Consider the following 72,089-nt stretch of genomic DNA (forward strand, 5'->3'; position numbering starts at 1 on the left):
AAACAAGAGTGATTGCGGATTTGATATATTTTCTTTCACTCATTTTCCTGCTGCTTGTCCAGGCTTTGACTCTCTCTCTCTCTCTAAAAATACCTCAAAACAAAAGCAATTAAGAAGTGTCATTTTCTACTTCCCGAACTCAACTGAGCAGCTCCAGTAATTAGAGGCAGAGGGACACTTTGGGTGGGGTTAGATACTAGTTTACTTTTGGAAAACCTTTGGAATGTGGAGATCTGAGTGACAAGAAGAAAGCTAGGGTTTACGGTTTAGTTTAGCTTTGGGTGCTTTTGAATGTTTAAAAGAAGCAAGATCTGAGTTCCGTGAGGCTGTCTGAGTGAAGGGTTGTTAACTGTTTTTTTGGATGTTGATTTTAACTTAGGTTGAGAAGCGTCTGGTGGAGAAAGGGGGTGGGGGTGGGTAAGTTCTCTTTTTCCTTTGTAGCTATGGCTGTTTTAGGACTCCCGAGTATACTTCAGTAACAAGGGTTGTTTTTGTTTTCGGTGTCAACCACTCTTTTTCTCTTCGGTATTATTTGAGAAAGAAGAAGCCCCTTTTTCTTTTCCTGTTTTGAGATTTGAAGAATGAGACTTTCTTCATCTGGGTTTAGTCACCAAACCGAGGAAGGTAACTGTTTTTATCTCCTTTTTTTTGAAGTATTTTCCTTGAAGTATAAAGTTGCACACTTGCACCAGGTTATAAATTTTCGAAATTACGTAGTGGTGAAAGCTTTTTGTATAGGGGAGAAGAAATGTTTGAATTCTGAACTGTGGCATGCATGTGCGGGTCCTCTGGTGTCTCTGCCGCCTGTTGGAAGCCGTGTTGTATATTTTCCCCAAGGTCATAGTGAACAGGTGACCACACCTTTCTCGTTTCTCATGCTTTCTATTAGCACAATAAAATTGCTAGATTAACACAAGTTTTGAGGACAATGTGGAATTTTAAGCTATGATAGAACTTCCTTTAAGCTGACATTTCAGATTTGCTGAGTTTCTTCATTGTAGTCTAGTTGTTAATGCATGAATTGGTGAGTGAACAGCTGAAGCTCCTAACTGATAAGAGCGTTCTATGAGGAACTGTATACTTCATTTCTATAATTTCATTGTGCTGATGGCGTTTATGGTTCCCTCTGCAGGTTGCTGCTTCAACCAACAAGGAAGTAGATGCTCATATACCAAACTATCCGAACTTACCCCCACAACTTATCTGTCAGCTTCACGATTTGACCATGCATGTAAGTTAAATAACTGCCCAGACTACTCTCTGTTTATGGAAATTTTTAGTTGGTTGCTTATCAATGTGTTTGTTCAAGTACAGGCTGATGTTGAAACAGATGAAGTTTATGCTCAAATGACGTTGCAGCCTCTGAGTTCGGTATGAGAACTTGACCTTGTTTGGAGATTTATGCTTGCTGGTCTCTTCATTTTTTTCTTCTTGACTTGAAAGCTTTGTTGTAGCAAGAGCAAAAGAATGTGTACCTACTGCCTGGAGAACTGGGTACACCCAGCAAACAGGCAACCAATTATTTTTGTAAAACACTGACGGCAAGTGACACAAGTACTCATGGCGGGTTTTCTGTTCCTCGTCGGGCTGCTGAAAAAGTCTTTCCGCCCCTGGTATGTGTTCTCAGGTTTACAAGCAATTCAGTTCAATGGAATCTGGTTTTAATTGAATTAGTTTGACTCATTATCTTTCTCTCTTTAAATATTATTGTACCTTCAGGTTTACACCCTGCAACCTCCTGCTCAAGAACTAATTGCCCGGGATCTTCATGAAAATGAGTGGAAATTTAGGCATGTATTTCGCGGTGAGTGATTAAAACAACTTTTTTCAATACCATGTTACAATATCTCTAAGGGAAGCTTCAGATTATCGTGATTTTGTTTTATTTGTCATCAGACTTCAATTAATGTCGTATTTTGCTTAATAGTTCATATACTTTTTGAATAAGATGCTGATTTCATTTCGAAGGTGCTATAGCATTTCTTTAGTCTTTGGGTGTTTTATGTAGTTGTTTCTAAAAGTTACGAATATGGTCTTAGATATATCCTTTCTAAATTTTGCATCAGTTGTTGGTCTGATTATATTTTGACTTAGAGCCTTTGGTGCTGGGGTTTAGATAATTTTTTAAAGCCTAGCTAATATGTGAATCCTACGAAGAGAAGCTAGTTATTTATGATGGATAAGAAAAAAATTGAAATAGGAAATTTTAATAAGGTATTACAATTAATTCTTTTTGTTTGCTTCCTTTGTTGGATGTATTTGTTTTTTGTGAATTTCATTGCGTGGAATAACTATTTATTTTGCAGGTGTATGCTGTGTGTGAACAAATTGTGAAATAAAATGACCCTAGTGCTTTTTTTTATATATGCTTTAAATATAGTGGATGTGCAATTTAGAAAGGTCGGTCGTATTTAAGTTCTTCATGTTATGCTTTTGATGTGCTTAGGTCCTTTTCCACTTAGGAACTGCGAAGGAATTGTGAAGATTAATTAGCTGTAAGGCCTTTTGGTTATTAAACAATTAATGAAAGCTTAACTATTGGCTAATGAGGGTTAACTCATCTAGTAGTAATTCTATTAGAATGGCATTTGAAGACTTAATGGGGATATTTCCAATATGCATGTATTTGAGAAGAAGATCAAATGTTGTATGGAATGAAATTGGGGTGATTTTACTAGTATAAATTAATAGGTTCATGTCATAGGGTGATTGAAATCTTAGGACTTTTTAGAGAGAGACCTGAATCTTTGTAGGATTTTCATATTAGTTTTCTCAAGTTTTATTATTCTGTACAACCCCTTAAGTTAAGATCACTTCTTACAATAATCAAAGAAATATATCAAGCTACCTTAAGTCTCAAAAGAAAATTCTATTTTAAGAGTCCTATCTAACAATTTCCACTAAGCGCCCACAAAAGACGCGTTAATGATGTAATTGATCCCCTGCACTTCTGGAATAAAGTAATTATCATATGGAATTACACCCCTACTGTTTTGCCTGTTAATTAAGAATTAGCGATTTTTGCTAGTTCCTGTAGGAATATGTTTAGATTCAATGCTTGGAATGTAGCAGTTTCTGTAGGACACTGGGCACTGATTTGGCAAATTGTTTTTTTCCCGAGGGATATATATGTTTTGTTGTGTGATGAAAGGGTTTAGAATTTCAATGGGTGTAAAAAACCTCTTATCAATTCATGTATTCTATCATATGCAGGCCAGCCAAAAAGACATCTTCTTACGACTGGGTGGAGTGTTTTTGTTAGTGCTAAGAGGCTTGTTGCTGGTGACTCAGTCCTTTTTATATGGTAAATTTTGTTTTCTGTCATCCATATATAATTTATGATTACTTTGTTGGTAATCAAAGTACCTTTGCTCTGTGATTGGCTGGAGAAGTATCCTGCTAATAGTTGTAAAATCTGTGATGCGGTTTGAGACAATCTAGTAAAATCATCCTGCTTAGACAGTTTGGCAGCAACAATTTTTATGAACGGCATTTTTTTGGGTATATGAATATGTCTTCTACTGTAAAGTACTACATTCTATTTCTCATTTCTAAAGGGATGAATTTATTGTTATGCATCCTCGTGTGTAGTAGAGGTGGCAGTTGGGTGGATTCAATCACACTGGATTGAGAAAATTGGGGTCAATTTTTGGTTTAGGTTGCATTGAGTTCTGGTCATTTGGGTTTATAACCGCGGTCTTGGGAATACACATTGTTTAGTTTTGAAGTCAAACCAATTTAGTTTGCATCATTCAGGTGATTTCTCTTGGTCAAATCAGGTTGGGTTGAGCTTGGTTTAGGCTGGTTTTTGAGTTTTGCTGCTTTTTTCTCTTCTTGCTACTAATCGGCGAGCTTGCTAATCTATCATCTCTGTTTTTTTATTTTTACATGTTTGCTTCTATCAGGAATGAGAAGAATCAATTGTTACTGGGCATCCGCAGAGCAAATCGTCCTCAGACTGTTATGCCTTCTTCTATTTTGTCAAGTGATAGCATGCACATTGGTCTTCTTGCTGCAGTAGCTCATGCAGCTGCAACAAATAGCCGTTTCACTATCTTTTATAATCCCAGGTCAATTTCTTAATACTAATTGAAAAATATTGATTCTATTCCAACATGAGATGTTGCTCATTTACAGTGGCTTGATTACAGGGCTAGTCCTTCAGAGTTTGTCATTCCTCTTGCCAAGTATGTTAAAGCAGTCTATTACACCCGAGTTTCTGTAGGCATGCGGTTTAGAATGCTATTCGAGACAGAAGAGTCAAGTGTCCGCCGGTGAGTCTTCTCTAAATGTTTTCGTACTTTTGGGAATTGCTTAAATTTTATGGTGTTTCCTTGCGAAACTTTGATTTTTTTAAAGAAATTAAGTAAATACTTCTATTTTTATCAGTCAATTGACTGTAGTATTATAGGCAAATTAAGTAACCAGGTGTTAATTTGGGCGTTTTATCAGATATATGGGCACAATAACCGGCATTAGTGACTTAGATCCTGTTCGCTGGCCAAATTCGCATTGGCGCTCTGTTAAGGTTTGTTTGAAGTTTCTGTGTGCATGATTTTAGTTCCCAAATACCATATTCTCCCCTTGTTTTTCCCCTTAAATAGGCAACGTGTTCACTAGTATCTGACATGAAAGAGTCACTGTACATTCCAGGTTGGCTGGGATGAATCCACTGCAGGAGAGAAGCAGCCAAGAGTGTCCTTGTGGGAGATTGAACCATTAACAACCTTTCCCATGTATTCATCACCCTTCCCCCTGCGTCTGAAGCGACCATGGCCATCTGCCGTGCCCTCTTTCCATGGTATGCTGGAATCTTTGCCAAGTTTGCTTGGAGTTACACAACCTCTTCTTTACCTGAAAATATGAGTTTTCACTTTTTGTTCTGAATGAGTTTAGTTTGTTGCCAGCTTTCAAAGATGGTGATATGAGCATCAATTCCCAACTGATGTGGCTTCAAGGAGGGGTTGGGGATCAAGGACTTCAGTCTCTAAACTTCCAAGGTTTTGGAGTTTCACCCTGGATGCAGCCAAGGCTTGATACTTCTTCAATACCAGGTGTCCAACCCGATCTTTACCAAGCAATGGCTGCTGCTGCATTTCAGGAAATGAGGACCACTGATTCATCAAAAATAGGCTTTCAATCTCTCTTGCAATTCCAGCAACCACAGAGCACGTCCAATGGGTCGCCTGTTCTAATTCAGAGGCAGATGTTGCAGCAGTCACAAACACAAAATGCTTTTCGTCAGGGTTTTCAGGAGAATCAGACTGCTTCTCAGGTTCAGTTTCTGCAGCAGTTGCAGCGTTCTGATTCTTATAATGATCAGCGACAACAGCAACAACCACTGCAACATCAGCAGCAGCAACAATCTCCACAAACGCTTCAACCACCAGAGATGTCTGATCAACAGCAGATTTCTAATGCAATCCCTACTTTTCCTAAAGTATCAGCCAGCCAGGCCCAGTCCTTATATCTGCCAGCTGTTGCTTCACAATGCCAGCAGCAGACACTTTCAGATCATCTTGGGAACTCTCTAGCCACATCTAATGTTTCATCAATGCAAAGTATCTTAGGTTCATTATCCCATGCTGGAGCTTCCCATTTACTCGACATGAATGGATCAAACCCAATTATCTCTTCTTCTGCTTTGTTGTCCAAGCCAACAGCTATTGAACCACAGGTTTCGTCTGAACCTGCTAACTATGTACTGCCCCAGGTTGAACAGCTAGGAGCTGCACAGTCGAATATACTTTCTAACTTATTACCTCCATTTCCTGGAAGAGATTATTCTGCTTACCACGGCTCAGCTGATCCACAAAACAATTTTTTGTTTGGGGTTAGCATTGATTCCTCATCTCTTATGCTACAGAATGGGATGACAAACCTGAAAAATATTGGAAATGAAAATGATTCATTGTCTTTGCCATTTGCTGCTTCCAATTTCACAAGTGCTTCTGGGACAGATTTTCCTCTTAATTCAGACATGACTACCTCAAGTTGTGTTGATGAATCAGGTTACTTGCAGTCTTCTGAATATGTGGACCAAGTAAACCCCCCAACTGGAACCTTTGTTAAGGTGATAGGACTTCTCTTAATCTTTGCAAATGTCTGATTATTTTTAGATGGTGAAATATGCGAGTTATCTGGTTGTGAAGAATAAATCAATTTGAGCCTCATATTAGACTAGGCAAAGCATGTCGTGCAGACTTGTGGATCACTTTCAATAGATCTCTGATTTGTCAACTGTAGTTTTTTATTCAGTAAGGCAAGCTCTTTGGATTCTGTTGCTCATGAAACTACTGTTCTTTTGTTATTTTGGCTGAAAAGTCCACTGTTTTTTTTTTTGTCTCTGAAACATGTAATTAATGGAGTGTTGTGTATTGATGATATTGTATTGGGGATTTTCTATTTAATTCAAAAGCTAATTACAGGATAATGTCTAGTTTCTCGAATGGCTTGTGATTCTCACTGTTTTTTTTAATCTTTTTTCTTGTTGATAGGTTCACAAGTCGGGGTCCTTTGGGCGCTCATTGGATATTTCCAAGTTCAGCAGCTATAATGAGCTGCGGTGTGAGCTCGCTCGAATGTTTGGTCTTGAAGGCCAACTAGAGGATCCTCAGAGATCAGGCTGGCAGCTTGTATTCGTTGACAGGGAGAATGATATTCTTCTCCTTGGCGATGATCCTTGGCAGTAAGTTCCAAACCACCCTTCATTTATTTTTGAATAATTTTCGGACAGTGACTGTTAAGATAGTGATGGAGAGCATTCTTTACTTCATAATTCTTGCACCAAATTTCACACAAGTAGGAGGGAGATATTTTTGTTCAAGGTTTTGTGAAGATCAGGGAATTTGTGAACTCTTGGTTTTGGTGGCTTATTTCCCTCGTTTAAATGCTGTGATAATCAGGGAATTTGTGAACAATGTGTGGTATATCAAGATACTATCTCCACGTGAAGTGCAACAAATGGGGAAAGAAGGCCTGAATCCTGCCCCCTCCGATCCAAGCCAAATGCTTAACCACCATCAATAGTCACAAACACTGCATCGACTACATGAGCGGACGGAAGTTATAGAAGTTTCTGGTTATGGAATTCCATCTATGGGACTATTCGGGGAGCTGAAAATGAATGTTGTACCTTTTTTTCCTATGTTAAAGCTTGTGCGCTGAAAATCTACTGTCAGTGTAAATTATAGTATGAGATCTCTGCAACTTAGCATTATTATACTAAAGAGCACAAGTTTTGTTAGGGATAATAATTGCAATATGTTATCAGCAATATTGTTGTCGTCCACGGTTTTTATGACATAATTATTTCATCTATGCGTGTGTTTCGAATGAGAATTGAGATTGTGGAGTGTGTTCTCATGACTTGTAGGTTCAAAGATTTAGAACTCGACCTTGAAAAAGAAGTCATTAGTGTGTTGGACAACCGCTGGTTGAATGTAATCTTGCCGAGGGGCCAAATATTCAAGTGTCTGACTGGCGATGCTTTGAATTCCGGTGATGAACGCGCATGTGGGTGCACAAGAGAGTAAAGATACTAAGGAGAACAAATTAGTGAAGGAGACCCACCCAGTTAATAAACACAATGATTCTTACACTGGTGGTGGTTCAAACAAACGAGGTTTACACTCAAAAACAGCATTCTAGCGGTTTGGTTTGCTTGATTGAGTTTCATTGTCTTGGAATTCAAATCGGAACAACTTCATAGGAGCAGTATTCCAATGGTTTCAGGATGAGGAGGAGGAGGAGGAGCGTGTTTGACGAATAGTTAAAACTACAACAAAAACAAGTATTTGCTAGTTTTAGCTTGAATGGTTTATAGGGTGGAGTAAATGGTATAAGTTGAAAGTCTCGTTCATTTAATGTACAAATTCTAAAAAAAGGTATAATTAGAGGAAGTTGGGTTACCAAATCTGTCAAATCCACATTACCATTCAAAAGCAAGCTGCTAATATTTGACTCTTAGGTTTTGTTCTTTTCAATAATTCTTTTTTAGGTCGCTCCTTTCCAATATCTATATGAAAAAGGTCTTCCAGAAATATTAATTATTTCAAACAGAAAATAAATATAAAAAATGTGAAAATATTTATAATTTAGAGGTCAAAAGTAACATCGTTGTTATTTATTATTATGTAGGTGGGACACATTTATATTTGCTCACAAATGATCCATATATTATCTGGTGCAAACTATAGTATGGACGTTGCCTAAATTTCTTTATTTTTATATTTTGAAAATAAATAGTTTTCCGTCTAATAATTTTTGTCTCATGTTGACTATAAATGTAGTTTTAGTATATATATTTGACCAAAAGAAATGATAAAATTATCCCTAAAGAGTGATTAATAGATTTGATAGATTTATTTTGATAGGACTAAAAGAGTGAGACATAAAGGGGGTAAGTGTTGTTTGTTTACTTCTTTAATCAAACATTTTGAATGAGATAATTTTAAAAACTAAAAGAAACACGTTTAGTGGGACGAAAGAGTAATTAGTGACGAATTCGTGTCGTACACCTGTTTTTGGTAGGTAAGTCTTCTAGTGGAGATCTTCTGTATATACAAAGACTCGAACTCGAGATTTATTTAAAAATATCAAACTGCTTACCATTTAAACTAACTTGTTGGTAAAAGGTAAATTAATTTTTAATCGTTATTACTGAGATATGCAATTTTTTTTTAAAAGAAATGTTTGACCTCAAATTAAAATTATACTGTTTTTATCAAGAAATACTGTCAAAGTCAAAATTTAATTGTTTCAATTAGGTGATACATAATATTTAGAGATCGGTTGGTTTTAAAAAATATTTTTTGTTTTTTTGTTTTTATTTTCAAAAAGTATTTTTTATTTTCAATTTTTTTTAAAAATTAAAAATATGTTTGATTAATATAAATGAAAATTTAAATTTAAAAATAAAAATAATAAAAATATATTTGATATCTAATTTTTTAAAATCGTTACGAACAAATGTTATTAAAGAATTAAATTTAGCCTCCTCGTGAGGTGGAGGAGATAATTTTGAGGTAGGTGCAGGGACAGAGCCATAATTAAATATTGGCAGGGGACGAAATATTAGACTAGTTAAGAAAAATATAAAGATTTATTAGGTATTTAAACTCGAAATTCAATATGAAACAACCGACCTTAGTGATTAAGGAATTGTTGTTATCCTTGAGGTCCTGAGTTCAAGCACGTATGTGGGGGTATGAGCGTTCATTGTCAAATAGTTGAAAGTCTTTGTACATATATTACATTGTATTCACCCTAAATTTAAAAAAGAATAATATTTAAACTTACAATGACTTAAATTGTAATTAGACCAAAAATTTGAGAACACATACTTATCATTCTTTAGTTCGACCCCTACTTGATTAAATATTTAATAAATTTTTATATTTTTTAAATTTAAATATTTATTTTGACATGAACCAAAATACTATTAAATCAAAATTATATCCAATATATGAATTTTAACAAGGGCCCAAAGGGAGCTCCGTCCTTGGGGAAGTGAATCTTGTAGCTTAGTCTTTTTGGTTCAGCATTATCGAAAAAATAATTAAATTTAGATATAATTATTAAAAAATTTATTACCATAATTATTTTAATTTATAATAAGAATATTATGTTAATGCATAATAGACATCAATTAAATTTTAAAAATATACAAAAAATATTATTGTAAGCAAGAGCCACAAAAGTGTTTTAAAATAAAAAATACATTAATTGTGTTTAATGCCCTCAAACTTTTGAGAAAAAATAATGTAGCCCTTAATTTTTTTTTTTTTGCATTCAATGTTACCAATAAATTGAGAAACAAATCTATCTAACTATTTAACCAACAAAGTCAAATCATCACGACGTTTACATGACAGATACAAAGATTACATGATAATCTACTACACTGATGTGACAATTTACAAAGATTATATAATAATCAACAATGTTAATGTTATTGTGGCAATACACGCAAGCCCGTTCCTGAGCATGGCCAAAATTGTAATTTTACTTATAATTAAAAAATGATAATTATTTATTTAGTTACAACTTATTATTTTAATTTTATTTTGGTCATTCAATTATTATTTTTTTAAATCATACTTAATCTTACATTTTGTTTCTTCTTTTATTATCTACCATTAAAAAATTAACGACGATATTGATGTGACATTTTTAAATTATTTTTTTTACTTTTCACTTAATTATTGTTTTATTATATTTTGACAAGATGAAAAGGTTAAAATTGAAAAAGTTAAAATCTAGCATATACCTTTTTAAAGGAGGATCATCTTGTTTTGTGTGAGTAATTTGGTGCTTAATAAAATTTCTTATTATTTTCTATTTAAAATTTAATGTGCTTATTAGATAATTTATTAAACATAATAAAAACTTAATTTAAAAGAAAATTTATTTAGTTTTTCTTGTTATTATGATTCAATATTTTTTGGTACCTGTTATTAGGGTTTAATTTCTATATTCGTCTTAGGCCACTAAAATATCAGAAGCGAGCATTGAGTACATGATTGATGAAGATGTGATAGATGAGTTTAACTACTTTTTTTTACTAAGATCGAGGGCCTAATTGATTTTTTTAGAAAATTAGAGGACTTATTTATTTTTTAAATTAAGTTAATATTTAAATATAAAGTATTAACAATTATTGAGATATTCAATACATTAAATATAAAAATACTGCAAAAGTTAAGTTATTAAAAAATTCTATTTAAGGACCATATTGATTGTAATAAAAAGTTCATGGATCACATTATTTTTTAAAAAGTTTGAGGGTTTTAGATACCATTAAATAAAAAACTACTGTTAGAAGGATTTGAACATGTATGAGTTAATTTAAAATTCAGATCTTGCTTGTTCCTATTTTCCAAATTTTCAGTACAATTTTAATGAAATACTGGAAATATATTTTTTTATGTTTCCCTACTTTTAATTATTTTTATTTTTCAGAAATTATTTTCTAATTTTACAACCAAACACGTGTTATTCAACGTTTTCTATATTCTAAAAAAATAAAATAAAATAATCTATATTTTATAGAAAAACGTACCCTTATTGTTGATATTTAAAAAAAAAATGAATCGAATATTGATGATCTGATAACTTATTGGGGGTAAATTAAATTAAGAAACATTAAAGTCGATCTGGCTCTGAAATAATTGTTTAATGCTTTTTTAATAGTATCTTTTGTCACTCAAGTTAGTGAGTTGAGTTGGAGATGACCATTGGTTTAGGAATATTAAAAATGTAGTAACAGTTTATTAGGTGCATGTGCTGTTGTGGAGCACCAAACTCGTAAGTGAAGATACTATTTTTTTTCTCCATTTTCTATTATTATTATTTATTATTATTATTATTATTTTATATATTATTATTATTATTATTTTATTTATTATTATTAAAATTATTATTATTACAAACAGGCCAAGTCCGGCCCAACCCAGACGAGCCCAGTTACAAGAGACCAAACCCAAATCCAGATGGCCCAACAGTAACCCTAAACCCATCTAGGGTTTGTATCATCACCAGCAGCCGCCTCCACCTCAACCGATCTAGATCCAACGGTCCAGAAGCTTCCAGAGGAAACCCTAGGGTATCACAACCCTAGGACCACGTCCCAGCCACCGCTGCTTTCAGAAGACCCCAGCTGTCGCCTCCAGATGTTTTCAGCCGCCCCACGTCAACGTTCCAGCTGCCGCCGCCCTCATAGAAGCCTCTAGAAGTGCCACTGAGTCATCCACGTTGCTACCCTATGGTGAGTCACCACCATAGTTCGGTGACTCACTGAGGGCCATTCCATTACTCGGTCCGATGAACGTCTCGACAAGGCTATAAAGCCTCGGTTCGCCTAAAAACAGAGGAAAAAAAAAAGAACAGAGAACAAAAAAAAGGGGAAAAAAACAGAAAGCAAACCACAAAACAAAAAGAGAAGAGCGAGAGAAACTTACCGGGGAAGACAACACCTCAATCGGAGTCACCACCGGCCTCCAAGCGTCACCAAAAACCTTCGAAAACCGAAGGTATTTTCCTTGATTTGCTCCGATCGGGAGCTATTTAAGAGAAAGGAACACCGGAACCGTCATTAGGACGGTCCGATCGTTTTGGTAAAAATAAAATTTTTCGGCCACCGGATGCGGTGGCCGGCGGTGGGGATTACGGCGGCAGACAGCTGCCGGCCGATGACCAGCTTCTCTCTGGTGAGGGAAGCTAGAGAGAAGCGAGAGAGAATTCTCTTCTCTCACTGTTAGAGAGAGAAGAGAAATAAGAGATATGGAAACGCTGGCCCTTCGGGCCAGCTGGAAGGGGAGTATATACCCCTTCCCAAACGATGTCGTTTTAGGAAGGGGTATATCCGTAATTTCACTTTTGGCTAAACCCTTTCCGCAGCCATCTTAGTTTTGTAACATTCCATTTTAGTCACTAAAATCAAATTCTAAATGTTTTAATTTGGTCTTCTAATTTTGTTTACTTTATAATTTAATCACTAATATGTTTATATAAATATTTTAGATAAAATACGGATTTAGTCCTTTAATTTTAATAATTAATATTTTAATCCCGAGTACTATTTGTAATTTATTTTAATCTGATATTCGAATTTAATATAATTTTATTTTAGTCACCAAATTAATAATGGATAAAATAACATGTTTAATCCCTGTAATTTTAAATAATTAATTACGAATTAGGTATTTAATTCTATTAAGTTATAATTTAGTCACTAATTTCAATTTTTATAAGTTTTATTTATTTTAAATATATAGTTTTAATTTTGTTCATTATATGTTAATTTTATATGTTTACTTTTAATTATTATTACTATTATTATTATTATTTAGCCATAAATATATATTATAATATTTATTTATTATTAAAATCTTATTTAATTACTTTTAACTTATTTTAATCTTGTTTTAATATTTATTTATTTTTCAATATTAAGAAAGGGCAGTCTTAAAACAACTGGATGTCCATTTTCTAAATTTTTAAATAAATAAATATCCTATTTTATAAATATATTAATTGTTTTAATTATTTATTTATTTTTTAATATCGAGGAAAAGAGCTGTCTTAAGGCACCTAGAAGTCATTTTCTAATATTTCTAAATAAATAAATATTTTATTTATAAATATATAAATTAATATATATTTTTCATAATTATAATTTTAAAAATAGTATTATAAATTAAATATATTTTGAATTTTTAATAATAAGAGACAATTTATAATTAAAAAATACCAATTTTGGGCGTTGTAGGGGTGCTAATCCTTCCCTAAACGTAACCGACCACGAATCCTTTTTTATTATTAAAAAAAACGAATTTTTGGTTATAAACGCAGATCAGTTCATCTTTTAACTGATGTTTTCTTAAAACTCTTTTAAAAGATAATTTTTAGGTATTCGACCTACCTAACCCAAAAGGTCGATGGCGACTCCCAAATTATTTTAAAAACCATTTATTAGATCACTTTTCCCGCCAAGTAAGTAAAAAATTCGTTCCCGGGCGAAAATCGGTTACGACAGCTTGGTGACTCCGTTGGGGACTGTCAAACTTTAAGATTAATTATAAATTGTCTCTATTAATTAGAAATTAAAAATTTATTTATTTAATTTTTAATTCTTTTCTTTCAATTTTTTATTACTTATGATTTTCATAATATTTTTTATATTTTATATTTTTACTTTATTTTCATATATTAAATTTTCATTTAATTATTTGTCAAAGGTTTGAATATTTCTCCTCACACACAACACTTGCATTGCATAACATAAGCTTTCTAATCAAGCTTGTCCCTTTTAAGTGGGAGTGAAAGCGACGTCTTCGTGAGAATTTATTCTCCGTGTCAAACCTAGCAAGTAACTTTCGGGGTTCATATGCTCTATGTCTTCGTGAGAATTTATTCTCCGTGTCAGGCATAGAGAAATGTGTCCTCTCGAATTGAACTCGGTCTGCTTAAGTCTGTAATGGACTAGGATTGAGGGTTGATAGCTCAAGGGTGCATCAACAAGGACAATTCGAATACCTTTACTCATAGAACTAAAAACCTGCATATAATAAACCCTAGAAATTCTCCTAATCTAAGACAATACTGAAATCATGGCCATAGGTGTACACAAAGGAGAAATAAGCTCTAGCTTTTAATTTATTTAATTTATTATTTTCCACTCTGAATAAATGCATGTGAACTAGAAATCATGCAGTTAGGTTAATTTTTCCAAACAAAGCATGGAACTAGAAAGCATGAGGATAAGATTTATACCTTGATAGATAGACTTTTCTTTCCATTAATTGGTACTAACCAATTTCTTTTTTTTCACTTCTCATTTTTTTCATACATATTGTTTGCTCTAAACTTGTTTATATTGATTTCTTTTGTTTACATTACATGATCATGGCATAACCAAAAGGTGTTTATTGGAAAGACTGTTCATCATATTGGAAAGAAATCGTAAATGGACAAAAAGTTTTATGATCGAACAAAATATGTCACAATCATGGAATGGCATCCTGAGGGAACTCCAAAGATAGAGGAAAGCTATGCACCCAAAGATCGTATGCCCATTGAAGAGAAAAATGAGATACGAGAAATAAGAGAGCAGATGTCCAAGATGATGGATAGAATATCTGTTTTGGCCAAAAGAGAAGAGATTCCTGCATAGAAAGAGAGAGAGCTCAATGAACTTAACCCTGCAATGTCAGATACGCAAGGGACTTCGGATCTTAACCAACTTGAGAAATTACAGACAGTCATCATTCGTATTCATAAATCGTCTGGAGATACCAAAGAAATGGTGACCACTGTAAAAGCTCCCAGAGATAAGAAGAAATCATGTAATCAGAAATCATCGAAGTTTGGTCCGCTCCATATGTCTAAAACTCAGGTTCAATCCAAGACAAAAGGTGGTTCTCATCTTGATACTATCCCCATACCATATAAAGAGTTGTATGAAAAGTTACTTGAAGCACGACAAGTAGCTCCATATTACATAAAACCATTCCAACCTCCGTATCCAAATTGGTATGACATTAACGTTCATTGTGAATATCATGCCGGAGATCAAGGACATAACATCGAGAATTGTCTTACCTTCAAACGTCGAGTCCAAAGACTTTTGGATCAGGGAGCCTTACAGTTTATGATAAATGATCAACCTAGTTTGGTAACTGAAGATCTTGCCAGATCAACACCAAATGTATTCAAAGGTAATAGCATCAGTAGGGACGTCCAGAAGGAAGAAGATTTGCTGAGATTCGAAGCCCAAATATGTCATTTGAATAAATTGAGCACCAAAATGGAAAGCATACAGGAAGATTTCCAGAAGGTCAGTCAAGCCTTTCAAAATGCTGGTATAGGGAACACCCCAGAAGAGTGGATAACATGGGTCACCAAACTGAAGAAGAACTGTAACATACATGAAGGACGAGCCAAGAAGTTTTATCATAATTCACAAGTTGCAGAAGAAAGATGCAATATGTCTGTTAGTGAATTAAAAAGATGTCAAGTCAAAAATCAAAGGTTAAATAGTGCTATGACCAACATGGAAGCATCATATCAGATTCATCAGCTTGAGATCGATACTGAATTAAAAGCCACTATGGCCAAGAACAAAACATTGAAGAAATGTGTAGATGATTATGGAGATCTTGTACGAGAACTTTTTGAACATAAAGATTCTCTCACAAGAAAAAATGAACAATATTGTTTACAACTTCGAGAGTTAATGCAAAAGATGAAGGAAAAAGACAATATCATGAAGGAAGCCGTTGCTCAAGCAAACAATGTGGCTCATAAGCTGGTGGACTTAGCTGGCTTCACGAGAGAATTAAAGCAGATGGATAACTCCACACCTGAGTATGATTGGAAGTTAGTTTGGCTTTTAAGGGAAATAGAGAAGTTAGGAGTGAAAGTTATCCCCTACATGTAAAAGTTTTGTTTGATGTACCGAAGCTTTTGTGTTCAATGAAATCTGTTCTAAGATGATCACTCTTGAGTAACACCTTTTCATACATACATTTGCATTTTGCATCCTTGCATTTTTCATTTTGCATTTATACTTTTATGTTTCCTTTTGTATTGTACAATTTACATTTTTATTGTTACATTCACATATTTATATTTGCATTTACATTTACATTTAGCATTTTTTTTTCATTTTTACGTTTATATTTATATTTTCATTTTTGCATTTGTATATTTGCATAATTACATTTTATTTCAAACTATTCTACATGTATTTCATCATGACAACGTGGAATAATTCGTGGAGAATTCCATGACAGAATCAAAGTGGAGTTAACTTGGTCTTCCTAAAGAAGGATAATAGCCATGAATGAGATTTTAGCAAGGGTTGGTAGAATTGAGAAATTGCAAGAGCAATTTATCGAGACACAACAAAAGATGACTGATCAAGTGAAAAAATTCCAGAATGATTCAAAGGAACAACTGACCAAATTGATGGACCTGATGAATATTGTAATCCATGGAGAGAAACCCTTAGAGGATCCTGTTGTGAAAGATTTGAATGGGATTATGAATAATGTAGCTAATACAATGGAAACAAATGACCAAGACTTTGTCGAGGAATGTGGAAATTCGATAAATCTCCAAAAATTGGGTATGACCCCAGATAAGGTGAAAAAGATCAAGTTGAAGAGAAGCATGAAAGAAATTTCAGTACCATTGAAGAAAGCTAAACAAATCAAACAGTCACAAGGTCTTCAAGAAAGCAGAGTAAACAATTGTAATTTGACAGTGATGTCAGGGGAAATTCTACCCAAGTTTCCTTTAGTTTCATGCAACAAGTTATATCTTGAGTTACTCAAAGCCCATATTATTACTCCATGTCGAGCTAAGCCTTTGTTGCTTCCATACCCGAGTTGGTATAATGAGAAACTCTCTTGTGATTATCACGCTGGAGCCTAAGGACACTCCATTGAAAAGTGTGGTCGCTTCACACAACGAGTTCAAGACCTCTTGGTTCAGGGAATCATAGAATTGGATGACCAGTCTGTTTTGGTCAAACAATAGAGAATTAAACATCAAAATGGAGTTTGTAGTATCAAAACAAGTAAAGTACATGCCGCAGAAAATGAAGAAAACAAAGTACTTGAGCCAAAGATAAAACGTTCAATTCTCAATACTTCTCTGATTTTAAATGATAAAAAAGTAAAAGGAGAGGTAATTCGAGACTGGCCCACAGGTTTAAGAATGAATGGGAAAGATAAAACTCTGAAGAAACCTCAAACGCATGTATCAAATTTTCTGAAGACCAGTGAAAAGAGTTTGGATACAAAGAGTCTGGTGAATATTACTCCAATTACAGCCACAATATGTGTTCAGAATCAGGACAAGGCTGTCATCCTTAGTAAACGTTGTTCTGAATCCAAAAATGAGCTCAATTAACAGCCAGAGAAGAAAAAGATGATAATGAAGACTGCTCAGAATAAAGTAAAGAGTTATGTATCTGAAGGCTTACCCAAAGAAGTTGACACAAAAGATAATCAAGAAATGGGGGGTAAATGAGGAAAATCTTAGACCAATTACACACCCAACAATATTGGAATGATGGGGTAGGCTAAATAAATAAGTGGAAGTTGTTATCTACCACTGTAGTACTTTTCTATTTTCAGCATCCTGTTTAAACTTGTTTTTTGTTCCTTTCTCCGCCTTTTGTGCAATAAATAAATTTGTTTTGCTTATTAAGGTTATGAGCATTGAATCAATTTTGTAATCTTGCAGTTCTTTGAATATCAATTGGATTAAAAATTCTGCATGATTAGAGTTATAATCTTTGACAAAATATCAAGATTGAAAACCAGAAAAACAAGGACCCTTGACCTTACCCCAGAAGAAATACACCCGAACAATATCCTATTACAAATATGAGATAGCCTTCTCCAATTAAAAGACATTACAAAAGGCTTGGTATTTATATATAGGAGCATACAACATGGGGCATCATTGGTGTATTACATTACAAAACCGACTAGAGTATTTTTCTATTGATGACGTTCGATGATGAACGTAATCTTCACAAATAGGTAAATCTAGTTTAAGTCAGTTGCTTGAGAATTGAATTCTAACAAAGAGATTTTCTGAATTCCACCAAAACACCTAGACTATAACAGGTTCTTCTTAACAAGCTTAAGAAATTGGATTTGAACACCCATGCTATATTATTATACAATAAAGCTTGAGTTGTCCCTCTAGAGCAATTGGTTAATCGCCCTGGCTTTATGGATAATATTCAGCTAGTCTATTATACTATTATATGCAATAAAACTGTCCCTCTAGAGCAGTTGGTTAATCGCCCCGGCTTTATGGATAAGTTTCAATTAACCTGATAAAGGTGATTATTATATACAATAAAGCTGAATTTAGCTAGCCAAAATGGCAAATATGTTAAGAGATGGACTAAGGGAGTTGTGAAACACCTGTTATAGTCAACTTCACACAATCACTCAGAAATTTCATTTTTAGACCGATATTTTTGCACTACTTTGATTAGATGAGTCTAAATAAAATATTCCAGAGAATTGAAATGGAAGGATTCTAGAAGGTCTAGTAATTGGCAATCCTAGTTGCGTCATTTTGTACGCATCCGGTTAAAATACCAAGTCCTCAAAGTGAGACATGTGACAAAGTTCACAAAGAGCGAGAGATGAGTGACATCTTAAATAGATGTAACCATAGAAAATAGGAAGGCCATCCTGAAACCAAACCAAATCTTGATACCTGTCAAAGAATTATAATTCTCAAATATTACAGAGTTGTTGATTCTTTTGATATTCTTTGAATTCATGCTTATGATTTGATTTTATTGTGAACCTGAGAAGGGTATTACTTTTCAAAATTCTTTCATTCTTCAATAAAGAAAGGAGAAAAAACATTTTTAAACAGGACAGTCTCAAATGAGGAAGATCCTTGAAGCAATTATTGCTTATTCTACCTCTGTTATAGAAAAAGAATGAACGAGGCCAGAATAATGAAGCACTTCACATTTTTGAAGGCAAGTGGTCCAAGAAGCCAGAAAGTCTGGAGAATTGAACTTGTGACACTCTCCTGTGACATTATTAGTAGCTCATCAAGAAATATTATCGTTTATCTCATGCTGAGGGCGATAAGCATCACCAGACAAATTATTTTCCCCAACCATCAATTCATGTTCTCTAGAATATTACATCATAGAGCCATGAACAAGTCACACTACATGCACTCTGGTTATACCGCGATGCTGGCTCAAGTCTTGATACATCATTGCTACTTCTTCTATGCCGATCACTTTCTTTGTCAAGACGATATTCATTATGTCCTTCAGAAGATTGCTGAATTTGAATTTGAGGACTTATGGCACAGAATAAGACATTGGAACAGAATATATCCTTATAGGCCTTTTATATAGGGTAACATTGGTTACAGTATTCTAAAAGTTGGGATAACCAGTTTTACTGTCAACTAAACCGTTCCATAATTTGAAAAGAGTAGGATATATTGGAGCAACAGAAAAGATAACTGTCGTAGCAGTCATTACAAGAAAATGCACCAACAAAAATCTTCTAGTTCATCCTGATGATGTTTATTTCTTCCAGTAAGGTTGTTACGCTGGATGCCACCGACAACAAGGTCGAATTCGACAAATCTACTCATCAATTGCTCCAACCGATCATCATTCAGTTCTTGCACATCTGCTTCAAAGATATGCCAAGACAGTAAAAGACAACTTCTGCATCATTGATCCCAGAGAAAAGAGACAAGACATTGATACCACCATGGAACATGTCTCTGTATAGATCCTCGTGTATGGTTTTTAGGGAAACCTAGAAGCATTTCCAACTCATCAGGTTCAAGTGGAACAACTTTATTCCTTCCAACCCATACCAGATTCCATTTTCAGCACTCATCAAGAACATACTTCAGGACACTCGAAGGTGACTCATCGTCATAAGCTTCAAGAGCCTTACAGATCATTTCTGTCAATTTGGCACTTCCTGTACATGTTTGTAAAAAGTTCAACCTTGTTCGTGGATACCAGGAAGGCCACCATTTTGTCAATGGAAAAGTATCATGAATAGTGCGTAGAGAAAACAAAATAAGAGGAAATCTGTTCTCAATTGGCAGATTATGAATATAGCCTATTTTCAGTGTAGCAGCATGAAAATGCTTCGAATCTACAAATTCTGGCTCTACATCGAATAAGTACTGTAATGTTCCAGTCCAAACATTAACTGGAGCAAGTGCCACGTTCTCATAGCAGAAATAAGGAGACCCAATAGTATCTTCTGGAAGTGTTCTTTGAGTTATCTGATCTGATTTGGTATGAACCCCAAAACCAATCATTGGATTTAAAAGATGAATTTGCTCATAGTAGAAATAAGGAGACCCAATAGCATCTTCTGGAAGTGTTCTTTGAGTTATCTGATCTGGTTCGGTAGGAACCCCAGAACCGATCATTAGAATTGAAAGATGAACTGCATGATTGTCTTCATTAAGAAGCTTCTTTTCAAGCTTCCTCTGCTTCTTCCTTTTCAAAAATCATAGCCCAAGTTTCACCTTTGCTTGTAATTGGGGTCATTGCATAATGAATTTCTACCTTCTACTGGAAGAAATACGTCAGCAACTTTAGCCATTTGAGCAGCACATATAAAATCTTTCAACTCTGCAATTGATGAATCCAAACCACATCTTTCCATGGCTATTGAAACCTCAATCTCTGAATATCCTATTTTTATCAAGTATAACAGTTTATTCTCCTCATTAGAATCAGAATTCAGGATTCCCTCGGTATCAGAAAGAACTATCAATATCTGTGAAATCATCCTGAAAGATCGCTTCATAATCAGATGAGTTGTTATCAAAATCAACATGTTGCATGGGTGTGGATTTTTCAAGAGCCTGTACCACTGTATATGTAGTCTTACTATTACACCAAATTACTGTTCACATAAATTGGTTTCTCTCCCACAGAAAAGTATATTTTAGAGATGGCTTTCACTGAAAGATAATAAGCCACTGTGTCATCCTGGAACGGATTACCAAGCTATTTTCACTGCTCTGTCTGACTAAATCCCTCCAGATACAGAAAATGGTCATCTCATTCAGAAGACACATATCTCAGACGTTTTTATCAGAATGATTGAATACTTCTTAAGTTTGTGACAACATGAAGAGAATTTCAGTTACTTGATAACACTACTGTTTAGTGACACCAGAATGAGAGTATTCAAGATAAATAGATTTGGGGCACGAATAAAGCTACAAGTACCTACAACAGTTCATTGTCAAAATTGGACCTCGTGGGGATCATGACATTCCAGTCAAACAGACATTGAGAGTGAATCAGACAGATCTAGAGGGACATCTTGAGGGCCCATTTCAACTAGAAATAGAATATTGGGGCATTTTGAAGGCTCACAGCAATATGAATATTTGGGCATTCTTTGAGGCTCATCTCAACAAGAAGTAATGTTGAGCACACTTTTAACATCTGTATCAGCAAATGTTAGGGCATTTAAAAGGTTCTTTCAGACAGATCCATGTGGGGCATTTTGAAGGCTCAGATTAACAAGAAGAAAATGATGTGGCATGTTGAAAACCCCTTTCAATCAGAATTAGGAATATTGAATTATTCTGAATATTTATATCAGCAAAATGCTGGGGCATGCTGAAAGCCCCTTTCAATCAGAATCAGGACTGTTGATGCATTTTAAACACTTGTATTAGCCAATGTTGGGGCATGCTGAAGGCCCATATCATCCTGTGTCGAGATCATTGACTTGAACAAATATTTCTAATGAGACATAAAGATATGAAGAATGAAAATGGTGAAACAGTGACAATCGAGCTGACTATACATAATTGCTTCATTCATTAGGCAGTTATATCAGGGTCTTGTTGTTTAACAAATATTTACTCAACAATTATGGTTTCAAATACCCAATCTTCTTAACCATGTGTCACATAACAGTGTTTTCTTTGTTAATCTACATCATGGTTGCATGAATAAAGATGGTCCTCGGGCAAACCAGTCAATCCAGGGTTCAATTCCTCAAAATATCATCTTTGAATTTTGTATTTTGTGTGTCGGTGATGATTGAAAATATTTCTTTGAGATTCCTGGCAGTTAGTTTCAACCATAATGTTGAGGTTACGAAACTGTTTTTCACATCAGTTGTTGTTTGCTTGATGACATTGAATAAAGAGGCTCAGATTACATTACCCCTACTCCCATTGTTATTGGTGTTATCATTGCCAGCCAGGGTGAACGGAGTTTTCATCTATTTTGGTTTTATCATGGGCGTTTCATCTACAACAGCAAGAATTCCATGAACCTCCTTCAGTACATGGATCCTATAACTGATGTATTTCTATTTCCTACAAATGCTCATTACGGAAGAAAACGTGATCGATGTCACACTTGCCTTGTCCGAGATGATATCAAGATCAATTAGTGTCTCTTATTCAATTCAGCACTAGCCTATTTTGTGAATTTGACCAACTTTTTGGTCATGAAACACGCCAACATTTTACTTATATTCCCATTGAGTTTTGTTCTCAAGAGGTCTTGTGACATCATACAAAAGCTTTGAACACTGTGCAAAGAGCTTCACTGACCAGAAATCTGTGCATAAGTCACAAAAAAAGATGAATGTGTTGTCAAATGCTTTACGAACATCTGAGCTGAAACCACATGAGATGAAGAATGTGGTCAAATGTTTTACAAACCAGTGATTATGGTATTGAACCAATGTTGTTATCATATGGTTTTCCTTTATTGATACAAGATGAAGTTTGTCTTCCTCTACCCCAAGATTAGAAATGAGATATGATGAAGATTTCTTTCCACAGAAGGAAAACTGAAATTTTAAACAAGAAACTAGTGGCGCCTACTAAGGTTGAACAACAGGTTGTTGTTAAACATCTCGACATGATATGGTCCAAGTTTCCTTATTCAAGATCTGATTATATATGGATACATGAAAGGAATTGGGATAAATCTTCCTTGTAATGTGCTTCAAAGAGTCAAATTAGAACAGACTCTACTCTTCTAATTAATCCCTGCTGAGCCAGACATATCTACATCTACATCCTTCAAAGATGATAAATTTTCTCTTCAAATATGATAGATTCTCTTTTTAAAGATGACAGATTCTCTTTTCAAAGATGAAAGCTTTATTGAATTTCTACACAAGTCCCGACAAAGAAAGTTGGTTTTATCCAAGACAAAATGGGGCATCAAAGTCATAGTTCTGATTACAGCAAGAGTTCCACAAAAAACATTTCTTCTGAGACTTAAATGAAGCAAAGAAGGCACCAAGATACAAGTTGATCAGATGATTCTGCAGAAATGCAAGCTTGATAGCATAAGTTTCTACACTGATATCCAGAGGTAACATTGGCAATAAATGATGAAGTGAAGGAATACCAAGTTCACCACTTTGAAGTCAAATGAAGATTGCATCAACATTCATGCATTCATAAGAACATCATTTGCACAATAGACAATGCATTACATTGATACATCTGAGTGCATTCAAACATGAAGTTTTACAGATCTTCGGAAGAACAAGAAGATTCATGGTAAGAAATACCTTTTAAGAAGAATGTAGAATTCAAAACCTCGAATACAGGAATCATGCAAACATCTGAAGAAGAGATGGACGCAATCCACAAAAATGAGCATTATCTTGAGATTGGAGCATGTTACCCAATCAACATGTTATTTTGAAAAATAATGAGAAAACGATTTCCATAGTTTCTCATTCAATCTTTTTTAAAAATGAAATTATTGAAAAGTAAGAAAACGATTTCCTTAGTTTTTTTACTTAGTAAACTATTTCCCACATCTGTAAGTCCTACAGTGCATGATGTTTCCAAAAAGCCTTCGGGAGCTTTTTGATGATTTTAAAACCTTCGGGTCATCTGTAAGTCCTGCAGTGCATGATGTTTCCAAAAAGCCTTCGGGAGATTTTTGATGTTTTCAAAGCCTTAGGGTCATCTATAAGTCCTACAGTGCATGATGTGTCCAAAAAGCCTTCGGGAGCTTTTTGATGTTTTCAAAACCTTTGAGTCAGCTGTAAGCCCTACAGTGCAGAATGTTTCCAGGTAGAGTTCATAATGAGAATAACTCATCTGAAGAAGGAAGAAGAAGTTCATAATGAGAAGAACTTGTTCAACTTTTTGCTTGAATTCATCATTCGATGGATCAGCATTTCCAGGTAGAGTTCATAATGAGAAGAACTCATCTGAAGAAGGAAGAGGAAGTTCATAATGAGAAGAACTTGTTTAACCTTTTGTTCAAATCCATCACTTGATGGATCAACATTTCCAGGTAGAATTCATAATGAGAAGAACTCATCTGAAGAAGGAAGAAGAAGTTCATAATGAGAAGAACTTGTTCAACTAATTTCAATTTTTATAAGTTTTATTTATTTTAAATATATAGTTTTAATTTTGTTCATTATATGTTAATTTTATATGTTTACTTTTAATTATTATTACTATTATTATTATTTAGCCATATATATATTTATAATATTTATTTTATTATTAAAATCTTATTTAATTACTTTTAACTTATTTTAATCTTGTTTTAATATTTATTTATTTTTCAATATTAAGAAATTGCAGTCTTAAAACAACTGGATGTCCATTTTCTAATATTTTTAAATAAATAAATATCCTATTTTATAAATTATATATTAATTGTTTTAATTATTTATTTATTTTTTAATATCGAGGAAAAGAGCTGTCTTAAGGCACCTAGAAGTTATTTTCTGATATTTCTAAATAAATAAATATTTTATTTATAAATATAATTAATATATTTTTCATATATTTTAAAAATAGTATTATAAATTAAATATATTTTGAATTTTTAATAATAAGAGACAATTTATAATTAAAAAGTGTCAATTTTGGGCGTTGCAGGGATGCTAATCCTTCCCTAAACGTAACCGACCACGAATCCTTTTTTATTATTAAAAAGAACGAATTTTTGGTTATAAACGCATATCAGTTCATCTTTTAACTGATGTTTTCTTAAAACTCTTTTAAAAGATAATTTTTAGGTATTCGACCTACCTAACCCAAAAGGCCGATGGCGACTCCCAAATTATTTTAAAAACTATTTATTCACATCACTTTTCCCGCCAAGTAAGTAAAAAATTCGTTCCCGGACGAAAACCGGTTACGGCAGTAAGCATTTAGTTTGGCAACGAAAACCTCAAAACGGGAACAAGACATTGATACCCTCGACAACATTTGACCGCACCTGCACTTCAACTGAAACATACACAGTCAACAAATTTGTTAGCTTTATCTACTCCTCTCTTTTGTCTATCCAAGAAGAACGGTAGTTGACTTCTTTAATTACAATGCCACAAACCAACTAGTTTAAATATATTGGTTGTTAATTCTACCAGCTTAGTACATTTCAAAGCGTCAAACTTCAAGGAAAAAAAATAGCAATAATCTTTGCTAGATCCTTTACTTGGTTGCTGTTGTCTCACAATGGGTTCAGCTGCTCCGGAGTATCAACCATTGCTACTCGGTCTAGAGTCGCATTCTCACATACCCGATATATCATCCGTAGCGATCGAAGAGTTCCTGCAGCACAGGCCAGTCGCACTTCGATGGTGGCCGAGGCTTGTGGCATGGGAGTCCAGGCTTCTTTGGCTTCTATCAGGTTCTTCTATAGTAGTTTCCATTTTCAATTACATGCTCAGCTTTGTCACCTTAATGTTCACCGGACATCTGGGAGCTTTAGAGCTTGCCGGTGCTTCCATCGCCAGTGTTGGTATCCAGGGTCTTGCCTATGGAATCATGGTATTCTTCATTTACGAACAGTTCTCAGACTTTTGTACTTAATATCATATATTATCACTAACTATTTTGACTCTTTTTCTTACAGTTAGGCATGGCCAGTGCAGTGCAAACTGTGTGTGGGCAAGCCTATGGGGCTAAGCAATATTCAGCGATGGGAATCATTTGCCAAAGAGCAATAATCTTGCACTTGGGAGCAGCAGTTGTGTTAACATTTCTGTACTGGTTCTCTGGTGATGTCCTCCTGGCAATGGGCCAAACCGAGAGCATAGCTCAGAAAGGCCAAGTCTTTGCTCGAGGTTTGATCCCTCAAATTTATGCATTTTCCGTAAGTTGCCCAATGCAGAGGTTCTTGCAGGCACAGAATATAGTGAACCCTTTGGCCTATATGGCAGTTGGGGTATTTCTGGTGCATATTCTTCTCACTTGGATTGTTGTCTTTGTGTTGGACTATGGACTAATAGGAGCAGCTCTTACTCTCAGCCTCTCTTGGTGGTTTCTTGTCATTCTAAACGGACTTTATATCGTTTTTAGCCCTTCTTGTAAGAACACTTGGACTGGCTTATCCATTCGAGCCTTGTCTGGAATGTGGCCTTATTTCAAGCTCACTGTTGCTTCTGCTGTGATGCTTTGGTACGTGTCTCCTTTGTCCTAGACTTTAAATTAAACTCGTCAATCGAATGGATCGGGTTGGCTTTGCAGAGCTACTTTAAACTCATTTTTCTTCTTAAAATGATGCAGTTTGGAGATCTGGTACAGCCAAGGATTAGTGCTGATATCAGGGCTCCTTACTAATCCAACAATCTCATTGGATTCGATTTCAATCTGGTACGCCAATGCCCCTCACGTTACACTCACATTTTCGCTTCGAAAACTCGGTAAAATTCCTAATTCGGCTCATTTATTTTCAGCATGAATTACTTGAACTGGGACATGCAGTTCATGTTAGGCCTGAGTGCAGCTGCCAGGTTTGCAAAACCAACCAAACCTTAAAACTGGATAATTTCTTTACTTTTGGCACTTGATAAAACTCTGTATTCGTCATCGGCAGTGTTCGAGTGAGTAACGAGCTAGGAGCAGGCCATCCAAGGGTCGCGAAATTCTCGGTTTTCGTGGTGAATGGGACAAGCATATTGATCAGTACAGTTTTCAGTGTAATCGTCTTGGTATTCCGGGTTGCATTGAGCAAAGCATTTACTAGTGACTCTGAGGTTATTGAAGCAGTCTCGAACTTGACTCCACTGCTTGCCATCTCCGTTTTCCTAAACGGCATCCAGCCTATACTCTCAGGTGAAACAACACATATTCTTTCGAAATCGTGATCGAATCACAGCATCTGCAACTTCTTTTATCACCGAAACCGCATTAATTTACGCTCAGGTGCTTGTTTACGATGGAATTTCAGGGGTGGCAATAGGGAGTGGATGGCAAGCAATTGTGGCATATGTAAACCTGGCAACATACTACATTGTTGGTCTCCCAATTGGATGTGTTCTTGGGTTCAAAACTAGCTTAGGAGTAGCTGTGAGTTGATTCGTTCTCTCCAAATCTCTTCTTTTCCTCTCCCATTAACACTAAATTGGGTGTACAAATCTGAAACTATTCAGGGCATTTGGTGGGGGATGATCATTGGAGTCCTTCTGCAAACAATAACTCTTATTATTATTACTGCCAGAACCAATTGGAACAAGGAGGTATTGAACTTTGCATTAAGCAATCTAATCATCCAATGATCCGTACATCTCTTTCTTCAAGAACAAGCCAAATCATGTGTTTAAAAACATGGTATGATTTTAACAAATGGTGTGTGTTTTTTAGGTAGAAAAAGCTGCTGATCGATTGAGGGATTCAAGTAACGAGGGGACAGATTTGGTTACTCCACCATGAGAATTCTTCCTACAGTTTTCACTTTGAATAATACGAGGTTTTGAAATCATCAAGGCTGGTTATTGATTCACAAAAAAGGGGGGGGGGGTATTGTTGATTGATCCGAAATCATCCTCCACTGATACATCAAGTTTGGTATGTTGAACTACATTAAGCTGACCGCAATTTGAGACTTCATTGAATTTTTTAAAAAAATTGGGAGGGTTTTTTCCTTTTGGCTGAAAGTTCCATTTTTTTTTTGTCAAATTAACCCAAATATAACGAAATAGTAAAAATTTTATCCTTATTAAAATATTGACGTCGTCTATTTTTCTTTTTCTTTCATATCGAAGTAAATTTAATAAAAAATAAATAAAAGTCGGTTCAAAAGAAACGCAATAAAGTTGGACTAAAATGACTAAGCTAATAAAGTTATAAGCAAAAAGAAAGTGATTTTATTAATAACGACAGAAAAACAAATACAAAAGAAAGTCGAATATTTTTATGTTAGGGGCACAAATTCTGAATTATAATAATTGCAAGTTGCAACTAATCTAAATAATTAATATTATTTGATGAGTTGGCCAGAAAAGAATCACACAATCATATTCTTCATAAAATAAATGGTATTTATTTCAAGGGCAGATGGTACAATTTTACCGTCGAGCAAGACAGCAACAACCAATTATAAATAACCAAAAAAAGTATGGATAAAATAAAACAATCAATATTCCCCTTGGTGATATATGTATATATATATATATAGTCAATAAGCATGCTAAGCAAAACACCATTGGAGGAGCATTTGGGAACTCCCCTTACTACATTTCCTATAACTTTTTAACCCCAAACATCTGCTATATTATTTCCTTCTTTTTTCATCCCATTTTCCTTTTGGCTTGATCTTTCCTTTTGCAGAACCAATAACATTAATTAAAGAAACAAGAAAAGCGCCATCCTTGTATGTGTCATGGTCTGTGCGCTGGACCGTGTGCCAAAGGCTGCTCATGAAAGATGTAGGGGAAGCTAGCATTCAAGTTACAGATTTTACAGCAAATAATAGAGAAAATAGGCATGTATTAGATTCCAGTACCTGAAAGGTATGGAGGCCAATCAAAGGATAGACCTGAAATTTTCAACAGGGTCCGACTCTTCAAGCATCGATGCTGCCTGGAGGCAATCTACGGCTTCTGCAAGCCGACCATCATCCTTATGTACCATACCTAAGTGGTACCAAGCCTTACGGTTGGTAGGTTCGATCCTCAATGCATCTGAGAGTACAGTTCTTGCCACAGGCAATGCAACTGACCCCATCTTAGCCAACAATGCACCAATCTGTACCTTGGACGGTACAAAATGTGGGTCTAGCAGACTAGCATTGATATGTGAAGTCAATGCTTCATGGAATTCTCCACGTACTTCGTGCGCAAAACCTGGAATATTGTTAAACAAACCATTAATGCCATTACAATACCTAGATTCTGGAATTTCTCCCATTTAGTTCTCCGTAAAATTCTACACAAGTGTTCCTTTCTTGACATTTACCAATTCATAAACCTTTTATTGCTAAAATTCACAACAGATTTAATAATAATAATATCCATAACTTAATTCCTACATCAACAGCAATGATAAAAAACCAAGTTAGACAATGTCGAGCAATGCAATGCAGACTGCAAACTACAAAAAGGTTCCCTAAATCAGCCACCATTCAATGATATGTTCTCACTCAGAGCTCTGCATTAACCTTTAAGAATCGTCAGAGAGGCACCATCTGTAGCCTCATGTGGAGCAAGAGTTGATAGATGGAAAGAATGTTAAGATTAGAGTCGAACGAAGTGAACGAAGTTTCAAATATGCTTTTTTCAAATCTCTAAACACTGATGGCTTGAGTTTTCAAATGCCATAACAAAGAAAGAAACAAAAAAGAAAAATCATACTCCAATAAATGAGAATCGTTAGTTTGACTTGAACGTATAGATCTACTCCAATAAATAGAAAAGAAAAATCATAAAAAAGAAGACTCATTCAGTAAAAAAAAATGGGTTTCGAATCTTGCCTTCTGTATGCAGCAATTCCGCGGAATACTGTTTCATTTCTCTGGCTTTTTGCACACATACTTCTACATCCTTCCAGTGTGAAAGACTAGCGTACAGATTTGCAAGGCCATACCAAACTTCATATTCTTTTACTTTATCATCAACCTATCAGTAAAAATAACCAAGTTTAATTTAGAAGCAATGACAACCAAAATATCAAACATTTATAACACTCAACAGAACACAACTAAGCCTCTCAAGGGCTAGGCCTAACCAAGAATTTTTTCATGAAGAAGAAAAGAGAAAATAAAACGTGTAACAAAAATAGCAATGTATTTGAAACAGTAAAAAATAATTAGACAACACCTATAGAAAAGAAAATATCAGCAAATTCCAATAGAGAGCTTTTTAATCAAAAACAAAAGTGACAAACTAAGCCTTTTTCCCATTAAATGGATTCATATTTAATGACATTGCTCTGTTTGGATCCCATGCTTTCCCATTATGCACTGTCTGGATCCATATTTTTTTCATAAGATTAGTAAAATCATAAAAGTCCCACATGAAATAATCCCTCAACATATTTCTATCCTCTACCAAATCATGTCACCATCATATATCATGCACAACTGACTGACAAGTCTAAAAGGGACTCTAGTTCTGCTATCTTTTATAGGAAAACATCTTCCACGAGACAATTATGTGAACCCATTTTCACTATTTTTTTTTTATAAAAACCCATTTTCACTATTGTTTCAAGGGAGAGCTTCAAACAACTTGATGCAAGCCTCGATGTTTGGAACTCAAAATCAACATAAATCTCAATTGGTAACATAATTAAAACACAATGATTGGGCATACTTGTTCCTTAAAACAAGAATCTTGCTTCATCATTCAAGCGACATAATTAAAGCACAATGATTAGACATATTTTTTCCTTAAAATAAGAATCTTGCTTCATCATTCAAGTAACGGAAAGTGGTTTACTGAGCTGAGATTTTTATGGAAAAAGTGCAATGTAACAGTCTATGCCACATGGTACTACTAGTGCAGACATAATGCATTAGGGGCATTTAAATGTGGCTTAAGGCTAAAGCAAATCATAAAAACACTATTATGAAAAGAACTTTTTATTACTTAAACCAAATTAAGAAATAAAATATGTTATTCGAACCTGAGAATCAAGTTTCACATGACCAAATGATTTTCTTTGGGCCTGAACCAATGCAAGGAGATGACGATAAGTATCAATAGCTTCCATGGGTTGTGACTGGGAGACCTTCAATTTTGCTTTCAGCCTGAGAAGTGGTCCTTGCTCCCATTTGCCAGTCTCATCCAATGCAGCATCAGTGACTATCTCAGCCTCGGCAAATCGCTGTTGAGCTGACAAAATTAGAGCAAGCAATCTCCAACCCTTTAATACAGAACCACCAGTCACATCAATGTACTTCTTTGCAAATCGCAAAGCAGCATTCAAATTCCGCTGCTCTGCATAATGAACTCCCAATTCAAAGATTACATCAGGATTATCCTGCTCAAGGGAAAGTGCTGAATTTAAAGATTTAAGTGATTCATTCTGAAGACGGGACCTTTCAAAGTCAGAGGGAGAAACTTTAGCTTGCTTTCCCAAACAAATACCTAACATACGAAGACAAACACCATTCAGATGTTCATCCACCCCTTTTGCATTATCCACTGCTCTTTGTGCATATCCTGCTCCCTCAGCTGCAAGATGAGGATCCTCACTACAGATCTTAGCAGCCAACAACAATGATGTGAGATCATTAGGTTTTTCGTTTATATTCAGAGACTTTCTCAATATATTCAAGGCAGCTTTGTTCTGGCCCGCACCACTGCAACAAAGTGCTAAGAAATTCCAGCGCTCAGTACGATGAAATACTCCAGGCTTGAGCTCTTCAAGTTGCTTTGCTAAAGCAGGAGTTAGGCCGCATAAAGAAAGCGCATACATTAAGTGATCCATAACAGATGGATCCCACTGGATAACGCCCTGGTGAAATTTTTGCATAACAACCAACAAAAGCACAATAGCCTCTTCCAAATTATTTTTGGGTACATAAGCACCATCAGCTTGAGCACCTAAGCTAGGAGGGCCAGCCTCCAACCCACTATGCAAGAGAAAAACTGCAAATGCTTTCTGAATTCTTGCACAGCAATCGTGGTCCATGTTCCACGGATTGAGCAATACACGTCTATAAGTAGCCATTGCTTCTTGATAGTTACCAGCCTCCTTCAAAAGCTCTGGAAGTAGCTCAACCGCTTTACTAACCGTCTCCTGCAATCGACTCTCAACTTGGGCATCAGATATTCCATGAGGAAATATCTTCCCCACAGCATCAAGCACATTTGTACAATCCTTAGCAGCCTCTACAAAACCAATGAAAACAACATTCAACTTTCTTTCCCTGAGGTATAAAAAAGAATAAGAGAGGCATATCATTCCTTTTTAAGTAAGATTAAAACATAAAGGAAGGTGAAATGTGAAGCTTTTCCGGTACCGTTAAACTTTCCGAGCTTTTGAAGCGACTTGGCCTTTAAGTAAACCCCTTCAAGAACGAGCTTGGCAGCTTGTTGGTTCTGCGAATCACGATTTACACCATCATTGTGATAAAAAGAAAAAAAAGATTTAGAAGACAGAGAAGAAGAAGAATTGGAATAAGAAATCTCATTACGGAAGGTTGCAGCCCTTGGATTGCAGATTGCATATCAATCCCATCTAATACCCGAATTGCTGCTTCTACATTTCCTCTTTGATACTCTAATCTTCCCAAAAGAGTCCTCGCTTCCTTCAAAAGCACAAAATAATCAAATCCTAAACTGCCCCAATTCCGAGATCACCCAAAAACATAACATTTGAAAAAAAAACAACAAACCTCAGAATTGAGAGACAAGCGTTCGCGTAAAGAAGATTCGGCTTCTTGAATGTTGCCCCGGTCGAGTTCGGCTTCGACATCTGCTGTACTCATGGAAGTCCCATTGGCAGAAAACTCTCGCCCCTTTGGACCATTTTCATCATCGGACATTGTTTATGGTTTTCTATTTGGTTTGATTATTAATATGTCAGTTATTTCGTAAGAAGATTGCTTGGACATTGACGCATCTTTGTTGGTGTTGAGGATCTGCAAAATAAAGAAAGAAAATGAGGCGAGGCGAGAGAGTTTCGGATGCGTTTGCGGTCCAAACTCCACACTCTCTTTATTCCTCTCATTTATTTTAGTATAAGCGCCAAAAACCGTAAAACTTCCCAATACAAATTAATCCTTTCTCCTATTCCTATACAGCTATACTTGTTTCAAGGTTTCTCTTTTATTAGGCTAAACTATGTATTTAGGACCTAAACTTTCAATTTTTTTCAAAATCATACTTAACATTTAATTTTCATTTTACTTTAGTATCTCATCGTTAAAAACTTAACGTATTTAACACCTAAACTATCAGTTTTGGTCCGTTTTAGTATCTAAACTTTCATTTTATTCAAAACTTAACATTAAATTTTGAAAGGGTACTAAAATGAAACAAAAAACTAAAGTTTTTAAAGGCAGGGTACTAAAATGAAATAAAAATTAAAATTTTGGTATGATTTTAGAAAAAAATTAAAAGTTTAGATATTAAAATAGACAAAAACTTATACTTAGATACTAAATGCATAATTTACCGCTTTTATTATTAGGCTTAATGATCATTTGCCCGTATATTATTTTTTTTCGTTTTCCTCTTGTACTAAAATGAAATAAAAATTAAAATTTTGGTATGATTTTAGAAAAAAATTAAAAGTTTAGATATTAAAATAGACAAAAACTTATACTTAGATACTAAATGCATAATTTACCGCTTTTATTATTAGGCTTAATGATCATTTGCCCGTATATATATTTTTTTCGTTTTCCTCTTAAATGTATGTTTTTTTTATAGTTTTGCCTCTTATAAGTATCATCAATTAAAATGTGTCATATGATAATTTTGATAGACTAATTTTAAATAAAAAGAATAAATAATATGTTAAATTATAGGTAAAATGACATACAAAATTCCCGAACTTTGAAAAAATCAACGTAGTTTTCATCCTATTTCTTGAATTAATATGATTCCTCAACTTAAAAAAAATTTAATGTGATCATTTGATCAACGAAACTATTACTTTCGACTGATGTGACATGTCAAGCGTACTAATGTTCTTTGTTTAAGAACTGTTAATTTCCTTAAATTCCATTATTTAAATGTTCTAATATATGTAAAAGGAAAAAACCCCACTTTTTGTAGAGGGAGATAGTTATCTTTGAAATTTGAACTATTTCTTTGGGGGTAGCTTTTAACAATGCTACGATGATTCATAAAAAAGGGCATTTGTTGAAATTGCTTGTACTTGGAAGAAGAAGAAGAAGAAGAAGAAGAAGAAGAAGAAGAAGAAGAATTGGGGGTAGCTTTTAACAATGCTACGATGATTCATAAAAAAGGGCATTTGTTGAAATTGCTTGTACTTGGAAGAAGAAGAAGAAGAAGAAGAAGAGAAGAAGAAGAAGAAGAAGAAGAAGAAGAAGAAGAAAAGAAGAAGAAGAAGAAGAAGAAGAGAAGAAGAAGAAGAAGAAGAAGAAAAAAGAAGAAGAAAGAAAGAAGAAGAAGAAGAGAAGAAGAAAAGAAGAAGAAGAAGAAGAAGAAGAAGAAGAGAAGAAGAAGGAGAGAAAGGAGAAGAAGAAGGAGAAGAAGAGAAAAAAGAAGAGAAGAGAAGAAGAAGAAGGAAAAGGAGAAGAAGAAAAGAAGAAGAAGAAGAAGAAGAAGAAGAAAAGAAGAGAAAAGAAGAAGAAGAAGAAGAAGAAGAAAGAGAGAAGAAAAGAAGAAGAATAAGAAAGAAGAAGAAGAAGAAGAAGAAGAAGAAGAAGAAGAAAAGAAGAAGAAGAAGAAGAAGAAGAAGAAGAAGAAGAAGAAGAAGAAGAAAAGAAGAAGAAGAGAAGAGAAGAAGAAAGAAGAAGAGAAGAAGAGAAGAAGAAGGAGAAGAAGAAGAAGAAGAAAAGAAGAGAAGAAGAAGAAGAAGAAGAGAAAGAAGAAGAGAAGAGAAGAAAAGAGAAGAGGAAAAGAAAAAGGAGAAGAAGAAAAGAAGAGAAAAAGAAGAAAAGAAGGAGAAGAAAGGAGAAGAAGAAGAAGAGAAAGGAGAAGAAGAAGGAAGAAGAAGGAGAAGAAGAAGGAGAAGAGAAGAAGAAGAAGAAGAAAAGAAGAAGGAGAAGAAGGAGAAGAAGAGAGAAGAAGAAGAAGAAGGAAAGAAGAAGAAGAAGAAGAAGGAGAAGAAGAAAAGAGAAGAAGGAGAAAGAAGAGAGAAGAAGAAAAGAAGAAGAAGAGGAGAAAAGAAGAAGAGAAAAGAAGAAGAAGAATAAGAAGAAGAAGAAAGAAGAAGAAAAGAAGAAGAAGAAGAAGAAGAAGAAAGAAGAGAAGAAGAAGGAAAGAAGAAGAAGAAGGAGAAGAAAAGAAGAAGGAGAAGAAGAGAAAAAGAGAAGAAGGAGAAGAAGAGAAGAAGGTAGAAGAGAAGGAGAAGAAGAGAAGAAGGAGAAGAAGAAGAGAAGAGAAGAGAAGAAGAAGAAGAAGAAGAAGAGAAGAAGAAGAAGAAAAGAAAAGAAGAAGAAGAAGAAGAAGAAGAAGAAGAAAGAAGAAGAGAGAAGAAGAAAAGAAGAGGAAAGAAGAAGAGAAGAGAAGAAGAGAAAAGGAGAGAGAAGAGAGAAGAAGGAGAAGAAGAAAAAGAGAGAAGAAGAAGAAGAAGAGAAGAAGAAGAAGAAGAGAAGAAGAAGAAGAGAAGAGAAGAAAAGAAGAAGAAGGAGAAGAAAGAAGAAGAGAAGAAAAAGAGAAGAGAAGAAGAAGAAAAAGAAGAAGGAGAAGAATAAGAAGAAGAGAGAGAAGAAGAAGAAGAGAAGAAGAAGAAGAAGAAGAAAAGAAGAGAAAGAAGAAGGAAGAAAAAGAAGAAGAAGAAAGAAGAGAAGAAGAAGAGAAGAAGAAGAAGAAGAAGAAGAAGAAGAAGAAAAGAAAGAAGAGAAGAAGAAGAAGAAGAAGAAAAAGAAGAAGAAGAAGAAGAAAAGAAGAAGAAGAGAAGAAGAAGAAGAAGAAGAAGAAGAAGAAGAAGAAGAAGAAGAAGAGAAAAGAAGAAAGAAGAAGAAGAAGAAGAAGAAGAAGAAGAAGAAGAAGAAGAAGAAGAAAAGAAGAAGAGAAGAAGAAGAAGAAGAAGAAGAAGAAGAAGAAGAAGAAGAAGAAGAAGAAGAAGAAGAAGAAGAAGAAGAAGAAGAAGAAGAAGAAGAAGAAGAAGAAGAAGAAGAAGAAGAAGAAGAAGAAGAAGAAGAAGAAGACATAGCGCCAAAGCAATCCCTTTTTCAGCATCTAACCACAAAATAATCAACTGAGGTGCACTCTCAGAACCCCATAAATTATGAACAAAAGAATGAACTGAGCATTGGCTTAAGAGAACATGCCTGAGCTGTTGGCATTATTTTTTACGGGTTTTAGTGGATTCTTTTTGAAACAAATCCATAAACAAAACAACGAGGTGTAACTATGAAGAGCAGGCAACACCGAGAGCTATTAACATTTTCTTTGATAAATGAGGGATTTTGTTGTTCCTTTGCTGATGGGTCTTAAGTTGAAAGTATGAAGAAATGAGGACCAAAAGAGGGTACATATTTATTCAAGCCAATAGGGCTTGGTTGCCCAAATTTCTGTTGCTTCGGGTAATGGTTATTTCAGCCATGGAAATTATTTTTGAGCTTTAGTTTCTCTCAGTTACGGTGAGTTTTGTGTAAAAGAAAATGATTTAACTGTAGCATTAGTCCCTGAAGTCTCTAGAGTTTCTGAAATTGAAAGCTTTTATAGTGACCAAAATAGAAAAGAAGAAAATAGTTGAGTGTTGAATGGTATAATTTATCCAATTTATAACCGCAGGAATTAACGGAACCATCGGTCAATGACGAAAAACGTTGGTCAAACTCTTTTTTTTTAAAACATTGGTCAAACTCTTTTTTTTTCTAGTTGGAGGGTCACATTGATTTTTTTTTTAGAGTTTAGTAACCTCGGGTGTCTTTTTGCCTAAATTTTAATATCTTATTTTTATTGGAGCAAATAATAATTCAAACAACTATAATAAACTCAACATTTGTTTGTATGGTGCGAAACTTTTTGGATATTCAATGATTTCATACATATATGCAAATATTTTTCAGCTACAACATGTACTTATGCAACCATCCATCAACAATATTATTTTTGTTATAATTCAATTCTGTGAGATAACTCATTCAGTCTGATTTTGATGATTAATCAAACTTTGATGACAATTCGATGATATTAACCTCATATAAACTCTTCAATTTACTCAAAACGTACCTAAGATGACCCAGTAAAACTACAAAAAATCCGGTTTAGTGCTATTGAGGATGGAAGGAAGTGGTGCAACTATAGGAAATGGGTATATTGCCCTTTTCGCCAACCAGATATCTTCAAAGAGTTGGCTGGAGTTTAACGAACTTCAACTATACAAATGACTTCTTCAAGCTCTGTCGTTTAAACTCGGCATCTCTTAGCAAGGTAATCACATCCGCTATAGACCTCCAACCCTGGCTGGTCAAGTTGATCTTCATTATAGCAGGCACATCGCTTGCTCATCTTTCCCGTCAATGCAATTTCTAAAGGTCTCTGAACCAAACTCGGGAAGCCATTATCGCACCAGACCTGATGAAAGTCATACAATATAAAGCACAAGGATACTTAGAGATGCTTCAAAATGTTTCATCATCTGGGTAACAACTCAACTACCTGCTCATTTTAGCAGATGCCATTAATAAAAGAAAAAATCAATTGGGGGGGTATTAAACCTACTCGTTAGCAAAAAAAAGAAAGACAGAGGCCAAATATAACTGCATAAAAGAGGACGAACATAATATTGTGTTAGTTTGTGCGTGATTTGAGCTTTTTGTGTGCACAAGTGTGCTCTGACCATTTCTGGAACCTCAATGATAACTTAAATCATGTGAAGATGCCAGTAGCATATGCTCAAACTAAAAGTAAGAAGTATCAAGGAAATAATTATTTACAATATTATGAAATCAACAAACATATGTTAGCAGGCTAAGAAGTATGAAATAATTATTTACACTATTATGAAATCAACAAACGTATGTTAGCAGGCTCCATTATCTTTCCCTGTCTTAGATATCTCTCATCGTAGTTTTTGGCTATATTTACTGTATGTGAGAGGTCCAGGAAATAATTAGTTTTAAAAAAAGGGAAAGGAGCCCATTGGAACTTTGGGGTTATATTAGCTTGCACGTTATTGATGCTTCTATGACATGTCTAGACAGAAGTTAGCAGGTTAACTTATTCAGCTTTTCACTTTACATATATTATAGAAGAAACAAAAAGGATTTTCAGGAGATTAACCATTTTTGTTGGCAGGTAAGAGCAGGGTGCAACTTTCAGTAGGCTACTGAGCTTTGCTAAAGTTAAATTGGAAGGTTTTCCAGCTCAATTTCAAAGCTGTTAAGGTACATAACTCTCCACCATCATCTTGACTCCATCTTGACTTGCAACTAGGTTGTTTAGCTTCCATTTCTTTTTGTTTCTCCATGAGCTGTGCTCCTCTAGCAGCCTTCGCTTCTGCTCCCTTTAGATACTTTGTTGGATTTCCTTGGCTATCATAGTAGAGACCCACAAGCCTTCCAACAAATCTGCAAATACATCAAAGGAACTAGAATCATATCCAATCCAAAATAGAAATAAGAAGCTGATTTTCCCAATGCACTTTGGTTGGCATTTTTGGCAGTGCACCCATGTCATCATGACTCGACTCTAGCAAGGGTATAGGATTTGTGACTGATTCATCAGACATGAACATTCCATTCTTCTTCCATTCGATGTTCCTTTTTTTCCATGAATTTCCAGCACTAACGCTTTTTGGTTCTACTTCTACAATGTTCCTCAATCTGTTATCTCAGCACTTCTGTTCTTCTCTTTTCAGTATCTTTTTTCATAATTTTTTTTTAATTTCACTGCTGTAATTGTTTATCTTAGTTCTTCAATAATATCTGGAAGCAATCAGTGTCTGTATGAATTACTTGAATTATAGACAAGTATCATAATTAAATAAGAAGGAAATTGATGGGGTAAGGGGAGAAAGAAGGTGAAGAAAGCTTTCGTTGGCGCATTAATTTGGTTCAATTGGCCGCAAAGTTCCCCAACTCTGTTCAAGAAATCTGATTCAACTCCCATATCATTGTCAAAGTCTAGCTGTGTCAACATGGGGATGGCACTAAAATGTTAAGTCTAAGTAACATAGTCAAGTTCCAAATTCACTCAAACCTAAAGCCCAAAATTGGATACTTAAAAAATGAAGTAGAGAACACTAGTACTTTAGTGGTTTTAGAACTCAAAGTATCTGTGGGACATGTTAGACACGTGTTTTCTTCTTGATAGATTTGAATTCAAAATTATCAATGTCCAAGAGTTTACAAAGAAATCGGGACAAAAAAGTGTTCATTGAAGAATTAATGCAATAAGGGACTCACCTGTAGCTTCTGATGTAGAAGTCTCGCCATCCAACCACACTATGAACCTACAAACATGAATAACTGAATGAGACAGATTAACTTTAAAACCAATATATGGAATAGACAAGAAGCGTGTAAAAACACCAAAGAGGCCCACCCTGTACTTATATCTTTCAACAGTACAAAGTTAGTGTTACAGAAATGAAAACAAAGTAATTTACTGGAATGATATTCATTGCAGAAAAATGAATCTATACATATAAATAAATAATCATGTGACAAATATGCCAGCTAAAAGTATTTGTAAGAGAAAAACAAATCTAAATGTTGGGGGAAAAAAGATGCCAAAAGGTAACCTAAGCACTTCTTTATAGTGTAGTTTCCCTTTTGCTTCTGAGTCTGACTAATGGTTAACCTCCATTAACTTGCGGAGAGATCAAAGGAAAGGGCACACTTATAACAGTATACCGCTAAAAGGGAAGAGGAAATACATCATTACCTCGGTGCTGGATAAACCTCACAAAGAATCTGTAAGTCCATCTCCTGTTTGAAAAATGAAGAAACAAGAGATTAAATATATTTACAATGCTAAAAACTGAAAATTTATATAACAGCTATTAGATGTGTAATATTTTCTAAAAGAGAACAACTTCATACACAATTTGTTTATTTTGTCAATATAGGTACCAAATGGATACACTCTGCATGTGCATACCTTCATTACTGTTCAAAACCTCACTGTGTCACTGTTCTGTTTGTATTTACATCATAACCTGAGGTTAAACCTAGAAGTGAAGTTCATTCTATGTGGTATGAATGAGCAATTAAATTTGTCAAGCATACAGAAATTAACAAGAAATAAGAAGAAAATAGGCATATATCTAGCACGTGCTTAAATGTTCCCAATTTTCATATCTATTAAAGCATAGCTCATGAATCAATCTGATTCCGGAATTTCTTAGAATTCAGTCCAAACTTTTACTGACGTCCTTTTTATTTGCATTAAAGGCTGTTGGCTCTATACGACTATAATACTCTTATGTTTCTGATGGCTCTAATAGAAGATGGTCATTGACACAAGCATTATGGAAGCAACATTAGTATCCTGATTATCTTCTAGAGATGGTTCTAGAGTTTATCATTCAGAACTTTCTCCTCAGTTGAATAATGGCATGTTAGAATGTTAAAGTTAACCAACCATCAATCCTTCCATGACTGTCTAGCAAGAATATGTAAATATCAATTCCTTCAAATTGGTTTCTGTTTTATTTCATGGTGAAGCTAGGAATAAAAGGATATTGATTCAGTACCAACAACCAATTGGTTTAGTGGGATGAGGCACTAGATTCCGCAAGGTAAGAGGTTCAAACCCTGACATTTGCGAATGGAGCAAACTGAGTTGGGAGGGTCACCCTCGCCTTTGCAGTACCCAATCTGTATTAGTTAGTCAATAGATCAGATACCAGTGATTAATTAAAAAAAAAGATATTGATTCAGTCATTTGATTTATGAAGAACCATAATTAGCCATTTAAGTCATTTTCACTACAACTGAAAACCCTCAAAACCATCCTGACAATTAAGCCGAAGGATCACAACGCTTACCTGTAAAATTTCCAGAAACAAATGCACGGGAGGCATCTCTGAATCATCAAGAATATACAGAAAAGTGAAATCAGTAAGTTTGGAAATATAGTGAAAACATGCAATTGGCATATGAAGATAGCCCAACAATGAACACACTACTTGAATTTGAACATGTAATAGCAACTAATCAGCAGATAATATGTGTAAACATACATCTGAAAAGAAACAAATAGAGATGCTCAATATAAACTACTTGAATATCCAAAATCCAATTAAAGAAAACAAACCAACCTTCCAGCAAAATGATGGTAACCTCCTCCAACACCATAGTGAGACTTTCCTTTTGTAACATCAAATACGGATCTAATCACATAGTATTCAAACCGGATTATCATTTTAGAACATTTTTATATTATATAATAATATGACGAATAAAGCAAAAGAAAGTACCCCAGAATTCCTAAGAGTATGGGTAATGATTCATCAGTTCCATTAGACAGAGCCAGCTCTTGAGCAGAGAACAATTTCTGCAAATGGGATGGAAGGGAAAACCTGTAAAGATTTAAAATTGAGGAGAAAAGCGATGAGAGCGACCAGAAGTGACAACCCAAAGAAAGCAGAGGCTATAAATTTCTTTGCTGAAGATGCCATTGTTTCCGGTGCTGAGCTTTGAATTGAACTTTACGAATTTTAATGTTCTTTTGTTTTCTATTTTCTTCAATTTGGTCAAAGAACGAGTATTTTGATAAAATATTTATTTTAAAATGAAAATGAAAATGAAATGTCATGGTACTAAATATTAAATATACCTGATCAGGTTGATCCAATTTATCGATCCGTTTAAAATATTAAGTATTTATTTTGAAAATATCTAATTTTTCAGGTTAGATACTCAACCCATTAAAGTTTTCGGGTTTTCGAGCCGGGTCCGGATCACAAAATATTGTTTAACTAGATACTCGTTTTATTATATATTTTTATTTTAATTTATATTAAATTTTTATTTATAATTTTCAAATTATTTCACTCTAACATTCAAAATTCAAAATTTCTTAAATTTTACTATTATAAAATTCTAAATTATTAATTTCTTAAATTATTTCACATTAATATTCTAAATTATTTTTTAAAATATTTATTTTAACTTCTAAACATTTGAAATTTAATTATACCTTTTTAGTTTAATTTTTGTTTCTTTTAGTTACATAATTTGAATTTTTTTTAACTTTATGAGTGAATTATATATTTATAGACCTTTAAATTTTAAATTTTAAATTTTAAATTTTTTCTATATAATTTTAAAAAAAACTAATTTAAAGAAAAAATAAAAAATTATGAATCGGGTACCTGTGACCTGAAAATACAAGTATTCGGATTTTTCAAATACTCGACTTACAAATACAAGAATGTAAAAGGCCGGAACACAAGCTGACATTTTGTTATCCGAAAATTTCAAATAGCCAATAATACAAATACTCGATTTTAAACATCCTATTTAATACATGCATTTTGAAGAAAAAAATATTAAATATAATATTCATAATTTTAAAATATTTAATGCAATATTTATATTTTAATAACATTTTAAAGATATATTATATGAATGATCGATTAATTGAATAAACTACATTTATAATCACTCAATTACAAATGGGTTTTATTTTCACCATTGATTTTTTTAATCATACCACTTAATTAATTAAACGATATTAATTAATTAAACGATACTAATCAATTAATTTGTTGTTATTTTGGTCATGTTGAGTTACTTGATCGATGGAATAGGCCAAGAGGTGGGTGAATTGGCAATAAAAAATTTGGTGGAAACTTTTGCAGAAAATTGAAAATACTTGCACAGCGATTTAGAGTGGTTCGACTTTCTCAACCAAAGTCTATATCCACTGCCTTATCTATCCACACTAAGGATTTTTCACAAATTCACTAATTTGTCTTTCTTTTGAGGACAAAGAGTAACCTTACAAATCCCTCAAGAATTATACCCCAAATTCTTGAGAACACTTTCTCCCAAAGAGAACAATACAAATTTTACAAACTTACAAGAAACTTCTCACAAGGAAAGATGTTTGCACAATTCTAGAATAAAGAAAGAACACTCAAGAATAATACAATTGAGCACAATAAGTGTTCTTGAAAGTAAAATGAATATTGAATGAAATAGGCTTGAAAATGCTCAAACTTGATGTTTGATGCTTTCTCTTTGATTCTCTAGCTTCTCTTCTTAATTATTGTTGATCAATGGCTCCTAAGCTTGTTTAAATACTCCTTGAATCACTTCTGAATGTTGGGGATCATTAGTGGAATCAATAGAGTCGTTAGTGTGTGAAAACATTTAATAAAATCAGTTGGGAGCGTATGTGCATCGATGCATAGTCAAAGTGCATCGGTGCATCAAGTGTAAAATTCAATATTTCGACCGTTGGAGACATAGTGCATTTCAAACAAGCCCGGAGTGGATCAATACATGGTATGTGCATCGATGCATAAAATGCATTCGATGTTTCAAACAAGCCTGGAGTGCATCGATGCATGGTATATGCATCGATGTATAAAATGCATTCGATGTTTTAACAAAATCTTGAGTGCACGATGCTATGTGCTCGATGCATAAATGCATTCAAAATGGGGTGCATCGATGCATCAATGAGTGCATCGGTGCATCCCTTCACAATTTTTTTTGGCTCGTTTTGGTTCGAAATATTTGTGAAAATTGTTTAAAAATTTAAGTAAAAACACAATTTTACACTTTAGTAGGATTAAAATTGAACTTTGAAGACTTGGAATATTTGATATTCGAATAATTATATCGAATACTTAGAAAATCTTTTAATATCTTAAAATTCATTTAACTAATTTTTATACGAAATATCAAAATGTTTCAACAATCTCTCATTTGATGTACAAACACTGAGTAATTTTAAGATTTTCTTTGAAAATAATTTTTGTAAACAATTTTGAAAATTTACTCCCCCTTACTATAATACATATTTTCTCCCTGTTTTTGTTAAATAAAAAAGACTCTAAAAATCATTTTTAAACAAGAAATTAAATGACTCCATGAATAAATGTTAGCCATTAGTTTCATAAAACAATATTCATAAATTAATGTGTAATGGAGAATTGGTCATATATATCTAAATGATGCAAAAATTAAGATAAAAATTCAAACAAACCAAATAAGTATTAAGTTCAAATATTCAACCATTCAAAACATAAATCCAAACATATAATCACCCAAGACAAAATTATCCAAGAACATCAAAATGTTTATCAATCCAAGTTCTAAATCCAAGAAGGCATGACAAGTAAAGATCTACTCTATCGAAGGATCGGAAGAAGGAGAATAATGTGCTCGCACTTTGAGTATGAGAGCATTCATGCGTTCATGCATCTCCCGTTAAAATTCATTTATCTGAGACTCCATGAAAGCAAACCTTAGATCAAATGACTCCATAAATGTTCGAAAATATGGAGGCATTTGTTCCCCATGCTGTGTCGGTTCCGGTGCCGGAGAATCATTGTTGAAAGATCTCTTTCATTATCTATCCCATTATCGCCTTAACCAAAAACATCAGCAATTGTTTTTGAATTGATAAAAATGACTTGTCCTAAGAGATATGATCGTATGCCTATGGTTTCGGTTTGAAGAACATTTTGAACACAGATCGCATTTGAGTAAAAAATGCGAACTAATTGTTGAAAGATAATGGGTTGAATTTGGCACAACTTATCAAATTTCTAGGAAGGAAGGACAGGAAGATATTTAAAGTTAATATCTTTCATTCCTTGAATGGAAGAGATATATTCCTCTCGAATTTTGTAGGATTGGAAATGACTAACAAACTTATCGTATAATTCATCTCGACGACGACCGGGTTGGTTGAAGCAAGAGTTGAGAATGGTTAACTCGGGTTTGGATTTTGTGGTGGAGGAGGAATAGAAGGACGGTTTGATCGACTCAATGAGGACCTAGGTCGTATAGGGTTTGACATGATTTAAGAAGTTGGAATAAGGAATGTAACCTACAATTTGAAAACACATATATGCAATTCAATCAATCCCAAAACTCAATTGAGTCCGTAATATTTCAAGGTTCTCTAAACCGAATCCTAATGGGCAAAGTTTTGAAAAACTATTTGAAAAATTATGTTTGAAGATCATAAAATGAATAGTTCTCATGAAAACAACATAATTGAATCAAAAACATTAATTAAACCATTGATTTTTGATTTTTTTTTAATTTTGAAATTCAAAAATATTCTCGAAAAATTGAGTGTTTTTGATGAAATTGGTTGTAAAATTTAGTTTCTAAACACTAAACAATTAATTCCCGATATAATGTTCATCTTAGAACTAATCAAAACTAGTCCTAAGCTCAAACAATAATAAAACAGAGGTTTTAGAGATATTACCTTGAGAAATTCGGATTTTGTGAGAATATGATGATTTTGCACTAATTTGATGATTCCAATAGGTTTATAAGATGAAGAACAATTGGATTTCGACTTTAAACCAATGATTTTGAGCAAATGGAGATTTTAGGGTTGAGAGAGAGGCTTACTACGATCAGAGGGTGTTTAAAGGGTTTTGAGAAAATGAAGAATTTTAGGGTTTTAAACCCAAAATCCTGACGAGTGTATCGATGCATGGCAGTGTGCATCGATAGACATTCAAGGAATGCATCGGTGCATCTTCATGATGTATCGATGCATATTCAAGGAATGCATCGATGCACTGAATAGTGTATCGATGCATTATGCACAAAAATGTCAAAAATTCATTTTAAACATTTAAAATGCTAAATTAATTAGCTCTAGTGGAATTGGCAACACATATTTTGAAAATTAACAATGTTCAATCAATCAAATCTAACTTTAAACATTATTTGAACATATAATTAATTTTTCACTAAAAAACATAAACTCCTCCTAACTAATAGCAAAGAATGTAATCAAAAGTGTTATTTTTATAAGTACTTCTCAATTAAAAAACTAAACACTAAGTCAAGGTAGGTTGGTTAAATCTAATTATCTCCTAAGTATCCAAAATCTTTCTTTATATAAAGGTTTTGTAAAGATATCCGCTAATTGGTGCAAAGTATCAACAAATTCTAGAACTACATCTTCTTTAGCGACATGATCTCTAATGAAATGATGTCTAATTTCAATATGCTTAGTTCTAGAGTGTTGGATGTGATTTTTAGTGAGACAAATAGCACTAGTATTGTCACACTTGATGGGAATGATATCTATTTCAATTCCATAATCAAAAAGTTGTTGTTTCATCCATAAAACTTGTGCACAACAACTACCCGCTGAAATGTATTCCGCTTCAGTGGTAGATAATGCAACACTATTTTGTTTCTTTGAAAACCAAGAAATGAACATATTTCCTAGGAATTGGCAAGTACCGGAGGTGCTTTTCCTATCTATTTTGCATCCTCCATAATCCGCATCAGAGAAAGCATTCAAGCTAAAACTAGAGTCTCTAGGATACCAAAGTTCTAAACTAGGAGTGTCCTTAAAGTATCAAAAGATCCTTTTAACAGCTAGTAAATGTGATTCCTTAGGGCATGATTGAAATCTAGCACATAAGCAAACACTAAACATATTGTCCGGTCTATTTGCGGTTAGATAAAACCAAGAGCCAATCATTGACCTATATAATTTAACATCTACGCATTTACCTCCTTCATCTATGTCAAGCTTTGTAGAAGAACTCATTGGAGTGGCATGAGGTTTCCTATTTTCCAATCCAAACTTCCTGAGTATATCCTTGATGTACTTAGATTCGTTGATGAAGATGCCATCTTTTCTTTACTTGATTTGGAGTCCCAAGAAATATGAGAGCTCTCCCATCATGCTGATCTCGAATTCACTTTGCATTAGCTTAGAAAATTCTTGGCAAATATCATCATTAGTAGAACCAAATATTAAATCATCAATATAAATTTGAACTAGTAAAAAATATTTACCTTTATGCTTTAAAAACAATGTAGTGTCAACCTTCCCTTTTGAAAAACCTTTTTCAATTAAAAAGTTTGACAATCTTTCATACCAATCTCTAGGAGCTTGTTTTAAACCATAAAGTGCTTTGGTCAATTTAAAAACATGATTTGGAAATTTTTAATCTTCAAAACCCGGAGGTTGTTCCACATACACTTCTTCTTTTATAAAACCATTTAAAAATGCACTTTTAACATCCATTTGATATAATTTAAATTCATTGAAGCATGCAAATGCTAATAACATTCTAATTGCTTCAATCCTAGCTACGGGAGCATATGTTTCATCATAGTCTATGCCTTCTTCTTGAGTATAGCCTTGAGCAACAAGTCTAGCCTTGTTTCTCACTATATTACCACTTTCATCAAGCTTATTCCTAAATACCCATCTAGTACCTACAATAGATTTATTACTAGGACTTTTAACTAATGTCCATACTTTTCTCTAAAATTGATTTAACTCTTCTTGCATAGCCATATCCAATATTCATCATTTAATGCTTCTTTAATATTCTTAGGCTCTATGCATGAGATAAATGCAACATATTACAAATATTTCTAAGAGAATATCGAGTTGTTACCCCTTTGGATGGATCACCTATTATTTCACCATCCTTAACATAGTTGTATTCCCTTGGGTAAGAGACTTCCCTTTCTTCAATGGTTGGATTCTCGAAGGAATCATGAGTTTCCTCATCTTTCGTTTCTTCCTTTGATGATGGTTCTCCAATGTCATATGTAACATTATTTGTGTTTATAATACCTACATCATTATTCACACAAGAATCCTTTCTCGGATGGGGATTATCATCGAAAACAACATGTATAGATTCTTCTACAACTAAAGTTCTTTTATTAAATACTCGATAAACTTTAGAATTTAAGGAATAACCCAGAAAAATTCCTTCATCACTTTTAGCATCAAATTTTTCAAGATTGTCTTTATCGTTGTTTAAAACAAAACATTTACATCCAAAATGATGAAAATAGCTAATGTTAGGCTTTTTATTGTTAAAAAGTTCATATGGAGTTTTCTTCAAAATAGGCATAATCATTACTCGATCAATAACATAACAAGTGGTATTTGTGGCTTCCGCCCAAAAATATTTTGGAAAATTATTTTCACAAAGCATGGTTCTAGCCATTTCTTCTAAAGTTCAATTTTCCTCTCAACAACTCCATTTTATTGAGGGGTTCTATATGCTGAAAAATTATGGCCAAAACCATTAGAATTACGAAATTCAGTAAATCCAAGATTTTCAAATTCAGTTCCATGATCACTCCTAACACTAGTTATAGAGTAATCTTTTTCGTTTTGGATTACTTTTGAAAACGTGATGAATTTTTTAATGCTTCATATTTAGTACATAAGAATAGAACCCAAGTATATCTAGAATAGTCATCTACCAATACAAATGCATATTGTTTTCCACCCAAGCTAGTAGTCCTAGATGGCCCAAAAAGATCCAAATGGATCAATTGTAATACTCTACTAGTGGATACATCATTGATGAATTTAAAAGAAATTCGCTTTTGTTTTCTTTTAGCACAAGCATCACAGATTTTATCATTATCAAATTTTAGTTTAGGCAGCCCTCGAACTAAATCTCCTTGAATTAACTGTTGCAAAACACTCATACTAGCATGTCATAGTATCCTATGCCATAACCAACTATCAAGCTCATCCTTAGCAACTAGTCATAAATTAGTTATATCTATGGAATCTAAATGCACCATGTAAATGTTTCCTATTCTATGACCAACAAGCATAATCTGATTTGATCAATGACTTTACAACCATTAGTTTCAAACATGACATTGAATCCTTTATCGAAAAATTGACTAATACTCAATAAATTATGCTTTAATCCATTCACATATAAAACATTCTTAATTTGTATGGAAGATGTATTACCTATAGTGTCTATACCTTCAATGTGACCTTTTGAATTATCACCAAAAGTCACATATCCTCCATTTTTGGCATTAAGCTCTATGAACCGACTCTTGTCTCCGGTCATGTGTCTTGAGCATCCACTATCAAGGTACCATGAGTTTGAACTTGTTTCTCGTGCCTTGTAGCAATGCTCATTTCCCTACAAACATAGATTAATTTTTGATTTTTGGTACCCAAATTCTTTTGGGTCCATATTCATTAGTTTCCAAAATCATAGTCCCATTTAGTATCCATTTTTTGTAGGATATCCTTATCTTTAGTAGTAATGAGTCATTTAGGAACCCATATACTTCTAATGATTTTACCATTTGAGGTTCTTTGGGGTCCTCTATGATTGTAGTTTTTAAAGCTCTTTTTAACATAGTTGGATTTTGAATTTTCACATTTTTCAAAATTTTTTATTCCAACTTTATTAAAAGAAACTTTAAGATCATTAATTTCTTTTTGATGAACATCATGAACTTTTGAAAGTAAGTTATGCAAATCAGTATTTTTCTTTTCAAAATCATCAATTTTGATTTGCAATTCTTTAATCTTACTTTCAAGCTCATTGTTGGTCTTGAACATAAGACTATTTTCATTTTTCAATTTTGAAAAATCATTTTTGTATTTTGAAAATAAAGTCTTATAATCTGAAGCCAATCCATTATAATCCTCTAATAACTCATCATAAGATAATTCATCTGAATCAAATGAGTTAGAGGTTACCTGAGAGTTTTCCTCGATGGCCATCAAACACAAGTTTGCTACTTCTTGTTCCTCTTCTTCAAAACCTTCCTCATCACTCTATGTAGTCACACGAGCCTTGTGTTTCTTCTTGGATTAACCCTTTTTCTTCAATTACGGGCAATCATATTTGACATGACTCGAATTTTTGTATTCATAGCAAATAACAGGGTATTTCTCATTCGGTTCATTTTTGAAGCCTTCGTTTCACTTGAATTTTCTTCCTCGGTTAGGCCTCATTAATTTTCTTAACCGTTTGGTAAATAATGTCATTTCCTCATCATTGTCATCTTCATCCGAATCACTCTCATCCTTTGTGGATTTGAGAGAAACTCCAACGTTTTTCTTCTTCTTCGTCTCTTTCTTTGGCTCATCTATTTTCTCAAGATCTACCTCTTCTTGTAGCATCATTTAATGTGTGAGAAGAAAACCGATAAGTTCATCGAGGGTTAAAGATTTTAAATTTTTAGCCTCGATGATCACCGTCTTCTTTGATTGCCAAGCTTTTGGAAGAGAGTAAACTAACTTCCTCACAAGCTTGTCATTTGGAATGGTTTCTCCATTTTCTCCATATGATTTGAGACCATTGACAATTGTGGAGAATCTATTCGTCATAGCTTTGATATCTTCATCCAGTATCATCATGAAATTTTCATAGTTATGAGTTAAAAGACTAATTTTAGATTCTTTTACCTCGTTCGTGCATTCATAAGTGACTTGTATTTTATACCATATCTCCTTGGCGGTTTTACAAGATGAAAATCTCTCGTATTCATCTGGTCCAAGAGCACAAAATATAATATGGATAGCCTTTGAGTTGAGCTGGAACATTCTTGTCTCTCATTCACTCCACAATCTTGGATGAGTGGAAGGTTTGATGTATCAGTCTTCTATAATATTTCATGCTCCCATGTCACTTTCTTGAATGAAGTACATCATCATATTCTTCCAATAAGCATAATTAGCTCCATTGAAGAAATGAGGCTTGTTGACGGGCAATGAATCAAGACTGAAGTCAAAGTTTGAAGCAGAGGCCATTGATGACTTGATTATCGATATAACTCTTCCCGAATCGACTCAAGAGGTGATTAAACCTTCAAATGAGTGAGGCTCTGATACCAATTGTTGAGTTAATCGATCGATGGAATAGGCCAAGAGGTGGGTGAATTGGTTATAAACATTTTGGTAGAAGCTTTTACAGAAAATTGAAAATACTTGCACATCGATTTAGAGTGGTTCGACTTTCTCAATCAAAGTCTACGTCCACTACCTTAACTATCCATACTGAGGATTTTTCACAAATCACTAATTTTTCTTTCTTTTGAGGACAAAGAGTAACCTTACAAATCCCTCAAGAATTATACCCCAAATTCTTGAGAACACTCTCTCCCAAAGTGAACAATACAAATTTTGCAAACTTACAAGAAAATCCTCACAAGAAAAGATGTTTGCACAATTCTAGAACAAAGAAAGAACACTCAAGAATAATACAATTAATCACAATAAGTGTTCTTGAAAGCAAAAATGAATATTGAATGAAATATGCTTGAAAATGCTCAAACTTGAGGTTTTATGCTTTCTCTTTGATTCTCTAGCTTCTCTTCTTAATTGTTGTTGATCAATGGCTCCTAAGCTTGTTTAAATACTCCTTGGATCATTTCTGAACGTTGGGGATCATTAGTGGAGTCAATAGAGCCGTTAGTGTGTGAAAACATTTAATAAAATCAGTTAGGAGCGTATGTGCATCGATGCATAATCAAAGTGCATCGGTGCATCAAGTGTAAAATTTAAATATTTTAACCATTGGAAGACATAGTGCATCGATACACTAGGGGTGCATCGATACATAAAATGCAGTCGATGTTTCAAACAAGCCTGAAGTGCATCGATGCATGGTATGTGCATCGATGCATAAAATGCATTTGATGTTTTAACAAAATCCTGAGTGCATCTATGCATAGCTGTGCATCGATGTATAAAATGCATTCGAAATGGGGTGTGCATCGATGCATCAATGAGTGCATCGGTGCATCCCTTCACAAATTTGATTTTTGGCTCGTTTTTTGTTCGAAATACTTTGTGAAAATTGTTTCAAAAATATTTTAAGTATAAAACACAATTTTACACTTTAGTAAGGATTAAAATTGAACTTTGAAAGACTTGGAATAATATTTTGATATTCGAATAATTATATCGAATATACTTAGAAAATCTTTTGTAAAATTTTAAAATTCATTTAACTTAATTTGTTATATCAAAACATCAAAATATTTTTAACAGGCCAGTTAACGCATTTGGTCCTCATTACTTAACTATTTCATCCACTTAGATCTAATTTTAATTTAATTAGAAAATTAATCCTCCAATAAGCATTCATTTTAAGTTTAATGATCATTTTATAATATTTTATAATAGGAAAATTCAACAAAAAAAGGTCATAAAATCTAAAAACTGTTTTTATATTTTACTCAATATACTATTGCAATATTGTGTATACCACTTGAGATGAATATTTGATCATGTCAAGTGAAAATAATTAAATTAATCAAGTTTATGACTATCTTTTTAGCATTCAATATTTATTTGAAAATTTTTAAATTGATATATTTGTTTAATTTTTTATTTAAAGTAAAATATAATTATTTATAATATTACGATAATGATCAATTTTAATCAAAATCACTTTGTGTGATCATATATTAATTTTTACACACGAAAATAAACTTATAATGTTATAAAATAAATGAAATATTTTTATTTATAATATATTTATAATATTTTTTATTTAATTTTTTTCAAAGAGAAATTATTGATGAGAGTAACAATTTTGTAAGAAAAAATAAATTAAATAAAATATAAAATTAAGAACTTAAATCATAAAACTAATAAATTAATTTAAAAAATTGGAGTTACACAACTGTTATGGAAATATGATTTTGTTGTTGTTGTTGTAAACTTAAAATAAAAAAAAGTAGAAGAACTAACCAAAAAAAAATAAAAAAGAAACCAACAAATAGTTAAATTATTCAATAAAAAAATATATTTAAAATTTTTTTCTTTAATTATTTAAATTTTATAAATTTAAATTCAAATTTAAATTTTAAATTAACTCAATAATTAAAATAATAAAAAAATATTTTTTTTTATCGTGCTCTCCATTCAGTCCTTACTTTTCATCGTTGTCAAAGCAAAGTGCCACCTAACACCCACCCTTTAATCTTAACCGTCTTTTTCTCCAATCCACAGTATTCCCTCTGATATGCTGATTATATAAGGAAATATCAGATTTTTGTTTTTTACATAGAAAACAAAACCCTAATCGAATCATCAGGAAGAACAGAGGTGCTGCTTCTTTTGCTCTTTCTTTTTCTTATCTTTTCCTCACATTTTCAAGGATTCTAACTATTGCTATTACGCACTAAAAAAAGAAACTTACCTTTTCTCTCTAACCACAGAAAAAAGAGGGCAATCTTTAGGGTTTCCTTTCCTTCTTCCTAACTTCTAACTTTTGTTGTGTGATTTTCTTCGCAGCCGAAGAGCGATCTAAGCCAATGGAGGATCCTACGGTCGTCAATGGCGAAGTGGAAGACCAGACGGCAGAAAATTTCTACGACGCCGATGAAACCAAAACTAACCCTACTGGATTCCAAAATCAAAAGGCTTGAAAGTCAGAAGTTGGACCTGAGCAACGACAACAATGATTTGAAGGAGAGGATCGAGAAAGTAACCTTGGAATTCGATCGACTACGGGACCAGGAAGCAGAGATGCGGAAAGAAATGGATCAGTGGGACGAAGATAAGAGGGTTCTGGAATCAGTCACCGCGAGATCGGCTTCTCTTGAAATAGAGGTTGCCAGGCTTCAACATGATCTGATAACTTCGATGAGTGAAGTCGATGAAGCGAACAAGGAGTTGATTCGGTTAAAGGGAGATTTGGAAGAGAAAGGGGCGTTGATAGAGAGGTTAAACAGGGAAATCACCGAATTGAAAAAAGAGAAAGTTGAGGGCGAGCAGAGAGAGAGGGAGTTGGAGAGGAAATTAGGGGTTTTAGAAGTTGGGGAAACGGAGGAGAGGAGCAAGAGAGTTAGGACCGAAGAGAAAATGAGGGACAAGGTAAATGAATTGCAGAATAAAGTTATGGAGCTCGAAGCAGAGCTGGGGAGAACAAGGGCTGAACTGGAGACGACCAAGGAAGAAAAACGAGAATCCGAGAAGAAGGACGCGGGGTTGCAGATAAAATTTTTGGAATTGCAGGAGGAGGTGGAGAAAAAGACTTCTGAGGGTATCAACGGCAAGTCTAGGGAGATTGTGGGGACTTCTGGGAGCAAAGGGAAAGGTCCCACCTTGACCCCGCTTGTAGCAGCAGGAACGACCGGTGCTATTGTCGTTGCAGCTGCTGCGGTGTATCTTTGCAGTCGGAAGCGGTCGTAAATCGATGAATACCGGTTGCACGGTGACGAACGAGGTTAGAATGTTGATTATTATCAATAATGAATTTGGGTGTCGAATTTTTGATAGACAGTCGGGTTTTGAGTTTTTTGCCCATGAATCTATCTTCTACATATATGTATGTTTGGTAGTTGAGTGTGTAAAACGAATGTTGCAATTGTGTTTAGCTTTTTTGAAGAAATTTCTGCAGTTTGGCTTGATGTATTCAAGCTACTATTACACTTCTCTTTTATGGTTGTTTTGTGACTTTGTTGAACCTCCATGCGTTCGCTGTTGTATTGTTTGGTCACTTGTATGATTTGTTCGATTTGTATAGATTCTTGATAAAAGTACAACCTTTCACCCGAAACTTGACCCATCTTTAAGATAAAACTCGCATTTGACCCGACAGGTGCATATGTATAATTCTTAGTTTTTTTTTATTTATAAAATAGGCATTTAATTTAAAAAATATATAGAGGTAATTATGCAATTATTTTTATTATATATATATATATAATATAATTATACTATTTTTGGTTCAAGTTGGGTCAAATGTTTTTCGCTTTAAACTTGAACCCAGCATCATATAATCAAACTTTTTTTTTAAATTAACCCAATAAGGTTGGGTCGGATCATGTGGTCTTAATCTATCGGGTTTGGTCCGTTCTCATCCTTGGGTGTGTCACCTCTACGACTACAATCCCAGTCCTTCAAATGTGTATTCTTACGTCAAGGTTAATTTCCTTTATTATTTGGTGGACTTTTTTTAAAAATCGTAAACGTGTAGTAGTGAAGTTTCATATACATTTTTAATGTTTTTATAGTTGGACAAATATGTATATGTAATCTCATTATTTGGCTTTGAAAGTATGCTATGTTAACATCAGAAAACAAATTTTATATTTAATAATACGCATTTTAAAAAATAAAAAAAATAGGGAGATGGTACCTTTAAGATGGTTGTTTTCGGAATATGTTAAACTTGGTGTTTTATGAATGATGATAATTCTTCATGAGTTGGTTGATTTGGTGAATCGGCATATTTTTGCTGCTTCTCCGATCATGTTTTGTTTTGCTTTGCTTTCTTATAGATGAGATTCGACTTTAAGGAGCATTTAGGTTTTGAGATATATGGCTGAAATTAAAAATTAAAAATAGAATTTTAAAAGGACGACACTTTTAGAGTTGTAAAGGAGAATTGGAATTTGCACAAAATATATCATTTGGTTGGTGGGAGCGATTTACAAAAGATGGGAGGCAGAACAGATGAACGAATGGGCCAAAATGGTGGCTAAGAATGGACGGATAAGGTAAACAGATGGGTATGGATTAAAAAAGACAACTACAAGCCTGCTAAGGGCATATTCAGGACCAAATTGGCCCATTAGGGCAACCGGGTAATTAAATTAGCCAATTAGGGCACCCAAACAATTAATTTGGGATTTATGGCAATTTGAAAAGCTTCATGGGATATAATTTTTTTAATGAGACGTGTTAAGTGGGCTCTACACCCGGATTAAAAAATTTTCTTGAGGGACTCATCAAGCAAATAAAAAACTATTTTTTTTAATTTTTTAAAAGAAAAAAAATATTTTATCTTCAAGCGTGACGAGTTCCAATAGGAATTAAATTTCAAAATTTTGACCGTTGGATTAACCGTGGTTAAACGGTCGATTTTTTTAAAAAAATTTCAATGAAACTTGTCACGCAATGGTCGATTTTTTAAAAAAAAACTCAATGAAACTCGTCACGCCGGTGTGACGAATTTCGATCGACGAAAAAAATGTCTTCCCTTTAAATTGTGCACATCATCCACAATTTTGCCATACTTGATTCTGATATCGTTGTCTAAGCTCTAGTTCGACCATATGAGGGAGGTAATTCTACAACATACAATGGTAATATGAATAGAAGATGGTGTGATTGTGGTCGATTTCAAGCTTTTAGGGTCTCATACGCTCACGTTGTTGCTGCATGTATGCACATCAATGTTAACCCATACTTATATGCTGATAACTGTTATAGCCTGCACACCATGCGCAACATTTACAGTTGTGACTTCAAGTACCTCCCAAATGAAGTATACTGACCTACATGCACAATTTCTGAGGAATGGTTGCCAAATCCTCGATTGCGTAGGAAGTTACGGGGTCGACCTAAATCTAGCCGAATTCATATTGATATGGATGATCCTCAAATAGAGTCAGGTCAACCAAAACTTTGTGGCCACTATAGAGGTGAGGGTCATAACAGAAAACATTGTTCACATCTTCCAAATATCATGTTGAACGCTAAAATAAGCGTTACAAAATGTTGAACTTTATTTTGATATAAAAATTAAGGCATAATGTTTTTGGACTTGAATTAAATTTGTTCAAGGTTTCCAAAGTTTTCAAAATAAATTCAAAGTTCATTTTACTTGGAATTGAGCACAAAATACGTTTTTGTACACATAGTACCGATACCAAATGTATTGGAAGTATCAGTACTCACAAGATAATATCTATACTACCATCATTGCTTAAATTCTAGAATAAAATATTTTTATTTTTCTTTTAAAAAAATACCAAAAAATTATTTTTTTTATTAGGACTCGTCACGTCCTCAAGAATTTTTTTAATCTGGGTGTGAGACCCACCTGACACGTCCCATTAAAAAAATTATATCCCATGAAACTGTTTAAATTGCCGTAGATTCCAAATTAATTGTTTGGGTGCCTTAATGGGTTAATTTAATTACCCGGTTACCCTAATGGGCCAATTTGGCCCATAGTCAGCCCAATCAATACTGTCTCAAATTCTCCAAAAATGTTAGTCGAGTTCTGAAAAAGCATGTTTGACTTCATTCATAGCCATAGGTGGAGGTAAGTTGGACATATTATTAACATATTGGTCCATCCTTCAATTCTCTGCTCATTTCAGCCCCATCATCATACCATACTCTTTTTGCCCAACTTCTCCGTTTCTGCTTTCTTAGGCTTACTTAGACTAAAAAAAAAAAAACTAGTCCCCAACCATTCCCAATTCAGCTGATCAACATTTTCTGGTGACCAGGATTCAAAAAAAAAAAAAACAACTTTCTGGCGACCATAACCACAACCGCCCAATTCGAACAGTAGAGACGATGAAAGCAACATGTTTAGCAGAGTCTCGTACATTTTTTAGGCACCGAACAAAAACTCAAAAATAGGCTTGTATAAAATAAAAATTTATTTTAAAGAATAATTAAATTTTGTCGATTATATTATTTGGTTGCTTAGAACTAACAAATTTTGTTTTGATCAGGGATGAAATTGGGTCCAATGGAGAAGAAAGGATATATTTTTCGGCTTAAATGTTTTTGTTAATGATTACAATATTGTTTATTTTATTTTAATTGATTTTTATTTATTCAAATAAAAAATTAAATTAAATTGTGATGTAACGTGTTTTGGTCGGTCACTATTTTTTGATGGAGTTAACATTGGGCTTGTAAATGAAGCAAATAAACATGAATAAGAATATGTTCATGTTTGTTTATTTAACTTTAATCAAACGAACAAAAATAACTAAACGGATGAAATATTTTGTCCGTGCTCGTTCATTAAAAAATTTAGCTTCTTCGTGTTCGTTCATGTTCGTTCGTTAAAATGATAAATTAATATAAATAAACAAGCGTAAACGAACATAAATAAAAGAAAAAAAATTAATTGAGTTTTTCATCGAGAAGAGTTTTTTTTCCCAAATAATTTTAGTTTCTTTAATTCATTTGTATCTTTTTATTTGGGTTTAAAATTAATTGAGTTTACAAATATCAATGGGTTTAAGGTTAAAGTTTATTAAGTTTTAATATTTCATATGGGTCTGACGAACATAAACGAACATAAACAAATGATCATAAATAAACAAATATAAACGAACAGATTATCAAACGTTCACAAACGTAAATGAACGAACAAACCTTTTATTCTTTCATTTAATCAAACGGATACAAAATCTTGTTCATCCTCATTCGTTTAATAAATAAATAAACAAACTTTCCGTCGAATGGTTCACGAACGATTCGTTGAATGTTCGGTTTATTTACAACCTAATTAACCTGTAACAATTTAGATTTCAAAGATAAACACTCTAAAAAAATACTTTAAGAATAACTGGAATATAAAATAAATAATTCATGAAACAATAGTGAACTTTTTCTAACGGAGTTAATGTTTTAAAATAAATTAAATAACGAATACAGAAGGTTCCGAAAATATTTTAAGGGAAAACTTGTTATAAAATATTTTTACCAAAGACTTTTGGAGTAAAGTTAATTGATATCACGTGAGCTGATCAAAATTGATATGGATTGTCAAAGGGTACTTACCGTTCAAGCCACGATGGTGGCATCGACAAAGAATATAAAATCTATGCACAATTAACACCACCTATTTTCATAACATCAAATTCGTCAATGCTAAATAGGTGGAACCAGATCCAAATACCAAAAGTAATTTTTCTAGGATTTTTTTTTGACTAATCTAAGGTAATTATAAGTGGGACAAAATTTTTATGCCCTCCTGATCTAAATATTTATCCTGATTAATTTGTATCGATTTGGGTCGCACACCTAATTTTGGTGGATGAGTCTTTCAACGAGAATTTTCTGTATACATAATGAATCAAACCTGACATTACTTAAATGATATCAAGCTGCTTATCACTTGAACCAACCCCGTTGATTGAGTGGATCGAATTTTTAATCTTCCCAAACTTTATTTACAAGGCCAATTTTCTATTTATATTTGATACGACAATCGACTAAAAATTTTAATCTCTCTACTCGACTTGACTCGAAGTTAAGAAGAATTTTATCCTACTTGAAATTTGGTCTATGATCTATTTTTCTAGGATAAAATCTACACCCAGTCTTAACTAAATAAATATAAATTACGTATTTAGTATATAAACTATCAGTTTTGGTACGTTTTAGTGCCTGAATTCTTAATTTTTTCAATCCACCATTAAAAACTTTAGTTTTTGTGTCATTTTAGTACCACCGTTCAAAATTTAATGTTAAGTTTCGAAAAAGTTAAAAGTTTAGGTAATAAAACAGACCAACACTAATAATCTATGTAATAAATACGTTAAGTTTTTAACGGTGTGATATTAAAATGAAATAATAACTAAACCTTAGGTAAATATGGTTTTGAAAAAATTGAAAGTTATGTACTAAAACAGACTAAATTGATAGTTTATGTACTAAATGCATAATTTACACACACACACACACATATATATAAGACTATGATCAAATTACATAGTATAAAACTAAAATTTTACACGTTTTTAAGATTGTTGGATGAAGAAAAATCAAAGTCTAAGATAAAAGTAGGAAATGAGAAGATATTCACTAGAAAAAAATAATGAATTAATATCAACCTTTGATTTTCTCTCATCCAACGATCTTAAAAGGGTACACACACACACACACACATATATATATATATATATATATATATATATATATATATATATATATATATATATATATATATATATATATTAGATAAAATAAGAACTTGATTGAAAAAATAAAATAGAAGATGATATTATTATAAATATCCTTGAAAATTTAAGAGATAATTATAACATTAATATCATGACAAATCGGATCAAATTTTTACCTTAAACTTAAACCCATCCCCTCATAAAAAATCTCTTTCGATCTAAATCCAAAATTTTAAATTAAAAAACTGTCCCGACTGATTCATTCGGATCGGAACCCATCGGTCCTCTTGACCGGTTAATTAGAACAAAATGAAGCATAACTTTAATTCATTAAAGATAACAATAATCGAAAACTCTTCTGGGAACTAACGCGGTTAGGGCGCGTTTGGTTTACCAGAATTATATTCATATGCCATTATCTCAAAATTATTAGGTGATGAATAGTTTCTACCACTTTAGACACAAATACTTCTAAAATAATAAAACCAAATTCCATATAAATAATTTTCAATTCTTATTTTTCGTGTTTTATTCAAAATTATAAATTCAATATAATAATATAAAGATTTTAATCTAGTAAAATATTAATAAATTTGAGTAGTTAAAATTGTTTCATATATTTAATATTTGTATATTAATCATTTTATATTTTTACGAGGGGAGATGTTATTATTATAAAAAATATAATTATTTAAAATAATATTTAATTTTAAATTATTAAGAAATAGATCTTATACACTGAAAAAAATATTTATCTACTTGAGACCATAATATTTTTTTATATTATATTATATTTTATATAATACTTATGAAAATTATTTAAAATATAAATTTAATATATTAATTATATGTTAAATGTATTTTTTTTAACATGGATAGTGTAACAATTAAAACATATTTATCAATTTTTATTTAAATATTTAGGCTTAAGTATATAAAAGGTGTCTAACCTATGCTCGTTTTTTCAGTTTAGTGTCTAACGTTTATTTCGTTCTAGTTTGGTGCATAATGTTTCATTCCGTTACTCAAAATGGATCAAGCAGTGACAGACGAATTTAGCTGTTAACCCATTAAAAATATCACCTTACATATTTTTTTTTAATTTTTTCTTCTTATCCGACAGCAACAACGTTTGCTCCTCCAAACTTCATAATTGCAGAGAAATAAGGAAATAAAACCAAAATAAATAAATAAAATTAATCCGTACCTTCTAGTCTTCTACTTGTAAACAATATTGTTCAGGTGGAATTTAATTCTTAGAAACAATGGATGCGGAATAGCTGCCACAGATACAAGATTGTTAGACATCTAATAGTCCAATCCAATGCCATTGACATAAATTAAGTGAAGTGCCACAACTACAGCCTATAAGAATATTTTGCTTGTAAACACCGATTACAACAAAAATTCAGTTGAGTAATTCAAGTTGACAATCTTCAATTTTACTATTTACAATTATTTCAAATTCATCTCAGTTCTCACATAACTAATTCATTCTATTTATTATCTACCCTTAAATTTCCACTAATAAAATTAACAAACAAAAGAAGAAGAAATAGAAGAAGGGGTAATACCTAGAAACAAAAACACCAATTCCGAATCGAAAGAACATGGCAAGAGTTGCCCCAGTAATTTTCAAAGTCTTGTCAGGTCCAACAACAAATCACTTTGGCTCTGGCACCTTGAAGTTCGAAGGAGAAGCAAACGTTGTTGCTGCCGACGAAGAAGAAAATATAAAAAAAAATTGTCATGTGACATTTTAAACTTAATAGTCCTATCACGATTTGATCTATTTTGAAAAATTGAATGAAACGTTAAGCACCGAATTAGAACGAAACAAATTTTATGCACTAATTGAAAAAACGAGCATATGTTGGATACCTTTTGTATATTTAAACAAAATATTTATAATATAATATTAAGGTTTAACTTATTAGAAACCATATATCACAAAGATAATTTAATAAAACACACATAAAATAATTTTATATTCCTTCAACTAGACAATGTAATTTTATAAATCAACCTAGGTAATATAGCATTAACGTATAACATTACATTATAATAATCTTATTCCTAAAGACTATATTACGTTACGTGAATCAAACTCACCTTAACGCAATTCATATTAATTTGTATATGATATTCAACAACTTGTGAATGTAAAACAGTACTAAAAAAATCTACTTTTGTCCATCCAAAAGCGCCCTTACAATAACTTCACTCATCCCATCAACATATGCAATCAAATGGCCTGCACCAGCTACTTCATTGTACTTGATCCATGCAAGCCTCTTGGCAATGTAGCGTTGAAGGGTAACCGGCACCAACCGATCCTCGTCCCCCATCCAGAGGTGAACGCTGCCCTCATTGTTCGAAGAAGGGTTTTCGAGATCGAGCGGACTGAATTCCCACTTCCCGAAGCCGATCCTCATTTCACGATGTATCGACTCGAATACTCCTTGCTGAGTTGCCACTCCCTGCATACAACATCAAGTGGTAAATTCTTTAATAGAAAGTTGGCAAGAACTGAGAAAAGGGAAAAAGAAAGTTAACTACCTTCACCTTGTGATCCTGTTTATGAACAAGTTTTTGTATAATTTGGAGATCGTGAGGGGAGAATTTTCAGGTCTAACAGAAATGACTCCGGATGGAGGAAAAAAGCTTTTGGGTGTTCCGCCAATAGACCAAAAATGGCAAATAGTGAGCCACACGCAAGGCCCATTGATCTTGAGGAAGCTGAAGATTGTATGCTTCTTCGGATAAGTTTGCAGGGAAGCCTGGCCACCAGTAGTTGATAACAGGTGCCATTAGTGTTGCTCCTGCTAGCCTAAAAAAAACCATTGTCACAAGTCAATTCAATGCTGAAAATGGCACCTCTTCTATATCAAATGGATTTTTTTACCTATGAGGTATATATTTGAGGCAGCCCCAGACAGCATGGCCTCCCATAGAATTTCCAACCACATAAAATTTGGATCCAAGTCCCAACTGATCAGCAAGCTCTTCAATGTCAAGGGCCAAGCTCTTCATCGTTCGATTCGGATGAGGATCGCTTTCTCCTTAACCCGGTTTATCGAACGACACACTGTATATCCCTAGCTCCTCAACAAGTTCCTGAAATTTGCATCAACTAAATGATTGAATCGAGTAATACTAAACAAATGAAACAAGGAAGAAGTACCGGGGATAGCTGTGTGACAAGGGGCTCATCGTTTCTAGAACTAGAGAAACCATGATCAACGATGAGCTTATGTTTTGCAATTTCTTTTGATACACCATGTTCTTTGTAGGCCAAATGCCTTCCATCCCTGAACTTGATTCTAGTGGCTGTGATGGGAGGGCCACCTGGAGATCCACAGATTTTGGGAGGTGGAGGCTGAATGGCCTGGTACGCCCATGCCACCAAGCCAATTAACGAGAGCAATGTAAATTCCCTGTACATCCCTGAAAAATGTTTCAAATGTTGGATCATTTCCTTTTCTTTCTCATAGAAAGTGAGAATTTATATGCCAGAAAAGAGGAAAACACGTGTATAATTTGCTCAAACACGAAAGTGAATAAAGGTAAAGAGAGATACCCTAATTTGGTGAAATGAAGCCATTTGTTGTTATGCAAAAAGGGCATAGAAAGAAGAAGAAAGACAACCTGAAAATGGCTGAAACAGAGGAACAATGAAAGGAGGGAAAATGTGGTGTTGTTGAAGCGAACCTTGATATTATGTAATCGACAATCCCATTAACAGAGCGCTGCAGAATCAGTAAAGAGATCGTATTTCCCAGGTAATATTATTTTATAAGAGATCTATGAAAATGTCCTTTTAACTTATTAGAACGTGTTTCCGAGGATATTTTTATATTTATGTTGCATTCATTCACTAACGGTTTCCTCGTAGGATTGTGAGAAATTATTTTATCATGTAAGAAATTCACCATATTATTTTTTAAACTAGAGCTTTTTGTAGGTCTGAAGACATCGTGTACTTTTTGGTCTTCTCAATTTTCCTGAAGACGCCATGCAGTCGTAGTGTCTCTCTTGATTTGCCTAAAGACGCAATGTAATCGTGGAGTTTTCATATTTAACTTGAAGACGCATGAAACACCTAACGTCTTTAGGTTGGTACTGTTCAATTCACAAAAAATAATCTCCGAAATGAATTATATTAGAAATTAAAAAATCTCACTTATATTATCTCACCATTTTGCCATTCACTCTATCATCATCATTTTTGTTTTTTTACTAAACTAAAGCTAATGTTATTTTAATTCGGAAATTAATGACATCATTTTCTCACTTATTGGATCACAATCTTTATAAATTTATTTGAGTTAAAAGAATATTTTTTTAAGTTAAAATCCTATTTTTTACAATTTTCATTCAATTTAAAATAAATTCGACCGTATGAAAGTATCATACTTTAATTGTATATTAAAATTTTTCAACTTTTAATATTTTATAATCGATAAATCCTTAATTTCGGAAATTGTGGGGTGTTTATAATTTCTCATGTATAATTCACTCCAAAATCATTTTTAAAATGAATTTTGGTTAAACACAATTTTTTTTATTAAACACACATTTGTTTTGTTTTTTAAAAAGATTTTTTTTTCTCAAAATTTTCATAGAAAGACATTTTTAGATGTTCGACTTACCAAGTTCAAATGTCAATGGTGACTCCGAAATAGATTTATTTTTCAAACTCGAATTTTACACCAAGATTTAAAAATCAATTGAATTGTTTTACAAGCTTAAGAATCGTTCCGACAGTTTGATGACTTTACTAGAAAAATAAGATAGTCAAATTATAATCGATTAATACATTTATATTATTGTATATGTAATTGGAAATTGCAAATTCAAATTATATTTAATTTATGATATTTTACTTTATTTAAGTTTCATATGTATTAATAAAAAAAGTTTCATAATGCAATTATATCATTTTATTCTCATAAATTGTTTTATTGATGATTAATTTCATTTATTTCAGGAATATTTTGAAAAACTAAAAAAATATTATTTTATTTTTCAGAGGCTTGTAAGTTTCTCGTCATACAAAACTTCTGGGATTTGTCTTTTTAAGTTGGGGTTATATTTACATAAGAAAAATTGATTTCTTTACGTGGGTCTAAGTAAGTAACATTCGGGGAGCACATATCTTATGTTTACGATGAAATATTTGATTTCTTCGCATGAACATAGGAAAATATAGCATTTGGAGTTGAACTTGGTCGTTATGAACCTATAATAGGTGAAAACCAAGGGTCTAACTAAGTCCAAGGAGCACTTACAAAGACAATTCGAGTATCTTCTCCTTTAGAACCGAAACTATGATTCTAGTATGCTATAAGAACCCTCCCAACTAGAGTCATGCAGAAACTCTATATGCTAGTAGTATCCAAATAAATTTGCACAAAGGAGAAATGATTTTGATCTTTGCCCTTTGTTTAAAATTCGTAGAATAGATACTTTTCAATAAAATTATGTGATCTAAATAGCATGTTTGAATAGACAATATGTTAGGGTAAATTTTATTTAAAGGTGATTTTAAATTCATGAAAGATGACTTTAAATTCATTAAAGAGAACGACAATCAAGAACGCTTTGCAATTTATGGGCGCTAAAGTTGTTAATGTATATAATATTCAATTCAACAGCTTGTGAATGTAAACCAATACTAAACAAAATCTACTTGTGTCCACCCAAAAGCGCCCTCACGATAGCTTCACTTATCCCATCAGCATATGCAAGCAAATGGCCTGCACCAGCTACTTCATTGTACTTGATCCATCCAAGTCTTTTGGCAATGTAGCGTTGAAGGGTAACCGGCACCATCCGATCTTCATCCCCCATCCAAAGGTGAATGCGGCCCTCATTGTTCGGAAAAGGGTTTTCGAGATCGAGGGGATCAAATTCCCACTTCCCAAAGCCGATCATCATGTCACGATGTATCGACTCGAATACTCCTTGCTGAGTTGCCACCCCCTGCATAAAGCAACATCAAGTGGTAAATTCTTCAATGGAAAGAAAATTCGTAAGAAGCGAGAAAAGGGAAAAAGAAAGTTAACTACCTTCACCTTGTTTGTGATCCTGTTTATGAACAAGTTTTTGTATAATTTGGAGATCTTGAGGGGAGAAATTTTCAGGTCTAAGAGCAACAACTCCGGATGCAGGAAAAAGCTTTTGAGTATTCCACCAATAGACCAAAAATGGCAAATAGTGAGCCACACGCAAGGCCCATTGATCTTGAGGAAGCTGAAGATTGTATGCTTCCTCAGATAACTTTGCAGGGAAGCCTGGCCACCAGTAGTTGATAACGGGTGCCATTAGTGTTGCTCCTGCTAGCCTAAAAAACCATTTTCACAAGTAAATTCAAAGCTGAAAATGGCACCTCTCCGTATTATAACTATCTATTTTGAGTATTCGTGTTCGACACATTGATATCGAGATAAGAATATAACCGTCACTCTCACTCGAATTTTTTACCTATGAGGTATATATTTGAGGCAGCCCCAGACAGCATGGCCTCCCATAGAATATCCAACTACATAGAATTTGGAACCAAGTCCCAACTGATCAGCAAGCTCTTCTATGTCAAGTGCCAAACTCTTCATCGTTCGATTTGGATGAGGATCGCTTTCGCCGTACCCCGGTTTATCGAAGGACACACTGTATACCCCTAGCTCCTCAACATGTTCCTGAAATTTGGATCAGCTTAATGATTGAATCAAGTAATGCTAAACAAATGAAACAAGGAAGAAGTATACCAGGGATAGCTGTGAGACAAGGGGCTCATCGTGTCTAGAACAAGAGAAACCGTGAACAAAGATGAGCTTATGTTTTGCAATTTCTTTTGGCACACCATGTTCTTTGTAGGCCAGATGCCTTCCATCCCTGAGCTTTATTCTACTGGCTGTGATGGGAGGGCCACCCGGAGATCCACAGATTTTGGGAGGTGGAGGCTGAAGGGCCTGATACGCCCATGCCACCAAACCAATAAACAAGATCAGTGTAATTTCCCTGTACATCCCTGAAAAAAAGGTTTCAAATGGATCATTTCTTTTTCTTTTAACGGTGATTTCTCATGGAAATTTAAATGAAGCTGCAACAGTATATGTCAGAAAGAGGAAAACCCCATATATGATTTGCTCAAAGATTTATGAAAAGTTGCACAAAACCAAATTTGATCAATGGTAAACAGATACAATAATTTGGTGAAATGAACCCATCTGCTGTTCTGAAAAAGGGGTTTAGAAAGAACCTGAAAAAAGGCTAGAAACAGAAGAACAATGCGAGGAGGGAAGGTGTCCTGTTGTTGAAGCTAAGCTTGATATTATATAATCGATAATCCCAGAAACAGACAACTGCAGAATCAGTAAAAGAATACCACGTCAAAATTGTGGTATATCACCATCATTAACTACCGATAGATTTAATTCAACCTTGTTTCATTATTTTCAAAAGTGATATAGGTAAACAGGAATGAACACCAAATTTATATTAGGAGGATAAATTTATAAAATTCTAAGAAAATTTAAGGTATTATCAATAAAATATTATATAAAAAATTAAAAGTTTTAGAGGACAACGAAATTTATCCCTGCTTGTAAAGGTAGCAGTCAAATTGCATCATTGACGAATGAAAATTGTTGTAAGCGTAAATAGAGGACCTTTGGTTGGTTTTGTTGTGGTGGTTGGTTCTTTTCCACAAATGTGTTCCAATTTCAACGCAAAATGCTGAGTTTCTGGTCACTTTCCATGCTTAATCAAGAATTTTGACACTTCCATGTAAAAATATATAGGAAAGAGAAAGAGAAAGAGAAATCTCAGTTGATTTCGAATTCAAGAAAATCCCATTATTTATCATGAGTACAGATGGAGCTTTTTCTATTTAGCTTTGAGATTAACAAACCCAATTTTTAGGTGATTATAGCACCTAATTCTTTTTAGTAGATATAATTGTTATTATAATTATTTTAAGAAAACAACCACAACCATAGCAATTTTATTATTTTTATTAGGTTTCTCCTTAAGTTGTGATTAAAATATGGCAAAATGAATAGGAACCGGTGGATTGGAGTTTTGGGTAAAGGTTGTGATATCAACTATTGGAGGCTTATTTAGGAAAAGTGTGTATAAGGAAAAATTGGGTTAAAATAAGAAATTTTTACATGGAATGAAAGTGCTTGAAGACAATAATAATTAGGTGATATCTTTAGAGGTGATATCAAAAATTGGGTTAAAATAAGAAATTTTTACATAGAAATGCTTGACGACAATAATAACTAGGTGATATCAAAACTTGGGTTAAAATTATTATAGCACCTCAATGGTTAAAATGATTAGTAAACCCAATATTTTTTATATAATTTTGATTAAACTAATGAGATTATAAAATAGTACATGTTCTAAGTATTCTTAACTATTTGACAATGAACATTCAATCACCATTTTAGTCGCTGGTGTTCAAACCTATAATCTCTACGAACAACAATGATTCCTTTAATCACTAAAATAAGTTGGTACGTGATTATATAATACTTTTTCTGTATTGTCACGGACCGCGAGCCCATGGCCAAGGTCACCGCAACACAAGGAGCCCAAGACTACTTGGTTGGCGTTTTGGGCCTTCCCACATCTATTCTAACTGGCCCATTCCATGGAGATGAAGAGCTTGACACAATTATGGCATGAAGATTAGTTGGTTAATGCATGATCTTTTAGATTTTTTCCATAATCCTTGTAATCTTCTATTTAAGGCATATTCTCAATAGCTTGATGTACTTTCCTTAGATAGAGAGATTGTGTAGATATGATTCCCCTAGATTGTGAGATTGTATAGATCTGGTCTGGACCGCCAATGTACTTAGATCTTACATGTTCATTGAGGGGAGCTTCCACTATAAATAGAGGTCTCTCATCCTTATTTGTACTCACTTCATTTTGAGAAATCACAGAGCATTCTCTCGAAGTCGCTTGTCTTTGTGCTTGTGCTTTCCAAGTTCTCTTGTTCTTTGCTTTCGTTGGAAATCCTAAGTATCTCTGCTTGGATTATTTTCAGGCTGACCTAGTTGCTATCACAGATAAAGCGACTAAGGTGGCACGTTCTAGGCGTTAAAGTTCCAAAGTCATGACAAGTGGCATCAGAGCTAGTTTTGCGAGAGATGACACCACAAAACCAAGATGAGGCCCCAACAGTCATCGAAGTCATGGAGACTCGTGCTATTGCGGCGAAGAAGTGTGCTAGCTTGAAGGATGTTATGATATCATTTGAGGGAAGGGTTGGCAGGCTTGAGGACCTATACAACGAACTCAAAGTGATTCAAGATTCATTGAATTTCCGTCTGAACAAGCTAGAGTCCTTGTAGGAAGGGCTCAGCTAAAAGACTCAGGGAGTCCTCGATGATATGACCGAGAAGGTGGATGAGCGAACCAAGGGTCTGGAAAGCATATTCCTGACCATGAAGACGGAAATGATGCGGGAGATGAAGGAGCTCAAGAGTGAGTTGTTGGTCTACAAGGTTGTTGTACTGAATGGGGTGACTGGGGTGGCGCCATCACCTAGACCCAAGATCGATGTCCCTAAGTTAAAGGAGTTCAATAGGACTCAAACTGCCCAAGATGTGGATAATTTCATCTGGGGCATAGAGCAATTCTTTTGAGGCATTGGTGTGGAAGATGATGCATCCAAAGTAAACGTTGCTTCCAACTATTTTCCAATGTCGCTCTCTTATGGTGGCGTCGTAGGTTTTATGAGGAGAAAGAAAACTAATTTCTATCGGGACATGGAAGGAATTCGTGGGAAAACTCAATGAGCAATTCCATCTGAAGAATACTCAATTCGAGGCGCGAGAAAAGTTGAAGTAGTTAAGGCATGATCGATCTCCCTTGGAGTATGTCAAGAACATCACAGAGATCAAGATGCAAATCCTGGATTTGGGTGAGTTAGAAGAGTTCTTTGCATTCATGGATGGACTTCAACGTTGGGCCAATATGGACATCCAGAGGAAGGGAGTGACCAAAATCTCCAAATCATTAGATGCAGTCGAGGCCATTGCCCATTTGAAGTAAAGAAGAACGAATATATCAAACTAAAGCCAAAACCCAAGGGAAATGATAGGGGAGAGAATGCTAAAGGTGGATCAAACAAGTCGTTTGGGTCATGGAAATCTGAGTGATCGACCTAAGTGAATTTCCAATCCTTGAGAGAAGAAGAACTTATCTTACTTCAATTATGATAGAAGGCACATGATGAGGGACTGCCCTCATCTCGAGAAAGTTGCTTCCATTAAGGAAGATGATGGGCAATATAAGGAGACCATGAAACTTACCTCCATTTTGAGCTCTATGGAAGTCAAGAAGGGTCGTGCCAAGAAAGGATTGATGTTTGTGGACATCATTGTGGTGGGATACAAGATGAGTGCACTAGTCAACACTGGTGCATCCGAGTTGTTAATGTCTGAACAAATTGTAAAGAAACATGACATTCTTGTGGAGAAGGCAAGCGGCTTCATCAAGACCATCAATTCCAAGGAGGCTCTAATTACAGGGGTCGTAAGAGGAGTTGAGCTCGACATTATAGGGTGGAATGACAAGGAAACTTTGAAGGTAATCCCACTCGATGACTTCGATTTTATTTTGGGTCTTAGTTTCCTTAATTGGATCAATGTATTCCCTGTTCCGTTTATTGATTTCTTGTGCATACTTGATCCGAGGAATTAATGCATCATTCCGGTGAGCCAATAGGCTAGAGTTGGGTCCAAGATTTTGTTCGTAATTTAATTCACAAAAGGGGTGCCCAAGGAAGAGCCTACCTTTGTGGAGAAATTGACGAAAGATGAGCCAGCAATGGTTGAGAAGGTCCCAAGTATGGTGAGATAAGTGTTGGAAGAGTTTAGGGTTATGATGCCAACAAAGTTATCGAAGAGCTTTCCTTTTAGAAGGGAGGTGGGCTACAAAGTTATCTAAGAGAACTTTCAAATGGATAAGGTGTGGGAATAGAGTATAGAGTGTCAGAAAGCTTTCAAAAGGATCAAGGAGGCCATGGTGAGTGAGCCGATATTGGTGTTTCTAGATTACACCAAACCTTTTGAAATTTTCACCGATGCATTCGATGTTTCCATTGGTGGAGTCCTTATGCAAGATGGACATCTGGTTGTATATAAGAGTTGGAAGCTCAATGAGACCGAGATGAGTTATCGGTTCATGAGAAGGAGATGACCACAGTTGTGCATTGCTTGCGAATTTGGAGGCACTATTTGCTTGGTTCCTGGGTTGTTGTTTTCACCGACAATGTTACAAATAGCTATTTCCTCACTCAAAAGAAGCTTTCTCCCAAGTAAACTTGTTGGCAAGAGTTCCTTGCTGAGTTTGACTTTTTCATAGAGTACAAGCCTGGAAAGGTGAACTGTGTTGTGATGGCTTAAGCCGGAGGTATACCATCGAGATGATGGAGGTTATTTGCTCCATAGAATCAAGGAAGGGTACTCTATAGCTATTTCCTCACTCAAAAGAAGCTTTCTCCCAAGTAAACTTGTTGGCAAGAGTTCCTTGCTGAGTTTGACTTTTTCATAGAGTACAAGCCTGGAAAGGTGAACTGTGTTGTGGATGGCTTAAGCCGGAGGTATACCATCGAGATGATGGAGGGTTATTTGCTCCATAGAATCAAGGAAGGGCAATATGGAAAACTCGACAAGGAGCGCATGAAGGAATGCCATGATTCCAATTGGGCGGGGCATCCAGTAGTTGATCATACCATGACATTACTTGCGGAAAAGTATTATTGGTTGCACATGGCTGAAGATGTGCGAGTCTATGTGAAGACTTGCCTTCCGTGCCAACAAAACAAGGTTGAGATGAAGAAACCAACGAGATTGTTGCAGCCTTTTCTCATTCCCGAGCGACCATGGGAATGTTTTTCCATGGACTTCAATATCGGTTTGCCAAAGATTGATGTGATTTACAATATCGTGGTTGTGGTGGACATATTTTTTGAAATATGAGAAGTTCATTCCAGTTTCCAAGGTATGTCGAGGCTGCTCTAATTTTCCTCATGCACACAGTGAAGTATCGGTGAGTACCGAAAACCATTTTCAGTGACCGAGACACAAGGTTAACTGGAAGATTTTGGACCGCGTTGTTCAAGTTAATAGGATAAGCTTGAACTTTTATATAGTAATTCATCCATAAAACGATGGACAAACCGAGTGAGTAAATGCTCTTTTGAAGATTTATTTGAGGCACTATGTGAGTTCCACTCAATGTGACTGGCCGAAGTTGTTGAATATGGCTAAGTTTTCCTACAACTTACAATGGAACGAGGCAACAAACTAAGGTTCGGTCGAGATCGTGACTGAGCCAAAACCGTTGACACCTGAAACGGTTGTTACCAAGTATGATAGCACATAAGTTTTCCAAAAAGTGACAAGAGTATCATGACTTAGTCCGTACTTGTTTACATAAGACGGGGAAGCGAACCAAGATGTGAGCCGACCGAGAGCATAGGGACGTGAACTTTGAAGTTGGTAATATTGTCCTTGCAAAGTTGACTAATGTTTTGTGCAATGCAGATATGCATAAGAGGCTTGTATGGAGGTACGAAGGTCCATTTCAAGCTGTGAAGTAG

The 72,089-nt window shown here is 34.0% G+C and overlaps 2 protein-coding genes, 1 long non-coding RNA gene and 4 pseudogenes across 4 annotated transcripts; 3 read left to right on the top strand and 4 right to left on the bottom strand.

Annotated features, from left to right (window-relative positions):
- The first annotated feature begins 75 nt into the window (after window positions 1-75).
- On the top strand, window positions 76-7,276 carry LOC120131063 (auxin response factor 6-like). Its single transcript, XM_039148166.1, has 14 exons — window positions 76-624; window positions 739-851; window positions 1,133-1,231; window positions 1,315-1,371; window positions 1,455-1,613; window positions 1,720-1,804; window positions 3,214-3,304; window positions 3,906-4,070; window positions 4,152-4,274; window positions 4,453-4,528; window positions 4,654-4,801; window positions 4,908-6,073; window positions 6,498-6,688; window positions 6,906-7,276. Exons 1-14 carry the CDS (start codon window positions 582-584, stop codon window positions 7,027-7,029), a joined length of 2,640 nt encoding a protein of 879 aa, XP_039004097.1. The 5' UTR covers window positions 76-581; the 3' UTR covers window positions 7,030-7,276.
- LOC120131064 lies at window positions 755-3,551 on the bottom strand. The gene is made up of 3 exons (XR_005516881.1): window positions 3,536-3,551; window positions 971-982; window positions 755-882 (listed from the first exon to the last, which is right to left on the bottom strand). It is a non-coding gene; the product is annotated as an uncharacterized LOC120131064 (long non-coding RNA).
- Window positions 7,277-25,459: 18,183 nt separating the features above from the next.
- LOC120130865 (protein DETOXIFICATION 41-like) lies at window positions 25,460-27,895 on the top strand. 2 transcript variants are annotated; one of them, XM_039148017.1, is made up of 8 exons: window positions 25,460-25,839; window positions 25,925-26,469; window positions 26,578-26,664; window positions 26,748-26,804; window positions 26,888-27,126; window positions 27,242-27,360; window positions 27,444-27,530; window positions 27,655-27,895. In XM_039148017.1, exons 1-8 carry the CDS (start codon window positions 25,525-25,527, stop codon window positions 27,721-27,723), a joined length of 1,518 nt encoding a protein of 505 aa, XP_039003948.1. In that variant the 5' UTR covers window positions 25,460-25,524; the 3' UTR covers window positions 27,724-27,895. The 2 variants fall into 2 exon arrangements, with proteins under 2 accessions (XP_039003948.1, XP_039003949.1); XM_039148018.1 differs by having other exon boundaries at window positions 27,659-27,895.
- Window positions 27,896-28,345: 450 nt separating this feature from the next.
- LOC120130852 lies at window positions 28,346-32,917 on the bottom strand (annotated as a pseudogene).
- Window positions 32,918-37,067: 4,150 nt separating this feature from the next.
- LOC120130533 lies at window positions 37,068-41,534 on the bottom strand (annotated as a pseudogene).
- Window positions 41,535-52,838: 11,304 nt separating this feature from the next.
- Window positions 52,839-54,236, top strand: LOC120130531 (annotated as a pseudogene).
- A 7,359-nt stretch (window positions 54,237-61,595) lies between these two features.
- On the bottom strand, window positions 61,596-66,714 carry LOC120130536 (annotated as a pseudogene).
- Window positions 66,715-72,089: the final 5,375 nt, after the last annotated feature.

The sequence above is a fragment of the Hibiscus syriacus genome, unplaced genomic scaffold (genome assembly GCF_006381635.1).
Source record: "Hibiscus syriacus cultivar Baekdansim isolate YM2019G1 unplaced genomic scaffold, ASM638163v2 tig00110548_pilon, whole genome shotgun sequence".
In the NCBI taxonomy this organism is placed as follows: domain Eukaryota; kingdom Viridiplantae; phylum Streptophyta; class Magnoliopsida; order Malvales; family Malvaceae; genus Hibiscus; species Hibiscus syriacus.

Excerpts from the sequence above, each read along its gene's own strand:
- LOC120130865 (XM_039148017.1), top strand. The coding sequence starts at position 25,525 with ATGGGTTCAGCTGCTCCGGAGTATCAACCATTGCTACTCGGTCTAGAG. Across the intron at positions 27,361-27,443 it reads AAACTAGCTTAGGAGTAGCT|GGCATTTGGTGGGGGATGAT; the intron begins GTGAGTTGATTC and ends GAAACTATTCAG. Across the intron at positions 27,531-27,654 it reads GAACCAATTGGAACAAGGAG|GTAGAAAAAGCTGCTGATCG; the intron begins GTATTGAACTTT and ends TGTGTTTTTTAG.
- LOC120131063 (XM_039148166.1), top strand. The coding sequence starts at position 582 with ATGAGACTTTCTTCATCTGGGTTTAGTCACCAAACCGAGGAAG. Across the intron at positions 1,232-1,314 it reads TTCACGATTTGACCATGCAT|GCTGATGTTGAAACAGATGA; the intron begins GTAAGTTAAATA and ends GTTCAAGTACAG. Across the intron at positions 3,305-3,905 it reads GACTCAGTCCTTTTTATATG|GAATGAGAAGAATCAATTGT; the intron begins GTAAATTTTGTT and ends TGCTTCTATCAG.